The 60,481-nt window shown below is 44.7% G+C and overlaps 4 protein-coding genes across 15 annotated transcripts; 2 read left to right on the top strand and 2 right to left on the bottom strand.

Annotated features, from left to right (window-relative positions):
• Positions 1–3,294: 3,294 nt before the first annotated feature.
• ky (kyphoscoliosis peptidase) lies at positions 3,295–10,229 on the top strand. Of its 7 annotated transcripts, XM_047337517.1 has the most exons (8): positions 4,864–5,022; positions 5,277–5,372; positions 5,917–6,492; positions 6,942–7,056; positions 7,180–7,297; positions 7,672–7,863; positions 8,084–8,274; positions 8,418–10,229. In XM_047337517.1, the coding sequence occupies exons 3-8, from the start codon at positions 5,938–5,940 to the stop codon at positions 9,740–9,742; spliced, it is 2,496 nt and encodes an 831-aa protein (XP_047193473.1). In that variant the 5' UTR covers positions 4,864–5,022; positions 5,277–5,372; positions 5,917–5,937; the 3' UTR covers positions 9,743–10,229. The 7 variants fall into 7 exon arrangements, with proteins under 7 accessions (XP_047193474.1, XP_047193473.1, XP_047193470.1 ...); XM_047337518.1 differs by lacking the exons at positions 4,864–5,022; positions 5,277–5,372 and adding an exon at positions 3,295–3,355; XM_047337514.1 differs by lacking the exon at positions 5,277–5,372.
• Positions 10,013–34,954, bottom strand: dnaaf9 (dynein axonemal assembly factor 9). 4 transcript variants are annotated; one of them, XM_035609414.2, is made up of 37 exons: positions 34,704–34,954; positions 32,914–32,993; positions 32,650–32,775; positions 32,423–32,547; positions 32,146–32,242; positions 31,833–31,939; positions 31,628–31,705; positions 31,377–31,478; positions 30,684–30,739; positions 30,455–30,590; positions 29,958–30,039; positions 29,598–29,634; positions 29,417–29,501; positions 29,245–29,321; positions 29,060–29,104; positions 28,869–28,914; positions 28,654–28,765; positions 28,332–28,402; positions 28,166–28,213; positions 27,958–28,048; positions 27,729–27,832; positions 27,484–27,627; positions 27,303–27,388; positions 26,965–27,066; positions 25,731–25,848; positions 25,531–25,619; positions 25,292–25,417; positions 25,022–25,147; positions 22,478–22,515; positions 22,029–22,164; positions 21,516–21,602; positions 20,710–20,816; positions 20,315–20,389; positions 18,930–19,117; positions 18,551–18,616; positions 12,041–12,158; positions 10,013–11,411 (listed from the first exon to the last, which is right to left on the bottom strand). In XM_035609414.2, exons 1-37 carry the CDS (start codon positions 34,757–34,759, stop codon positions 11,113–11,115), a joined length of 3,666 nt encoding a protein of 1,221 aa, XP_035465307.2. In that variant the 5' UTR covers positions 34,760–34,954; the 3' UTR covers positions 10,013–11,112. The 4 variants fall into 4 exon arrangements, with proteins under 4 accessions (XP_035465307.2, XP_035465308.2, XP_035465309.2 ...); XM_035609415.2 differs by lacking the exon at positions 34,704–34,954 and adding an exon at positions 33,122–33,186; XM_035609417.2 differs by lacking the exons at positions 10,013–11,411; positions 12,041–12,158 and adding exons at positions 12,599–16,614; positions 16,812–16,905 and having other exon boundaries at positions 34,704–34,953.
• Positions 33,679–39,193, top strand: LOC118285662 (GTPase IMAP family member 8-like). Of its 3 annotated transcripts, XM_035609421.2 has the most exons (6): positions 33,679–33,968; positions 34,082–34,150; positions 34,241–34,280; positions 36,039–36,129; positions 37,018–37,857; positions 38,416–39,193. In XM_035609421.2, exons 4-6 carry the CDS (start codon positions 36,120–36,122, stop codon positions 39,126–39,128), a joined length of 1,563 nt encoding a protein of 520 aa, XP_035465314.1. In that variant the 5' UTR covers positions 33,679–33,968; positions 34,082–34,150; positions 34,241–34,280; positions 36,039–36,119; the 3' UTR covers positions 39,129–39,193. The 3 variants fall into 3 exon arrangements, with proteins under 3 accessions (XP_035465314.1, XP_035465312.1, XP_035465313.1); XM_035609419.2 differs by having other exon boundaries at positions 34,082–34,280; XM_035609420.2 differs by having other exon boundaries at positions 33,679–34,150.
• A 449-nt stretch (positions 39,194–39,642) lies between these two features.
• Positions 39,643–42,014, bottom strand: cfd (complement factor D (adipsin)). Its single transcript, XM_035609423.2, has 5 exons — positions 41,862–42,014; positions 40,992–41,148; positions 40,643–40,784; positions 40,273–40,563; positions 39,643–40,177 (listed from the first exon to the last, which is right to left on the bottom strand). The coding sequence occupies exons 1-5, from the start codon at positions 41,923–41,925 to the stop codon at positions 39,992–39,994; spliced, it is 840 nt and encodes a 279-aa protein (XP_035465316.2). The 5' UTR covers positions 41,926–42,014; the 3' UTR covers positions 39,643–39,991.
• Positions 42,015–60,481: the final 18,467 nt, after the last annotated feature.

The following is a 60,481-nucleotide window of genomic DNA, read 5'->3' as shown; positions in this document are numbered from 1 at the left end:
ACAACCGAACCAGATAAAACAGTTTATTTACCTAAAATGCTGCCCACATCACGGACCACCTGATGATGCACCCAAACTTTTTTGGCCACTTTTCGAGGCAGAATTTCAAAACATCCTTTTCCCCCCCGTTTCTTTGAAAGTTCCTTCAAAGCCCTCGAAACTGCAGTTCACTTAAGATTCATCTACGAGCTTCTTCCAGAGCTTTCTACTGTGACATAGCCCATGGTAAAGTGTGGAACTTTGAAGAGGAAAGATGGAACTGCTTGAGACCACGGGGTATGGCGGGGAGGGGGGGGGGGGGGGGGGGGGGGCTACAGTAACATTAAGGGCGGGACAAGCTGGTGACGCAAATAGGAAATCTTCCGTAGACCACACCAGCTCATTTGGTTGACCACGTTGACCATCCCCCAAAAGGATGCAGCCTTCTGCATTTGGACAGTTTGTGGATTTGGAGAGCACTGTGGAGAAAGTACAGACGAACTCTTTCCCCAGTATGTTGATGTGACTGTTTTCTAAATCTTTTTAGCAATTATTTTTAACCACCTCTAGTAACCCGTCTTCACCTCGTGATCAAATCATACTGGTTGTTGTTGAATTAAGGGGATAAACCGGAGCCGGACTGCTTAAAAAAAAGAAAACCTCAACAAAATTCAGATGTGAAAAGTCCACGATCTTCTCACTCTGTTAAATTCACTGGTGCCTGCAAGCACATTAGCATCATTCCCTTTCAGCCTAAAGTGATTTCCTTTTCATTCTCTGCCATCGGCCGTCACATCTCCCCTCCATGTGTTCCACCTCTCCGTGGAGAGAATCCCCCCTCTGCTCTACCTAATAAGCCAGGGCCAGATTCCTGCGCTGACAGCTGTTCCAGATGGCGTTATTACTCCACGTGTTCACAGGCACTTGGCTCGGGATCCACCGCCGGCGGAGGAGGAGGAGGAGGCTGCCCCTCGCCATGCCCACGCATCAATATCCACACCAGCATATGACAGTGTTATGTAATACTGTATCTGTTGATATGCGCCGATGTGTTGCAGTGATAAACCAATAACTTCTTCTCGTTTCGCCTTACTCTTTTTTTTTTTTGCAGTGATGCCATTTGACAAATGCTGGGGTCCAAGCTGATTTGCTTTCTACAGTATTTATGAGGTGTGTGTGTACGTACAGATCGGAGATGATAGACACGGTGTTGGGTCGACGGTAAAGGTGAGAAAACCTTGATGCTGTCAGCTCCCTCTGGATGGAAACAGCCTGAAGAAATATCTTGAAAGGCAACCGAACATGGAGTTCAAAGCCCCTGTCGTGAACGAGAAGAGAGGAGACGAGAGGAGGGGTGAGGAGAGGAGAGGAGAGGAGAGGTGAGGAGAGGAGAGGAAACAAGAGGAGACGAGAGGAGACGAGAGGAGAGGAGAGGAGACGAGAGGAGAGGAGAGGAAACAAGAGGAGACGAGAGGAGACGAGAGGAGAGGAGAGGAGAGGAGAGGAAACAAGAGGAGACGAGAGGAGACGAGAGGAGACGAGAGGAGAGGAGAGGAGAGGAGAGGAAACAAGAGGAGACGAGAGGAGACGAGAGGAGACGAGAGGAGAGGAGAGGAGAGGAGAGGAAACAAGAGGAGACGAGAGGAGACGAGAGGAGACGAGAGGAGAGGAGAGGAAACAAGAGGAGACGAGAGGAGACGAGAGGAGACGAGAGGAGACGAGAGGAGAGGAGAGGAGACGAGAGGTGAGGAGACGAGAGGAGAGGAGAGGAGACGAGAGGTGAGGAGACGAGAGGAGACGAGAGGAGACGAGAGGTGAGGAGACGAGAGGAGACGAGAGGAGACGAGAGGTGAGGAGACGAGAGGTGAGGAGAGGAGAGGAGAGGAGAGGAGAGGAGAGGAAACAAGAGGAGACGAGAGGAGACGAGAGGAGAGGAGAGGAGACGAGAGGAGAGGAGAGGAAACAAGAGGAGACGAGAGGAGACGAGAGGAGACGAGAGGAGAGGAGAGGAGACGAGAGGTGAGGAGAGGAGAGGAGACGAGAGGTGAGGAGAGGAGAGGAGACGAGAGGTGAGGAGACGAGAGGAGAGGAGAGGAGACGAGAGGTGAGGAGACGAGAGGAGAGGAGAGGAGACGAGAGGTGAGGAGACGAGAGGAGACGAGAGGAGACGAGAGGTGAGGAGACGAGAGGAGAGGAGAGGAGACGAGAGGTGAGGAGACGAGAGGAGACGAGAGGAGACGAGAGGTGAGGAGACGAGAGGAGAGGAGAGGAGACGAGAGGTGAGGAGACGAGAGGTGAGGAGAGGAGAGGAGAGGAGAGGAGAGGAGAGGAGAGGAAACAAGAGGAGACGAGAGGAGACGAGAGGAGAGGAGAGGAGACGAGAGGAGAGGAGAGGTGAGGAGAGGAGAAGAAAAGTGAGAAGAGGAAACGAGAGGAGAGGAGAGGAGAGGAGAGGAGAGGAGAGGAGACGAGAGGTGAGGAGACGAGAGGAGACGAGAGGAGACGAGAGGTGAGGAGACGAGAGGAGAGGAGAGGAGACGAGAGGTGAGGAGACGAGAGGTGAGGAGAGGAGAGGAGAGGAGAGGAGAGGAGAGGAGAGGAGAGGAAACAAGAGGAGACGAGAGGAGACGAGAGGAGAGGAGAGGTGAGGAGAGGAGAAGAAAAGTGAGAAGAGGAAACGAGAGGAGAGGAGAGGAGAGGAGAGGAGAGGAGAGGAGAGGAGAGGAGAAGAAAAGTGAGAAGAGGAGACGAGAGGAGAGGAGAGGTGAGGAGAGGAGACGAGAGGAGAGGAGAGGAGAGGAGAGGAGAGGAGACGAGAGGTGAGGAGACGAGAGGAGAGGAGAAGAAAAGTGAGGAGAGGAGACGAGAGGAGAGGAGAGGAGAGGAGACGAGAGGAGAGGAGAGGAGAGGTGAGGTGAGGAGAGGAGAAGAAAAGTGAGGAGAGGAGACGAGAGGAGAGGAAACAAGAGGAGACAAGGGGGAGGAGAAAAGTGAGGAGAGGAGACGAGAGGAGAGGAAACAAGAGGAGACGAGAGGAGACAAGAGGAGAGGAGAGGAGAGGAGAGGAGACGAGAGGAGACGAGAGGAGAGGAGAGGAGACGAGAGGAGAGGAGAGGAGACGAGAGGTGAGGAGAGGAGAAGAAAAGTGAGGAGAGGAGACGAGAGGAGAGGAAACAAGAGGAGACGAGAGGAGACAAGAGGAGAGGAGAAGAAAAGTGAGGAGAGGAGAGGAGAGGAGAGGAGACGAGAGGAGAGGAGAGGAGACGAGAGGTGAGGAGAGGAGAAGAAAAGTGAGGAGAGGAGACGAGAGGAGAGGAGAGGAGAGGAGAGGTGAGGAGACAAGAGGAGAGGAGGGGTGAGGAGAGGAAACTAGGAGGTGAGGAGACAGGAGGAGACACCGGGCATTTCAATTTAGGACTCCTGCTTATCTTTGTTTTTCTTATTTGAACCAATCTTAAATAATGATCCTATAATTCTTCCTGCTTTATAAACACACTCTGCTCAGACATTTGAGTCACTTTACTGTAAGTTAGATCTTTTTGTACTTTGGCTTTTCAATGTTTGCGTGGCCTGTTGTACTAGAGGGGAATCTTTTATTCAAAGAGAGTTCATCTTCTTTACTTACAGCAGCCACACTCGACGTCTTTATGAAAACAGTCGGGCGAACGATGATGCGAAATTCGCAAAGTGATCACGAGCGCGAATGGACCAACAGAGAATGATCACAGAACCTGTTCATTTCCCTCACGTCTCTTCTCTGGCCTGTTTCAGTGCACTGCTTTTTAGTTTTCCGGGCGACAGTTTGACGGGTTTTTGGTCTCGGGGTGTAGTTTTTGGCGCCCGGCGCAGCACTGCGTGGCAGACCGCCAGCAGGGGAACACGGTGCCGCTCTGAGCTGCTTCCAAATGAATCACTACCAACGCAGCACGCACAACATCGTCTTTTTCAGTTAACACGTTTTGTAGTTTTTGCGCTTAGTATTAGTATTGATTGTAGCATTGAGCCGCCAGCCTCAGTGGGATACGGAGGTCTGGTACGCTCACCTCCTTCCAACTTCACACCCGTACGTTTTGTTTTGTTGTCAAACGAGGGCTGCAACTAGAGATCATTTTCGTTATCGACTAATCCATCGATTTTTTTTATCGATTGGTTACCTGCTGCATAAAATGGTGGAAAATGCCGATTGTGTTTTCCCTTATGTTTTGTGTTGTCCACATACCAAAGATATTTAGATTTACTGTCATTGAGGAACAAAGAAATCAGAAAATGCCGCTGTCACATAGATTACGTGTGATAGTGTAAGTGGAGTCGGAGCCCGCAGCTTTTCCTAAGTCCTATGAATCCTCCTTTACCCCCGTCCTTGACTTTTGAAAACTTTACCTTTTAGATTAGTTCAGGATTAGTTCACCGCGCTAGGAAGCGTAGAAGTGCGAAGCTTGTATTTCCCGTATTCACCTTTGCATAACTTGAATCTAATAAACAGTGATCAGCATAGAGTCAGACTTGTGCTTGTGGTCGATGTGTGCGTTACCGTATGCCGGCCTCATCATAAACCCTCCCGTCCTTTTCTTCGAACGTCCACCTCGTTTCGCCAGAATCCGACCCCTCCATCGCACCCAACACGCGCTCACGCGCCAGCTTTTTCCCCCCCGCAAGCGACCGACCCCTCCGCCCGCCGATGCACCACATGACACACATTCACACCTACTCGTGTGCCAAGATATGCCGCAGTGTGTAGATCGCTGATTAGAAAATGCATGTACAGAATAAACACCGCACCATACATCTGCGAAACAACACACACGCGCGCACAAATACACACATACAGACGTCACACTCCTCAGTTGGGGCTTACTCTATTGGCTGGTCTTAACTGCTTTGTAGTATTTTTAGGCCTGTTATTCTGGGGCCTGTCCTGGCAGGCCACTGGGAGAGTATATAAGCCTGCCCCCTGCAAGTGGGGACCACTGAGAACACACAGTGGAAACATCTCTGCCCGACACTCCGGCGAACATCCAGCAGACATTTGAAATCCTCCCGGGGGTAAGTGAAAGCCTCGGCGACTCTTAGGGATGTAGCGGCGGTCAAAGGCAAAGGGACTGGCTTCATCCTTGTGAACGTTAATCTGATGAATTTGGGGAGTTACTGGAGGAAATGTGAGCGATGCAGGAAGGTAAAAGTGATTTGTTCTTTTTTTTTTTTTAGGGAAATAAGTGTCAATCTGGGAAAAAACAAATGCTTTTCTCATTTGTCATGCCTGTAGGGGATACCTTTCAATATTCTTTGTGGCTATCTAGTTGCACTCTAGGAAGGTCGGAGGTCAGGGTCAGCTGCAGCACGGTGCCCACAGAGCTGATAGGACTTAGTGGTCTGCTGAAGGACACTTGATCTGGGTGAATACTTGCCAACACAGGACTTCAGCCTGGGGGGTGAAGGACGATGAGCGTCTCCCGCTGTGCCAACCTGCCGTGCCACGCCGCAGTTTTTCAACAGTGCTCCTGAGTTTCAGACAAGAATTTGTTTACACATGTTGCTTATGTTGTAAAGACATGCTGAATATGATTATCAGGCTGCGAGTTCATCACACACACAGTAAAGTCATAAGGTCATACTAATCTGGTGGAGGCTTTGACTTTCTTTGCCGTGACAGTGACTAATGATTCCAACCTTTGCGTTCATGATGGTCATGAATAGACATGATATAATTGCCAATTCATCACTGTCTTACACTGAATGTACTGCACGAAATCTACTTTCTGCTTCACTCAGTGCATTAGTGCTGTGGTTCTTTTGTGACGGGATGGCACAGCAGCAACGTGTCTCATTTTAAGCCACTGAACAAAGCGGCAAAGCCGTACCTGCTCGCAGGATTATGCTAAAAATAGCAGAAAGAAAGAAGATACTGTCTTTTGAATCGTATGTCTTTTCTCTGGTTAGGAATGCCATGCTTCCAGCATAATGTCGGCTGAAGTTGCAATCCAGAAGTTCTCCTTCCCCTTCTCTGCGGCGGCGCGCCTTGCTCCACAAGATGAGGTGACCCAGAAAGGATGCGTGCTGGTGAAGGCCCTGGAGCTTCGTGGCCTCCGGGAGAGTCCAGTGTTAAGCAAACTGAGCCCAGTGCTTAAAAAAAGTCAGGCTCCGGAGTGTCCAGGGCCTTCTCCTGGGGCAGAAATGGCAGCTGTCCAGGTCCTGGCCTCCCAGAGCGCTGTGCTCTCCGGGCGAAGTGTGTTTGAGAAACTGATTGTGGAGGGCGAGGATCAACGCCCTGCGGCCAAGAGGCAACTGTCGTGCGAGAGCGCGGCCAGGACCATCAGCGTGGTGAAGAAGAGTGCAGTGAGAAAGGAGGCAGAAGAACAGAGATGCCTGAAACCGAGAGCACACCTGGGACAGAAGGCGGCGCCGCCGCCGCCGCCGGTCGCGGCAACAGGGAGGAGGAAGCGTCGAAAGGACCTTTTCACCAACTCTGACGTCTTCCACAGGCTCGATGCACATGTCATCAGGGCAGGAGCGGAGGTGAGGGCACTTGAACAGAACATCCTAGTATGACAAGTGCTAACAACTGCCTGCCATTAACCACCGATCTGTAAAAACGAATTCTTCATTTTTCTCCTGTTACGCACCACAGAAGTACACGTTTATAGCCAATCCGTAATCCGTAATACAGAACCAATGCCACACCAGAGCACACAAAAACAAAACCTCAACAGACCATTCTGTTCCTGAGCTCTGCAGGAAAAAGCACTGAGGAATGATCCATCTACTACAGCAATAAAACCCTAACAAATACCACAGCTCGCATGAAGCACTCACCATCCTTGAGCAGGAATGGTAACCTCGTTCTTTCAATACACTGAATGACATTGAAGAATTCAAACAAATAGGGACAATGCTGAGGGCGACAAAGAAAACAACAACTGTATCTAACAGAATATCTTTTTTATGTGTGTGTGTGTGTGTTGCAGTTGAAGGAGAAGTGTGTGCATGATGTGAAGACAATCGTACAGCGAATCACACAAGGATCTAGAAATGAGCTGGACAGGCTTCGTGCCATCTGGGTCTGGCTGTGCAACAACATCGGTGGGTTTACTCAACTATGCACATAGAAATATATTTGCATATTAATCCTCACATTCGGTGATTTTAGGATAGGTAGTCTCTAGATGTCATGTGTCCGGGAATAAGAGGATGTTGTCTTCACAGAGTACGACGTGAGCGGTTACCTCGGCCGCTCGGAGAAGTTGAGCTCCCCAGAGGAGGTGATAGCGGCCGGTCGGGGTGTTTGCTGTGGCTACTCCAACCTCTGCACAGAGATGTGCAGGTAAACCAGGCGACCAGGCGCTGGTGTAGTAGTTCAAGAAGGTTCTTGGTTCGAATTCCGGTTGGGACCAACCACCCTTTCTGTGTGGAGTTTGCATGTTCACCACCTTGTATGCCTGGATTCTCTCCTTGTATCGGGCTTCCTCCCACACTCCAAAGACGTGCAGATTCACGTTAGGTTAATTCGAGATTCTAAATTGACTATAGGTGTAAATGAATGGTTGTTTATCGCTGTATGTTGGCTTTGCGATACGTGGGCACTGAATAGACCGGATTTAATATCTACGGCGCAAACAACCATGAACCTTGAGTTCAAGGACAGAGGACGTATCACAGAAGAGGCAGTGAATGCTCTTGTTTGGTTTGTATTTACAGGGAGGTGGATATCGAGTGCCAAGAGGTGCCGGGCCACAGTAAGGGCATCGGGTACCGTCAGGGCCAGAGCCTCAAGAATGTGAGATCGGATCACCTGTGGAACACTGTGCTTCTAGGAGGACAGTGGTTCCTGTTGGACGCCTGTTGGGGAGCGGGACGAGTGGACGTGGAACACGAAAGCTTCGTCAAAAGGTTTGAAAAGAGGGATTCCACCATCTGCATCAGTCATTGATGATGTTCTGTAATGGGCATCTTTTTGTTTTGACTTACCATCAGTTCTGTAGAACCACCACATCGCTGCAACTGTGACAAGTTTATCAGTTGGGCCTTTCGTTTTTATTTTCGTACACCCAAACCCAGCAGCGAGTCGCGTCTCACACCAGCCTGATCTCTCCATCTGTTGCCCCCCAAGGTTCGATGATTTCTATTTCCTCGCGGACCCAGAGGAGTTCATCGACTCGCACTTCCCCGATGAGGAGAAATGGCAGCTCCTGGAGACGCCCATACCCCTGGAGGAGTTTGAGAGGAGGGTCTTCAAGACCTCAGCCTTCTTCACCATGGGGCTCAGGCTGATTCAGCCCCATCACTTTCACATTGTCACAGGTCAGCAGTCACCTTTGCTGAGTTTACAAGGCGGTGCAGCTGCATCAGTCCAAGGTTTTGTCCAGGACTGGCAAAGAAAATTTTGCCAATGCAATGTTTCTAGGTTCTTTCTTTAAAAATCCTCCTTTTGATTTCCTCCATAGATGAAGGTGAGGCGAATGTTTCCCTCGGCTTCTCCAGACCTACCACGTTCACCTATGAGATCACGCAGCACCAGGATCTCCTCCACTGCGGAACCTCAGAGCAGAAAGACTCCAGCAACTCTTCATTCGGCCTCATGACCGTCAACCATCGCAGCATGAAGCTGCAGCTCCTGCCTCCTGCAAGCGGCACGTATGACGTCAAGGTGTTCGCCAGGCCCGAGGCAGCCGTCACGCCTCTGACCTGGGTCTGCTCCTTCGCAGTCGAGTGTCAGACGCCCCGGGCCATGGAGGAGATCCCAGAGAACCCTTTTTTGTCTTGGGGCCTGCAGCCTGCTGCCGGATCTCTGGGCATCACCGGCAGCAGCCAGGGCAGCGAGGTCGCTGAGGTGGAAGGTGTCTTTGAGTTAGTGTTGAAGACATCCAGGCCCCTCATGTTGCTGTGTGAACTGGTTCACCCAGAGCTGGAGGCCGCTGTAGCCAAGCGCTGCCTGGCTACTCAGATTCAACCGGATGCTCTGACCTGCCACGTCCTGTGCCCCTTACGCGGCTTCTACCGCCTGTCAGTGTTTGTGCGCGACTACGAGAAAACAGAAGTGAAGTTCCAGAACGCTGCAAACATCCTTTTACACAGCAAAGGGAAGGGGGTCGAACCGGATGAGCTCTTCCCTCCCAACCTGGGCTCGGTCTGTGGTCCCGGGACCCGCACGTCGGAGGCGGGCCTGTCCAAATTCAGCCATACGATGGCGTTGGTGAGCACGCAGCAAGGCAAGTGTAACATCACCTTTCACAATCAGCGGGACCTTGAGCTTCACACTGTGCTCAGCAGGGAGGAGAAGAAAGCCGCAGCTCTTCCGCTCTCACGCCACCTCTTCTGCACGTACACAGACAGCAAGGTGACGGTGAGCGTCAGCCTACCTGATGCTGGCGTGTACCGGCTGGGCCTGTACGCCAAGACGGCCCCCGGCGGAGACTTCAACCCCATGTGTGACTTTGTTCTGAGGAACAGCTGCGATCAGCCGGGGCCTCCGTTCCCCTGCGTCTACTCAGCCTGGAGGAAAGGCTGCGTGCTCTTTGAGCCTCGCGTGGGCCTGCTGGAGCCCCTCTCCTGGGTCCGCTTCAGGGTGAGGGTCCCTGGGGCCCACAGGGTGAGCGTGGTGGGAGAGACGCGAACTGATCTGAAGCTGAACAAGAGCAGAGTCTGGGAGGGTGAGGTTTCCAGCGGGAACGGCCTCCAACAACTGAAACTGGCCGCCTCCTTGGGGGAGTCCAGTGACATGGCTGTTTTGATGACCTTTGATATTAAGCAGTTGGGGGGAGAAGTGTGAAATAAAAAGGGGACGGCGGATCCCAGATGGACGGTTCTCTGAATATAGCTGTTCACTGCCTCACGAAGTTACTGATATGGACAGATGCAAAATCAGACTGGGGTCGGAAATAGTTCAAACTGTGATCCATAATCTTTCAGGTGTAGGAGAGCCATGTTACTGCCAGTCATAATGTGTATAGATACTAATTTTAAATTTTGTGAATGTGTGAAGCCTTGTAGCGATGAAGTGATACAGATGCGATACCAAACTTACGTGGCATTTCCTGGGATCTTTTGAAAGCTTTTATTTGATCCAGGTAGAATACATTATAATGAATATCTTTTTTTTTCAAGAGTTAACTGTGGTGCTCAGCTGTGGTGCTAACACATGATTTGATACTGACAGGAAGTGCATTTGTGACTTATTATAATGTTATAAGCAATAAATATGCATGTGCATATGAAACGATGTTGTTGGCGTGCAATAAAGAAATACTTGAAAAATATCTCAAAATGGAAGTTTTCTTTTCCGACAGTTGTGGTTGTCACAATAGCGGGATTAACCATGTAATGGAGGCCCATCAATCATATTTCAAAATGATTTAGTTATTTTAAAGTGCCTTAACATAATTAAAATATCCAGAAAGATATTTTGATTATCACCTACACGACACAAACCTGTCGCTTGGTCCAAGCTCCACATTACATCCATTTCAGTTATTATGCCAGTTGCCAGTTAACTGGCATAATAACTGTGCACTTTTGTTTTGATTGTTTACCTGAGCTCCTTTTTGCACTTTTGGCATATTTAGCACTGAGCACTTACTTCAAGGTCTGTTACTGTACTGAAACTTTAGTGTTGTGCCTCTGTGAGATAAAAGCATCTGTCTAATTTAAATGTAATACATCGGCCCTGCGGTAACAGCCGTACAGCCTTCTTGAAGTTAGGATTTGTTGACTGCGACTGCACTACCTTTACCTCGGTGTGCCTAATAAACTGCCCCAGGCGGCTGGACACACTCTGGAAAACTGTGGACACAGTCCCACTGAGTGAAAGTGAACCGATCCAGCACGGTGAAGTTCACTACTGTGGCAGTGACCCGGTTCCACTCGGGCTTTGGCAGACGCCAGCGAGAGTGAGTGTTTACATGTGGCTGTCATAATAGGCCACAAATAGCCCCGGGCTCACGGCGGCAGTAAAGATACAACAATAGTGGGGCGGCAAGGAGCGAAAGGGCGGTTAACGGTAAGAAGAGTGTGTGTGAAGTGTATCTGGGTGGAGAAGGGGAAGAGGTGAAAGGGGGGGGGGGGGGGGGGGGGTTGCCTTGAGTCGCTAGGGAGAAACTGGCAGAGCAGTGATGGCAGGGGAGTGACAAGGAAACGCTGATGTCAGAGGTTAGCCATGTGGAGGACAGTATCTGCCTGGCAACAATACAGGGACACACACACACACACACACACACACACACACACACACACACACACACACGCACGCACGCACACACACACACGCACGCACGCACGCGCACGCACGCACGCACACAAAATAACACACACATACTCAGCATGAGGAAATGAAGTGCTAAAACCCGACTGAGCTCCATATATGTGGGGCAGGATTCCTGTCATCTCACCAAGCGACGAATCCTCTGCGATGCCGAAGCGGCCACACGTGAGTCCGTGGACATCTGAGAGCAAAACAGTTTCCACACAACCAGGCGAACAGAATGTGCATCTTGACCATATGTTGCATTAATTGACAAAAGAAAAGAAAGAAAAAAAATCTATAAAACATAAGAGATCAACCATATAAATATTTAATGGATTACGAGGTGCAATAAATACAAGTAGATTATAAAAGCATCAGTCACAGGAAAAAAACAGAAGTTACAGTAGTTTAGTGCAAATGCAAATTGTTTTGCTCGTTTTCTGTGAACATCTTCAAAAAAACAAAATGTGGAAGTCAGCTTGGCACTTCTGAACTTTTCTCTTCTCATCACATTTTTTAACTTTTACTTTGAACGGCCTGGAGATAGAGGAGAAGAAAATGAGCACTTGGATTTTTGTCTTTTCCCCCCTTCCAGATCTAATTCTGTCATCTTGACATCAAACACGTCCCGACTTCAGTCGTTCCGTGTTCCTCGACACGAATAACAACGTCCTATTTTTAAACGTGGCCGCGCGGACAGCCGGGATGTGGCGACAGACAGAAGATATTAACCACAATTTCACCCCCATCTTCCTGCACAACACTGGGGTCTGAGGGGGGGGGGCGGGGGGAAATGTGTAATCTCAGGTATGGAAATAATAAGCACACCTGAAAAGCTTCCTCTCGCCGTCTGTGAGGCCTGTCGGGTGAGGAGCCTGCGATTTCCCTTTTGACCTCCGTGGGACGGAACGGCCCAAACAATTAGCGCCGACAGTCGCCTGAGGGGCTGAGAAATATTTGGTCAGTTAGAAAATCCATTTCAAAGCCAATGAAGCACATAAAAATACCAACTTGTACATTCCACATTGTTGGCCCCTTTGAACTTTGGGGGCCAAACTCAAAACCAGAAAAAGAACAGCTCCCCCCCTTCCCACTGCGTTATCACTTCACAGTACAAGAGCATCGCATTTCCCCCGACTTTACAAGAAACCAATTAACACCAAACTTTGTTTTTGTCCTATAACTTCAGCTCCAAAAACCGCCAGCCTCCACGTACGGGATGAAGACACGAGGGTGCTCAGTCGGCAAGAGAGCTGCGCAGCAGCCACGTCGAGGGGCTGGTGGAGGGCTCTCTGGGCCCCCCCATTGTGCAATGAGAAGGGGGTTGCCCAACTTTAGTCTCAAACTCGACCCTCGTCTTTTACGTGTCTGGACAAAAGGTTTTGGATCCCAACTAGGACTGAGCTTAGAAAGAGAAACATTTCAATTTCCCCATCGTCGACTCTAAAGGAACGCGGACTAAAGATAAAAATCAAATGGTCTGTTGCTCAAATAATAAACCATCTAGAAATGTGCGACTGTGCACATGAGAATCTGCACTACGCTGGATGGGATACCCGTTCAATATCTCAAAATCTTTTTGGTTCGTTTGCGAGGATACCTGAATGAATCGCCCGAGCCCTCCAGTGGCCTCCCCCCTGCGTGGCCTCGTCTACTTGACCCTCTGGCTTAGTAAAAAAAACACAAAACATTGCTTTAACGAACGACTCCATGGATTCCTTTCACCAACACTGTCGAAGGATGGATCCTTCTGCCTGACGACACCTCCCCCTCCTCCTGTGACGGGGAGGAGGATGAAGCTCCGAATGCAGCTTTAATCTCTTCTGTTTTCCTTTCTTAGCCGTAGCCAAGGCACTGCTGGATCAGAGAAACCTGACATCTCACAACCCGATCAGATTCTCTTCCGAGTTGTTCTTTTTTGTATTTTATCTCTTAGAAAAAAGAATTGCATCTCCTTTTTTTGTCTTTTGTAGCTTGTGCGAGTAGAGACGTTTTGCTTGCATCTTGGAATTGTTCAATTCACAGTCTTACAAAAATACTATTTCTCGTTTTGAGGTAATGCAAATTCTCAGCAGACATAAATAAATGTCAAAGTTTTCTCTTGGTTGTACCAGTTTGGTGAAAGGCAATTCTGTCATAATATATATGTGGCATCATATTCACGTGACATCTCAACACATGCAAAGCAGAATAGAAATACTTGTAGTAGTGGTGTATATGTGTTAGTGGTACTTTGATTTAAATATCACAAACATCTCAAAGAACCCTCGACTCTTTAAGGACTGTTTTGTTTTTGGTCTCTTGTCCAATATGAATTTTTTTATCAGCTGCTCCGCTCTCATTGATGTGCAGCAGGTTCCGGCTTGTGGCACCTTCGGTCTTCCATACGTCGGCCTCGCAGCCATTTCACTGTCAATCAAGGCAAAGCCTCTGCAGTGTTACATAACCGCAGACCGACAGCAACTGTTGCTGAAGACAGGCGGCTTAAGAGAGCGCATCTCTGAATCGCTACACCGAGCATTCAGCTTAAACAGGAGTAACCATTTTGTCAACAAAGGATTTGTGTTTCATATTATCCTGCTCTCAGAAATAAGCACAGTAATCCGTTTGCTTTTTTTGTTCTCATCAGTCATTCAGAAGTGGAGGTAATGTTTTAGTTTTGTAGCTGTAGCTCAATTTGCATCAAAACCCCTCACTTGCTCTCGGTGTTATTCCAAGACACAAGCGTCGGCATTCCGGAAGACCATGAGAGACGGAGAACTCGGCAGCTCATCCGTTCGGCTTTGTCCTTAAAGAGAGTACATGAGGGTTCTCTGAGTGGAATATATAAAAAAGTGCAAGGTACAATTGCACTTCTTTCATAGTGAGTGAAGGAGAGAGGGGCTGAAAGGGAGAAGTTTGTGGAATGAGAAAACTTCTTCCTCCACACGTGACCCTCTCTTTAGCTGGAACATGCCAAGGTAATACATGTTAGAAGCCTACTTGATTATCCTTCTAAGAGACAGTGGCACATTTAGCATACGACGGCATATGGCTTGTTCAGCTCACAGTAGACTGTGGTATGGGGACGGACGGGGCCAGCAGTGAGATGAGTTCGACGTATATCTGTTTGAAAGTCGCTTCTCTCGTGGTACAGACCTCGCCCATTAGCAGATAATCGCTTGCGATTGGACCGGCAACATTTTCTGCCGGTGTGAAATCACTTCCCAATGAAGGAGACCCTACCCAACCAAAACCTGCCGGAATTTGATTTGGTAGATTTGGTCCGACCAAAAGAGGTGGCCTCAGTCCGGATCAAACTGAACCAGTTAGCAGTCTAAATTTTTTTTTTTGATTTTTGCAAATCTTCTTTGCAATTTGGTCCGACGAAAACAATGAAAAGTCAACTTGAAAAAATGCATATATATGAAGAAATGTATAACTTTCTTTTTGAGAGAGAGAGAGAAGGGAAACGATACGACGGCAGAGCGGAAGCGAAAAAGGCTTTCCGCTGTATTGACGCAGGTGATAACGACAGGACGTAGGTATCGGTAAGTTCCAAAACCAACCGGATCAAATGGAAACAAATGTGACAAAAAAACACAAGCGTGGTTCGGACTTTCACCTGTTAAAACGCCTTACTTCTCCTGACTTGGTCTACGGACTTTGAACAAGGACTTCCTCTTTAATCTGACACGGTGAAAATCTCATTGCACTCATCACTGAGTACAGCAGATTTTTTTTTTTGGTAGAGTGAACGTGGGCCGGTGCAATCTATAGTACCGTTGTTGTAGCGGCAGTGCGTGTTCGCTTCTCTGCGCTTATTCGTCTGACTGTAACACTGCTGACCCCTTGGTGAATGAAAGCCACTCAATCTCCAGACACTGGAGCAGGGCTCCTGCACATGCTCAACCTCCAATTTCAACTGATTCACCACACCGTTTAATCTGGACACAATTTATGATCTAACTTTCGCCAAATATGCTGACGTGTAAATGACAACAGACACGACGGGCATTTTCCTACAAAGCGGTAGAATTTGAGAAAACCTGTGCAGGAACCCTGAGAAGTAAAACGTTAGTGAAACACACGGTCGCAGAGCAAATAGTGGCTACTCTCTGCAACATCACATCAGGACGCAAAGACCTTTGGCTAAAAGGCTCTACTCATGTTTACACAGATATCTTTTCATTTCCCCCTTGTCCTACCCAAATGTAGTGACCCGAAAATAAATAAATACATATAAATAAAAAATGGGAATGTGATGAACACCTGGCTGCAGTGAGGTTTAGCTTGATTCTCTTCGTCTATCTGGTTTCTCACTGATAATTAGCAGCATTATATTGAACACAATTCAGTGCTTTAAGGAAAAGTTAAGCCTCAGTATAAAACCTCAGCTGGTTCATAACTACGACTTCCTGCAGGGCTGAAGATTGCGTCTTCTTTCTTTTTTTTTAAACTTTCATTAGATTCACTTAAGCAGTCTTAAAATAAAGCACCGGGGCGGCGTATAGCTATGTGATTAATGGCATCATCCATCAGCTGTCCGCAGCCAACAGGCTGTCCAATGTTTACAGCTCCGCGGCCAAGCGCTCCCTCTGCCGCAGCGCGGCACGCAGACAAGCTAACAGGTGGGCGGCGGATTGGGTGACAACAGAGGAGGAGCGATTCTTGAGAAACCCCACCGGGGAGCTCACCCAGAGTCACACGGCCATCCACGCCTGTCCAGAAATAGAGGCTTTAATTTGCCAACTGTGATAAACAAGAGTGGCCCAAGCTGTGGGAGCGAGGCGGCGGGAAATTCCGCTACGATTGGGAAAAGTCTCATCGTTCGCGGGCTTTAGCGGCGCAATCGAGACGGGAGTCTTGTGCCGCGGCAGGTTTCGGGTTCTGCCTGCAGCTGCGAACGGGGCTCATCTCTGGACAAACGCGTCTTGATTTGAATTAATACGAGTGACCGCATCCATTTGCCTCTTTCATTTGACAAACGACGCCCGACTCGCCAAAGCGCTGACGGCGGTGCTGAAGAGGAAAGTGGCAAACAGCCACGATATGACACAACTGGCCTCTGATGGGTGATGTCATTTCGTGCCACCGACATTAGGAGACAATGTGACACGGTACATAGGTAATAAATGGATTTCTAAGGAGCAGCAGTTTCTGCAGATGGCGTGAACACACATTGACCACATACTAGTGTAGTGTTCAGTACATAAACACAGTGCCCACCCCCGCCCTCCCTCCCCCTCCCCATCCCGCAGTGGTTGCCTTAAGATTGAAATAAGACAGATGGAGGCGGTGGACACACGGACTCCATCACGGGTCGAACAGGTCGGGCTGTCCCTGCAGCTCCAGCTGACGGTTGAACAGCTCGATCTCTTTGTTGGCCTCGGCGATGTACTCGTTCACAAACTCCTCCATGTCTGCGGTAACATCGATGTACGGGAAACAGCGGCGCAATCAATCGGCGCACACAACATTCAAACGCATCTGCGTGAAGGTTAATCTTTTGTCAGTGATTAACGGGTTTTAAGGGTTTAGTTGTTGTTTTTGAGCTTTTAAATTATGGGGGAAAGTCCGAGGGAAAGATAACAGATGGTAACCAGTGGGAAAAGGATACTGGGATGAAAGTTCCTTTTTTCTCCAAATATGTCAACGTAGTTGTATCCGTTGTAGAAGTAGCCCTGTGGCAGTGGCTCCAAGTGCCTGGTCATCTAAAGAGAAACATCAAGTTTAGTCAGTGGAGATAACTGAGAAGTAAATAACCAATGACCTTTCCCGACCTTTGGCCCAGCTCTTCTATAACCTTCTAATCTTCTGGAAGATAAGGAGACTGTCCCACAGACAAAATTCAGACACCAGGCAGTAGGTTATGTTTTCACCCGTGTCCGCTTGTCGGTTGGTTGGTTTGTTTGTTAGTCAGCAGGATTACTCAAAAACTCTTAACAGATTTGGACATTTTCACCAATTTCTTAGGGAGCAGCTAGAATGGCACTCGGTCGAGCTCCACCAACTTCCATCAATTATTCCCTGGAAAAATCGGTTCAGAACCCGAATTCAGTAACTTTGCAGTAGCTCCTTTTGCAGCATTTACAGCTTTGAGCCGTCTTGGGCGAGTCTCTACAAGCTTTGAACCTTTTAGGCAGTTTATTCCATTCCTCCTCACAGATCTTCCCAAGCTCCATGAGATTGGATGGGAATCGTCTGTGAACAGACTGCTCTACTGGGCGGGGTTTCAATCCGGGCTTTGGTTGAGCAGGGGCAGACACGGGAGCGTCCTCTTTGGCCCGTTTGCTGGTAATTGACTGCGTTCATTCTTCCCCTCATTTCTAACCAGTCCCTGCCGGTGAGACTCACCCTCCTAGCACAATGCTGCCACGACTGTGTTACACTGCAGTGACGCTGTTAGCCAGGTCGTGGTTTCACCACAAGGGTTCAATTTCTGTCCCGTCAGGTCAGTTTTATTTATGTTCTCGGAGTCTCTTGAATGTCACCTGGAAAAACCCCAAATGGTCTATCACATGCCTTTAACTAAAAGTGACTTCTGTCCAGTCGCGCTGCCATTAAGGTCCTGATTGATGGAGAGCTCCGGCGATGGTCAGGTTCTGCCATCTGTGCCGAGGGATTTTGAAGTATTGTTCTGAGTAGACCGCTGAACTCCTGGTGGTTCCAAACGACTTCTTCCATTTCACAATTATTGAGGCCACTCTTCTCCCGGGAACACTCGAAGCCTTAGAAATGGTATTATACCCTCGCCCTGATCTATTGTCTCGTCACAGTTTTATAGTGGAGGTCTACAGAGACTTTGTGGTTCAGTTTTTGTCCTGACAGGCAGCGTGAAGTGTTGGACCTTACAGTATATACACACAGGTGTGTGTGTGTGTGTGTGCCTGTTGCAGCCATGTCCGGTCGTTTCAGTCTGCCACAGGAGGACGTACCTCAAGGTTATTTGTAGCAAAGCGGATGCACGTGATCACAACTGTGGTGCCACTACAAAGGTTCTGAATACTTTAAGTTCAATGGTAAAAAAAATAATTCTACAAGTGGCATTTATTGGCAATAATCCTCAAGGTTAACTGTGTCAGCAAATATATTGTGCATCGTTTGTACATGCATAACTCCGTGTATCCCAGTACTGAAAACATAACACATCATTTAATTCTATACGATGAAACCTTCATTATTCATCCATCACGTACAAATAATCTTCTTCTCTGTATTTTGGTGGCGAGTAATTCAATATAAGAAGAAATAAAGCAGGTGCTGGCTCATAAGCTCCTGGTTGACTAATCTCCTGCTAACTATAAAAGTATGCTTATTATAATTATACACTATAACTACAAATAAAAACACACTCACGTGTATCATCTTGATTTCATGGGGTGAAAGAGTATTTTTTGTCTTCTTCGGCTTCTTTCTCTGCCTCTGTAAAAACAGAAACAATAACCTTATGATACGTTCATACCGGACCTGACAGGACTTATTTGCGCAAGTAGATTACACACAAAATCAATGCAAAGGCGCTACGAATTTTGTGTCACTGATGTCAGGCGGCGCGAGTAGCGAAATTCCTGTGAGTTGAAATATTTGAACCCGAGCGAAATATTCACGTGACGCGATATTCAAATAGCGTTGAGATCCTCCCTCCGTCACGGTTGGCTGTTGTATTAGCAATAGAGGATCACTATTGTCGTGTATATATAGTTTCAGTGTGTATCTAACATCACAAAGTGTCTACCTGCTTGGTGCACAGTCGGAGCCAGTCCTTCAGTCCCTTCTCGGTCAGGCCGACGCCATCAAAGACCAGGAAGCAGGAGGCGTTGGTTTCCCTGGGGCCCGGGGTGAGAGGGTCGGCGCTCTGATCCGGGGCAACGCTCAGGCTGCCGCTCACCGCGCTGTAGCTCACCTCCATCAGTTGCTCGGAGCCTGGAGGTTTTCCACAGACGAGGGAGCTCACATCAGAGTCGCACGTACAGTTCACACCTTCGTGTAGCACCTGCTGCAGCTGCTTCACGTGGAAACATCATGCTGTTGGTGCGGGTGTTAATGCCTGAACATCCATACGGCCCCTCTGCTCCCAAAATGGCCCCCAGAACTCACGTGCGTACAAAACAAGATGTAAATATTCGTCCTCGCTCAAAGTAAAATATGTGTTGGATGTTCAACGGCTAAATACAACGACTCAAACAAAGTAACACAACTGAATATAAAGTGATGTACAGTAAATGATACACTACTACTCTACAGACAGTGACAGAGATGCACACTTGACACCAAGGGAACGTGAGCGTTTGTGTCAGGATCACACGCCACACTCATTCCATTCTCCAACTTCCCAACTCTCTCAGATTATCTGCACACATCTCCTCAGGCACCTGCATGTTCTCCTCATGCAACAACTCTACACAGCTCTTCAGATGAAGGAAAAGAAAAGTAAAGAGTGAGAGAACTATGGGGAGGAAAAGAAACCACACAAGTGGACTATGAGCGGAGTTCTAAACACCAGACACCGGAGCAACGGCTGAGCAGTGTTCCTACCGTCGGGAGCCTCTCTCGTCTGCCTCGAGCGGCAGCCTTTATCTCTCATAACTCCCAATAGTGGGAAATGCAAAATGCAGGTCAAATATTTACCAAGGGAAAAGTAACATTTGTTTAGTAATGCTTTAACACATCCAAGTTCTCTGGCACAACGGGGTATTAGCTCAATATTGAAGAAAACATCAGAGATTCCCAGATTAAAGTCGTAATATAATGAAAATGAAGTTTTAATTTAGCCAGAATTTAATGAGAAAAAAAGTCATAATATCACAAGAATAAAGTTGGGATTTAATGAAAAAAATTCGAATATTTCAAGCCAATTCCTCCTCCACAAAAGAGGCAATTTCCTCTAAGTCTGTGAAGTTCTTTCTTCGGTAATGAACAGTTTCTTGCACAATCTCTTCAAAGTCCTGATACTTATGATAATGTAGTAAAGTATTTTGTTATTTACTAAAGTATAACTTAACAAGACAAGACTGAACAAGTACTCTGAAATCTGAAATCTGATCAGAAAATTTTAAAGTTAGCAAAAGTCATGGATTTTTGAGAGGAAAATAAAAATAACATGTATATATAATTCCTTACCAGAGAATTTGACTTTTCCCCAAAGGTTGTACACGTTTCCTTGGAAGGGGCTTGGCTTCAGCGAGGATTTTAATTCTACAGAAAAAAAATTGCAGTTATTAGCAGTTAGTATTGTAAATAAAATCAACACAAATCAATATTTAAATGATCAGTTTCCTGAAAAGCAGAATTGGCAGAAAGATGCTATGCATCCTTTGGGAAGACAGATGCTCTCACAGCATTGGCTGACAATTACTTAAGAGACTTCAGTTATCTCCATATTTGGAGGAGAGGCAGCTTATGTAATCATTGTCAAACCCTGCCAGCTCATATCTGGAGCCTCGGTCACGTGTACAAGTCAAAAAAAAGGAAAAGAAATAATAACCGGAGGGGAGGGGGCTTTCTTTCCATCTCACCTTTACAGCGGGTAACAAATAGAGGCCTCTCCAGGGGCCGGTTGAAAGCCACGCGCTGCTGGCTGAGGACCAGAGAACCAGAGCCGGAGACGAAGCGCCCTTTGCACCTGAAATACAGAAAGACGAGCAACATTACACAAATGGTGAGCAAGTTAAGTCGACAGCAAGCCAAGTGTTTGTGCTACATTCTCTGCCTTTGGCTGGAAAGTTGTTTACTCTACCAGCTGCTCAGAGGAAACAGGCCAGTGAATGTGATTTGCTCTGTAGATGTACACACATTCTTATCAGCAGGTAAAAGTTACTCATCTCAGTCGAAGAGTTAATGACGTGTAAAGAGGAGCGTCTCGGTCACACTTGCATTCAAACAAACTAAAGCCCGAGGATGAGTAAATGAAAACGGGGCCAGACACTGGTCAGATATCCAGAGTATGATCTGTGGGGAGGATTTAGCAGAGGTTCATATTAGGCTGGCCACTGAGGCACGAAGGCTGAATGGAGCAGGTCCAGGGGGAAAGGAGACCCCCTCTGTGTACATGGCAACTGCATGGCCAACAGCTTGTTACTGCGCAGCCAAAAGGCATCTGGTGATGGAACACAAGATGTCCTGAGGGGCTTTGCTGCAATCAGCAGTCCGATACCCCCGCCGCTGCAGCCGAGTGGCAATTAAACAGCAGGGAGGGAGGCGAGGCGGGACCGAGGGGGGCGCTACGGCAGGAATCGACGAGGATCTGTCGCTCGGCGGCACAAAGTTTGAGGACACGCGGGGGTCACAGCGAGTAGAGTGGAACAGAGATCGAGGCGCTCACCATCCAGGGTAGAGGACGTAACGCGCTCTCAGCATCTGTGGCTCGTTGAAGCTGCTCTCAGACAGTATCAGGTTCACATCCTCATTCCTGTTTAGGAAAAAAATAAAGAAATTATCTACTGCACCAATAAGTCTAGAAAGATGAGAAAATACCACAAAAGTACTAGTCTTGTATTGTCTCTATTGTTAATATTCGTATCTATACATAACAACACTTGGAAAAGATGGGAAATGTTCATGACCAGGGTGTGATTTGTGAAATGACAGAGGGATGGATGTGTTACGGGGGTGGCGAACACTCTGGCAGATGTCATGAGTTTGGGTGTGAGGTCACAGTGTCCTGTGCTACATGAGCACGGCACTGACCCAACATAATTCACACATAAGACTCCAAAATGTAGTGGAACCGAACAGAAGCAGAATAAGATGGAGCGCGGCGGAACATTTCCAGCGAGGGTACAAAAGCAGGTAAATGACTGCTCGCGGCATCGATCGTGATACTGTGTGTGCCGACCTGGTGACAGCTCCTCTCTCTGCCTGTATGAAGGCGGCGGTGGGGTTGGCAGAGCGTACCAACTGCTGAACATGCTGCATGAGGGGGTGCTTCTGCTCTGCTGTCAGCCCCGTGAACACCACTGCACTCACAATACCTGACGTGCACAAAAAGGAAGAAATGGGGAAAATTAATTCAAGGAGAAACTGGCCTCGCGTTCCTGAAAATACAATTGCCCGTGTAGCCACTGCATAAATACAGTAGCATATTTTACTCTGTCTCATTTACTGCTGCTGTATAAAATTTGATATTTTAATAACTTCAAAAAGAACAACAAAATAAATAATAAGTAGAGAGGAAAGAGACATATTTACCAGGTAAACAGCTGGAAGTATTCTAAAAGTATAATGAGAATTTATTTCCATTTCTTTTTTTGGGGGGGGGGGGGGGGGTGAACAGACTGGACTCACCTTGGTTGCACTGCTCCAGCAGCTTAGGAAAAGCAAACCTGAAGCCAAAGACAAGAGATGAGGAAACACGGAGGTTAAATATACATTACTTACTGTATATTATAAAGGTTCAGCATGTAAAAAGGTTCAGTGTGTAGGATGTTGTCATATCTAGCAAACCAACTGAACACTCCTTTCCTTCCCTGTGAGTGTAGGAGAAACTGTGGTGGTCATTACCTTCAGATAATATGAAAACGGTGACATTAGCGTAGCACTTGCAGTGCACCGTCAAATCTTCAAATCAAAGGTTAGGCAGAGATTTAAGAAGGAATATTGTTTTATTAGCAGAGTAGCAGAGGGGCTTTGAAAAGGTTCAGGAAATTCAATGCAGGGCTTAGAAGGGTGAAGAGTCAGGCAGCTGGGCATGAGTGTGCCAGACAGACTTCTCTTTATAGTCATGTCAAAAATGTTTGTTCATGCACTTGGCCTTTTGAAGTCTTCTTGCAATAAACACGATGACATTTAGTTCTGAAATTATACATTTTGTCTTCCATTTCATGCCCTGTGACATTAAGTAACAGAAAAGACCTGTGATTTTCTGGACTTTTTATGAGATACAAACTTAAGGGTAAGTGATGCTTTTATTAGAAGTTGGCTTATTCTAGTCATTCAAATTAATGTCTACATTAAACAAAGAATTGTATCGTAAGTAAGTAAGTATCTTCCCTGAATCGTAACATGGACCATGTTTCTCTGTGGCAGAGGACCCAGTCCTAGTTTAAATATAAATACTATGATATTAAAATTCATTGTAAGGTGATGAAAACACAAAGTTTTTGTTTCAGGTGCTTATACACACTAATGAAAAAATAATTACTTATGTCATCATTCTATTTTCTGCTGATAGATGCCCACTAAATCCTGCGCACTTGGACCTTTAACCCGTGTCTTGTTCCACAATATCATCACTACACAATAACTCTATTTGTGACTAATGGGGTGCTTGCCAAAGTCGTGCGGCCATAAACAGACTTAATTCCACGTTATGGCCCTTGGCTAACGAGCCAGTTATTCCTGCCGAGGCATTTTTCACGGGACGACATCGCGACTGTGACTGGCAACTGACCGGCGTAAAAGCTTTCTGTAATCTCGTTTAATGGCAACATGATTCATCCTGAGTTGTCAGATCGATCCGTGTTAGACAAGCAGAGTTCGAAGCAGCGTTCCCCTCGCCGGCCACGACACGACTCTCCCCCTGCAGCTCTTGGGCCGCCTGGGGGGGAGGGGGAGAGGGAGGGGGGTGGTGGCGGGATCAGCGATTTGAAAGGCATTTATCTTTCCTGTCCTGATGTAATGAACTGTCTACATCCATCACAAAGAATGGATCATGACTGACTGATGAGCTCCCCAGAGGAGGGTGTGTGTTGGTCGCACATGTGGATCTGGGGGATTAGAGGGCTATGCAGAGGGGGGTGGTGGGTGAAAGGCAGGTCGGCCCTAAACTGAGCTAACCACACCCAATTAGCGCCATGGGGAGCTCCAGACAATCTATGGCAACAGACTTTGATATGGGGGGGGGGCTTGCTGAAGATGCCTCAAATGTTAAAGTCAGCGATAACCCTGTGGCGAACTAAACCTCTTAGTACACATTTTTTCCACTGCTGAGCCAAATCGGGCGCTTGTCATTGTTTGACTGGACATCACAGCTGCGTGTTCATAGCACAGGATCACAAACACCCTTCAGATTCACTACCAAAGTTTAGTTTGTTGGAAAATTGCCTCATCTTGAGGACTGTGGCAGTATTCCTGCCAATATGCTCAAGTATTGACGAGTGTTAACGTACAGAATCAAATCATTATACTGTTCGGCTGCTTACCAGTGCATTTCTTTAAAAAAACCTCCTGCGTTAAATTAGTCGTAAAAACGAGACCCTCTAGAGCGACTTCATCTGTTTGTAAGTATCGCTGGTTGGGGGGGGGGGCCGCTTGGCAGTGAGCTGGATAAAAAAGAAATCGCCTATTAACTTGAGTGGTATGTGATATTTGCGAGGAGAGGCTCAGTCGATCTATGACAAGCGAGAAGCTCTGTAAGCTACATCTAAAGCCTGCAACAAAAGGACGGTGAGATTAAATGCAGGACTGATCCTCTCTGCGAAGAGGGACACAGCCTTGAGTTTTTTTTAATCGCTCAAAGTGTCGTGTAACCCGCATCCTGGAAACGTCCAGTGCAACAAACATTCATCAACATCCGGGCCCGTCTGTCATCGTTGTGTTTGTCAGCAGCTCACCTTTGTTGCCTTGCAACTGAAATTGCTTCCATTGACCACAAACGAAAAAATATGAGCAGCTGCTTGTTGTGAGACACCTTGAGATGTACACAGACGCATTTGTTTGGACTTATCATCCATCACCATCACTAAGATTCAGGTTTACGAAAAAAAAAATGTTTCCAATCGGGAGTTTTATCTACTTCAGGTGGACGCTGTGTTCAGACGTCATTAACCTGATGTTTATTTATTCATGGCGTTTTTAAGATGAGAGTTGAGACAACACAAGGAAACTCACCTGTGCTCCAAGTAGGAAGCAAACGGGTCCACGCAGGCGGTGACGGACCCGATGGAGAAGCACGCCTGAATAACTGGGTCAGGGTGGGAGAGCACCGCCTGGACCACGTCTAGAACATCGGTGTATCTGTAACGAGCAGGAACATTTGTAAACTTTAAAAACACTCACGAAGGACAGGAAAATGAATGTTGCCGTTTTGTTTTTCTGATGTCTTGAATAATTAACGTACTTTAAATTCTCAAACGGTACAAGATGAGAGGGCTTTCTTACCCGGGGGAGAGCACCAGCAGACGGGGTTTGCCTCCTGGGCCTCTCTGGCTCTGCAGGAAGCCGGACAAATACTGCTGGAGGTGCGAGGCTGAGAAGCTGTCGGTACCAGGTTCGTACACCACCCACCTGCAAAATATTTTAACTCTTGTATTAATTATTATTAGAACAGAATAACCAGATCATACAATATGTGTAAAACATCGGAAAAACCCTAACATGCTGGATGCAGTCGGTCTTACCGTCCATTCTCCTTGTTCAGCTGCACCAGGAAGTTGCAGAGTCTCTTCTTGTGGCTGCCCGTCAGTCCGCTGATGATGGTGATCACTACCTGTTCACACGTTAGATATTAATTAACTTTTATCAGCTTTACCATAACTCATTCGTTCCGTGTCGTTTTCCCAAAAAGAGGGTGATCCCACTGCAGCACTGTCATGCTCACCTTGTCTCCCTGGCCAGCAACGGGGTTCTTCAGCTCTGCGGAGGGGAAGAGCGCCCCCAGGTGGTCGTAGAGCATGGGCTCCTGGCTGATGCTGCTCAGGGCAAAGTGCTGGAGGAACCTGGTTGAGGGGTCAGAACGTAGAAGCGCAAAGGGAGTTAGTGTTTTGTGGCTGTTTGCTCCAGTTTTTGCACAATAAAAAAACAAAACAACAAAATATTTTTTTTTATCACATCTATTAGAAATTAGGGTGATAATGCAAACAGGGTTCCGACACATTTTGCATTTCAAAGTTCCATATTTTTTCCAGATTCAAATTTGGTTCTTGGTAGATTTTTGGACCATATTTGGCATCCGAGTACAAATAGCTAGATGTTTATTAAGTGAATATTATTATATAAATGATTATTATGATGTAAATCAATCATTTTAAATCCAATTCCGACCGGACGTGTTCTAGGAGTGATTCTCATTTTAACTGATTATTAACAGTAATTTTGAGTAAATGTGTATTTTTTCATCAACAGGGTAATAAAATAGCCATCACCAGGATAATCTAAATAAAGCCCAGTTGATAGAAACTACTTATCCTTCTCCCTGTCATAGTCATATGTGAACTACGGCTCTGTAGATACCATAGTGTTACTATGGCGACGTTCATCACTGACCGTGGGAAAATGTTTCACTGGACTAGAGAGATTGAGACGGATCGATAGTTATTCTAAAATCTTTGGATTCACGTCTGTTTAGACTTCAGTTTAGAAATTACTAAAAATCTAATTCCATACTTTTCCATATTGCGTAGGAACCCTGTCCAGCAAAGTGGTGCAAAGGGAGCAACTATTTCATCATAGCCCCTGCGCAGAATGTTAATTTTTGGGTACAAACGCATAAAACAGTTGGTTGTCTAATTATACCCGCTGACAGATTTAGGGCCGATTTGGGAAGAAGACTTAGAAGCTGCCAAGAAGAGCTCTTTGTTTGAGCTTCACTGATCAGAAACAAGACACTGTGTGCACTGTTCTCATCTGAGGCCAGATAATGAAGCCACATTATCTTTTATACGCCTTCCAAGTGCGGATGGTCAGCGCTGATGAAAACCCTGCGGCAAGATTCACAGGCTCAGAATAGTCATTTGGGAATACATACTGCTAAATAAGCAAAACCGACAGTAGCATCATGTTTTATTGCTCGTTCAGTCCAACTCTGAAGTGCGTGTGTGTGTGTGAATACTGACATGTCCTGCTCAGGCAGCTGACAGTAGGAACTCTTCAGGCTGCCTCTGCGTTTTGCCACTGGTGGCTCCTGACTGTTGTGCAGCTTCTGGAGTCGGGTGTGCCTGAAAAAAAAAAAAAAAAAAAAAAAAAAAAAAAAGGGATTTGATTTAAATTTTTAATCATTTCAGTGACAAATTGACTGATAGATTGATGATAAACGCACAGTTGCAATGTTATTAGAAAGTTTTAAGGATGATCAGGAGTATGTTGGACAAGTTTGAAAAAGGGGCTTGGTAAAATTAAATTCAAATCATATTCACACTGAAACTAGTAAAAAAAGGAAATTAGGCAGCCTTACATGTTTTTCTGGGTCCCGGTCAGTTGCTCTTGGTCCAGCAGCTGCAGAGTGAGTCCAGATTCAGAGTTTTTCCACAAGGGCAAAACCTGAGCAAGATAAGAGAGAAAAGTCAGACAACTAGAAATGTAAAAAAAAGAAAGAAAAGAAGTCGACTGTCTAATAATATTTTTTAGGGTCTCACCTTGGAATAAAAGGCCTTGTGGCTCTTGGACCTGGGCTGGAGAGCGAAGACCAGACACTGGTCCGGGCTGTGCAGAGGGAACGGGAGGTGAGGGAGCAGGCTGCTCTCGTACTCCACAAAGAGGGAGGCCACGGCGCTGGAGTCCTGGCGGGGAAAAGTCGACACATAAAGTGATTACCACAAGTTGGATGTGCGTACAGTAGGATTTAGCATGGCTTTATATGGAAGCCAGTGAAGACACATACCGGATCATAGAACTTGATGGTTTTGATGTGATCCTTGGGCAGAGTGACGCTCCCGTACTGAGAATGGATAAACAGGAGTCCCTCAGAGAAGAAAATGATCTTCCCTGAAATGTAAAACGTAAATAAACATTAATTTTTAAAAAAGGATCCCAACTCTTTGTTGCATAACGTACGATAAAAGCCAGGGTGTGAGACGAGATGTGCAAAATGAGCCATGTGCGCGTGTCACCTTCTTCAGGCGTGGAGAGCTGGCTGCTGGAGAACACGTATGCGGCATCTGCGACGGTCAGAGCAGTTCCCAAACAAGTGGCTTCCTCTTTCTGTAGAAGACACATGTTGCAGGTCATTAGGTCCCATGTATATTAATACAGCTCTGTATACACACACAGGCAAGTCAACATGTTGTGCAGCGATGATATAAAAGCTTCTGAATGAACCTTAGAGAGATGCTGGGCTTGCTCAGATTGCTTTACATCAGACTCCATCTAAAAATGATAAAAACAAAACAAAAACAACATTGGTTATTTCTTAAAGTATCTAAAACGTGGTGCTGTTTTTGTGACATCATCATAAAATACATGTTGTTTTCAGCTCTACTCGTACCAGCCAGCAGGCATAGCGAGGCACCGTCGTAGTCAGGATGGTGTAGCAGCTGTCTGAGGACACAGTGCCATCTGCAGGAGAGGAAACACACTTTGTTTAAATTTTTTTCTGGAGCATAAACGACAAAGCCAAAGAAGACGAGTCACAAATATGATCCTTGGGGCAGGAAGTAGAGTATTTTTAGACTGTTGTTTCAAAATGCTGTTCTGTTAACAGTAACGTATGGATTCGTCCTGCTTGTTAATATGTGAATCAGATTTTCCTTTTGTGGAGTCACTCAGCAATCGATTCATATTAAGACTGAATTGAATCCGTATCGTACCTCTCTGCTGAATATTGATGCTGGACTCGAGGAAGGATTCAGAGAAGACCACGGAGCCCAGGTTCCCTCTGTCCCGCTGCAGGTCTGGGATGTCAGGGACAGTCATGGAGGCCTTGATAAAAAAAATATATAAATTTTTTGAAGTACAATTAGTCAGGCGGAGAAAAAACTAATTTTCTCAGAGGAAAAAAAAAAAAAAAGATTCTCTAACTTACTGTTTTTACTACATAACGGCTTTCTTTATCAGTCAGAGGAATGATCCTGAAAAGAAAACAGGATCTTTAGATCTGAAATCACTGAAGAGGATTTTCTTAGAAAGCACGTGCTATTTTTTGATATCAAAGAGATTTGCAGATGATAAAAATGCTTGAAAATGACCAGAAAGGGCCATAGGACTAAAACCCACCTCCCTTGCTTGTTCACGGCTTGGATGCTGAACTCACATTTGGACCTGTGGAGGAAAAAAAAAACACACACACACACGCACAATCAAACGCGACTCAAACAATACATTTCATTTCACGCTCGGCTGAAAGTCTCACACTGTGAACACGGTGGAAAGAAAAAAAGGAATGAAAAATCGTTCTGTACCTGAGAAAACTGCGATACTGACTTAAATTCATTGAGTCCAGAGCTACGAGGAAAGTGTTCTCTGCTACTTCCTTGGCCTGGGATAAGAAACATTTTTTGGGGGGGGGGGTTTATGAATTATACATGCTGTAAAATATTTAAATAAAAAGTGGGAGGGGAGGGGGTTTCTTACCTTGGAGGCACTCGAGGAACACGAGTAGCATTTGATTCCTGAAAGGACTGATTGAACAGCAGCGGAATAAATCTGTGATAGAAGTCTGAAGAACAAAAACAGAACAAAAACCTTTTTCATTCAAACATTCTCAAACCTTTAACAACGGCCTGGAGGGAGAATGTGAATCTATATCACTTACAAGACTTCTGTTTTCTTTTGCTCCGCATTTTGATTTCCTGTGTGTGTGAGAGAAATACAGAACAATACAAATTACTGGATTAGTCAAAAAAAAACCCATTTTTTAAACAAAAAATAAAATATTATATTGTGAAAGGCTACACAGTAGGCATTTTTATTTAATTTTTGTATTCTTCATATATATATTCATTCACATGAATTTATTATTATTATTTTTTAAATGTTTGAAATAAAGTTTTTCAATTCAACTCAAGTCAATAATGAATAATTATTAATAACCTGAAAAATACAAAAAAAAAACATACGTAAAAACACAATTGAACAATATTGAATAAGCAATCTCATACAGCAAAAGCCTCACCAAGGTACGGAGAGTGGGTCGTCCCGAAGAAATATGTCCTGGAGCAGGTTAATGGTCCTTTAGGAGCAACACACTGCAGAACCTGATGGACAAAAAAAAGATATTATTCAGAATCTCAAATTTACAGTTCTCAAGGAGATCAGCGATCACACGTTTCCTGGCTCGAGATGATTTATATGTCGCTGACCGATTGTTGTAATAAAACACTTCACCAGGAGGAGCTGCGGGCGAGTTCTATCTCTTTAACTTGAGTTATGTGACTAAAAAAAACAACAGTAATGGATAATAAAAAAAACATTGGATCAGTGCCATGAAATATTGGAGGTTTTTCCACACAGTCCACTCTACTAACCACTTCAGCAGGTGTCCAGCAGTTCACAGAGATATTACTAGAATGTTTTTTTTTTTTTACAGTGTTAGTTAGCAAAATCAGTTTCCTGTTTCAAACACCACCACCACAGATTATTCTGCTTCGCTCAGCTGCTACTGCTTCTCACCATGTGTGTGGCTGCGGAGCCCCGAGGCCCCGTGTTGCGGACCTGATGACTCTCGGAGGGAAAGTTGAAGGAATAGTTCTCCAGGTCCTCGGAGGACGAGTGCTTCCCAAACAACATGAAGGGCTGCTGACTTTGACTGAAAGACAGAGAAACACTTTGAATGAGCCATTTTTTTTCCATCCAACACACGACAAGAACCATAACAGTTTGTTGAATGTGGGAAAAATACCTTTTATCGTTGATGTTACTTGAGATCAGTCCGTGAGAGTAATAAGTACGGAATGCCTGCAAATTCATGAGAAAACCCTCAAATCAAACAGTGACCAATGACCATTTGAATTTGCAATTTTCATCAAATACTTAAAGATTACAACAAATGTACAAGTAGTGCACTTGATCAGACACTGACTTGATCAGCTTCAGTCAACACAACTTTGTCATTAGAGCCAGACCCATATGGACCCATATTTCCCATACCGATGCATCGGCCAATATATATATTTTGTATTATGATTATTATTATTATTATGCTAATGATTCCTAAAACTAATTTAAGCATAATTATTTTTTCTTGTTTTTTAATATGTGCATGTCATACGGTTTTCACATATTTTACTGTTTAGTGAACTTTAACCTAATATTGAAAACATTTTAAAAATACTATATCCTTTAAGTTTTTATTATACATATGGAAACAACAAAACAGTACATGAATCACAATTAGGGCTATTTATCATAATTAATTTTCCCCTATATGATCAATATAAAATGGGTTTAATACTTAATTTTGTGATTATGTTTCTCTACTTGTTGTTATTAATTTAGACAAAGGGGTTTCTAGTATTATAATCACAATAATAAATATTACATGGCAATGAACAGAAATTGCAGAGTGCGCTATTGTTGTCGGACTCAAGCTCACCTCGCCTGCCTGAGCTTCTGACAGCTCCAGGATGGACAGATGACTCTCCAGATCCATGCTGGAGAAAAAGACACTCCACTGCTTCTCAAAAGTAACCAAGTCCTACAATTAAAAAATAAAGAACAACAAGTTTAGAATAAATATCACCTTTACATCTTTCATCGTCTTTTATTAGAGGAGGTTCACTTTGTCACCACCCAAGAATCGTATGAAAGTTAAAACAGCAGATGAATAACTGAAGTGAGTGATACCTCTGTGAGTAGACTGTCCAGAGACACTGGGTCCAGTCTGGTGTACACCTGCCACAGCTTCTCACTCATATCCATAAGCTGGAAAAGGGTAAAAAAATGCAACATGAATAAAACAAGCTCAAGTGCTAAAAATGGCTCTGATGTAAAACATATTTCAACAAACCTCGTAACCCGACAAACATCTTTTCTACAGGTTTAAACGTACCTCGTATTTTAGGGTAAAAAAGCTTCCCCCACCGATGCCTTCCAGGGCAAAGGCTTGAATCAGGGGCCACTTCTCCACCATGAACATGTCAAACTTCTGGACGTGTCCTACAAAAAACCGCAGAGCAAGAATAATTACGTGTGCTGTCGGTGTAATTACGCAGTGAAGTAGAAGCTATCGAGACAGTGAAAACTATATTGTATTTAGAGCTCACTGTGATGTAATGTCATGTTTTTAGTGTGTAAAAACAATTTCAATTTTTCTTTTAAATGAATTAGTAGTGAAAAAAAAGAATGAAAAGATTAAAATGTACCCTGGGAGCTGTAAGGGACCCCGATGCGATAGCAGTCCTGCACCATTGTGACAAAGCTGGAAATCTTGAATTCCTCTGCGGCTTCCTCGTCTTCATACTGGGAACGGAGGTGGGAAAGTTACAGTATAGTACAGTCAATTTATAGTAACCTGCAGACAGGTGGATACAACAACATGCCTTAATACCCTTGATAAGGTTCCTACTCTTTGCTTAAGCACAAGGGAAATGTAATGAACATGAATTGTGGAGGACGGGAGGAGGAGGGCGGCTTACTAACCTCTGCCTCTGTCATGCAGTAGAGATGCAGGTTCCTCCAGTGAGAGACGTAGGGCAACAGGTACGTGTAGTTCAGCGGGTTACAGTACAGGTGAACACACTGCGCCTTGATCAGGAGGATAACATCTGGCAAACGGACAAAAGCAATGTGTGTCGGAGTGTTAATTAAGATGAAAGCAAGCGCAACAATCTGATTTTAAAAATCTAGAGTACAGCAGAGGAACTCACCGTCGAGCATTTCTTCTGGGAATTCCTCAAGGGCATGATCCAAGTTCAGATGGTTCCGTCCGTACAGTCCGTAGAACAGGTATTTCGCCAGCTCAGTGCACCCGTCATTATATCTGCTGTCAATTCCTGAAGCACACAAAACATTGTATTCATTTTCATGAGCTGTAGTGGAATGCCCCCATTCATGTTTAGGGCCTTGCAGTTAACCAGGTCGGATAAAGAAACTATGGTTAAAGATTAAAAAAACAAAAATAAAGAACATACCAAGAGAGCACAGGATGCCATCAGGAGAGGCAGCACCGCCCTCGTGGAGCAGAGACTGGACCTGACGAAGGCGACAGCAACTGAAAAATATAACAATAATATATCATGTTAAACTTATGTATACATATTTATACACAACAAATCTGAACCTTGGAAACAACATTTATTCATAACAACAACAAAAAATAAAAGAAAATGTCTAACTTACTTATTCATTCCAAAATGATCTCAAGGCAGAAATTGCTCATAAGTTGGACATTTATTTATATTTATTTTTTTGTTTGTGAAGCAGAGAAAGAAAAGAGAGAAAGATGGATCTTTCTCCAAATGATGACTTCTATATATCGCAAATTCAGACGTAGTACGTCATATGTATGACGAGATCGAGATCTTAGTTTGTGTCAAACGACATATCAGCCAATCATGTGGCAGAAAGTCACTTTAAAGGAAATATCAGCCAATCAAGTGGCAGAAACTTGCTTAAGAGCAAATATCAGCCAATCAGTTTGGCAGAAACTCAATTCACTTAGGCTGTTTCGTAAAAGAAAAATTAAATGAAGGAGTAATATAACATCTTTAATTTTTATTTATATCGGGAATTTAACATCAACACATAAAAACGTTTTAAGAAAATTAAAATAATCTTTCTTTGGAAAATATACAGTCAAAATATCATAAAAACGTGGGAGCCCGACCAATAATATCGGCCGATATGAACCTTTCACAGACATATCTCATCGCTTATGTTACCGATATGAAATATTTTACTGTAAAAAAATAAACTATGCAATATTTTTTTTTTTACATTTTACAGAAAATTCACTGTTTATTTACTTGATTCAAGTTCTATATATTTGGTTATATTTATTTATGAAAGAGTTAATGGTTAACATAAGCCTAAATAACATTTATTTGTCATAAAAGTTGGATAATGACATTTTGGTAACCATTGGTGGTACGCCAATGACTCTGGTACAGAAGGTCAGGGTTCGATTCCAGGTCATCCCAATGTGGGCCCTTAGGCAAGGTCCTTATTGATACCTGCCTCGATGATTGTAAGTCGCTTTGGACAAAAAGCGTCAGCAAACGAATGTAATAATTCTATATTATATGTAATATATAATATTGGCCAAAGTTTCTGTATCGAAAATCTTGTACTCCCCAATAGCCACCAAAAGCGCATCGGTCGGGCCCTGGAAGTATATTGAGCGGGAGCGGTGGAGCCCTTTGCAAGGAGGTGAAGACTAATGGAGGCATTCTTCATTCGGGTGCTGTAAACTTCATTTGATCACTGTAAAACATGTCACATGCTGTACATCATCCCCAGGGTGTCTTGGCTGTTTGGTGCACATTCCAACCCAGTCCAGGTAAGACTCACAATACACACGCACCTGGAATCACAATTTGAAGGGGAAAAAACACGTCTAAAAAATCATAACTAAAGAAAAGGTGTTTGAAGGAGAGCTATGTTTTTATTGCAAGGTCCAATTGATTTAATAGAAGTTTATTAAAACATAATTTCCCCCCCGTGACGTCAAGTGGCACTAGGGCCTCGCAGAGGAGGTGGCCTGGAATGACCCGTATGTAGCACGAGCGGCTAACTGACATTAGCGCTGTGACACGCAGCCGCTAACTCGACACCTTGCTAGCTCCAGCATGTGTTTCATACACTACAGTGTCGATACCGTTGATCGACGGCGCGTCGGTGTTTGAGCACCGACCGACAACGGACCGCCGCCGGAGATGGCGTTAGCTCCGTTAGCTCCGTTAGCTTGTCGGCTTCACGTTACCTGACGGCTGGGTTTATCCCCGACAGCTTCCCGTTGACGGTTCTCATCCCCGCCATTGTGGTGCTTGTTGTTGTTGTTGTTCTTGTTGTTGTTCTTGTTGTCGCTGCGAACACAATCTGCGTTTTAAACCGAACAACGTCGTGTGTTTTCGGTGGGTTTTTTTCTGTTGCAGCCCTACATCCTCTTCTTCTCCATCACCCTGGAGAACGTCTACACAACACGGCAACGGGGCGAACCATTCCATACATCGGGGGGGGGGGGGGGGGGGGGGGGACAGAATATTGTAGCGATACATTTGGAGAAATAACGACCCGAAGCTCTAATTTTAAAAATGCCTCCGACACAAGTCACTATTATTTTACTATATAATTTCTTAATAGTCATGTGGCGCAATTAAAATGAACTAATGTGTCCGAGATCGCCGCACGACACCCCTCCCACTTTACGGCGTCTTGTGCGGGTCCGTTTTGACAGCTGCCCAGGGCGATGGTGCAACCCCTCAGCAATCCCAGCTGTGTGTGTGTGTGTGTGTGTGTGTGTGTGTGTGTGTGTGTTGGGGAACTCCTGCATAAAGTACAGTAGTACAGGGACTGTGTCTATGTCAGCACACCAACCACAATGAATTAATGTGCTATCATTGTTTTGCATGCAATATGTCACTAAGACAATTCTGTTCTGGAACATGCAACAATCACGGGATGTCTCTCAGACTGGCCTCATTGTTGCAGAGGGCAATGGCTTAATAGCCTAAAAGTCAGGTGGGAAGTGGAAACTTGCTGATCCAGGGTCCGGTCATGTTAATTTAAAATGTTCTCCTCAAAAGTGGCTTTTTTAAAATTTGCTGGTTTATTTCAAATGTACGGGACAGGACATAGGACTCAAGCCTGGTCCCCTAAAAATGTAACTATTAGAAATGAAATTGTTTTGTGGTTAAGGATAGACCTAGATTTAGGATTTTAGGCCTGTTGTGCTTATGGTTTATGTTCTGTAGTCTGCAGGGAATGAAGCAAGTCATTGCAATTGCCTGACAAAAATCAAGTTTTCAATGACAGTTTTCTTCGGATTCTTGATTTGAAGTGCACAAGGCTGTTAGTAACAAGTACAGCTTCACATTCTTGACCAAAGCGGGTGAATGTCGCCGAAGAAAGGAGCGGCGGCGTCCTCCTGTATACACCGGCATGTGGTGAAAGCATGAGGAAGTTGCATGATACACCCCAGGTTGTTTTGTGGAATGCACGTCCTTAACAACCCATCTGTGGGCAGCACATGAATTGTAGTAAACAGGAAGTACCTTCTCTTGTTTTTGCCCTGGTAATACTTGTCTTGGAACCGGAGAATCCAGTGCCACGTGTTGTTGTTGTTCATTGAGCTGAAAGGGATCTTGGAGCAGACTTTGCTGGAGGACCTGCCAAGAACATGTCCCACGGTGAGTAATGCTTTTCTCTACATGAAAATGTGTTGTGCTACATTTCCAATTGCCACGGCTCGTTGAATAATTCTGTTGGCAAAACAGGGGCGACCTTATTTGAACCACCGCAAAGTAACATGTACAAGTGGGCAGCTGCAGGGTTGGGTAGTAACGGATGACATGTAACTAAATAAGTAACTATAATCAGACTAGATTACATTTGGAAAAAAAACGTGACATTAGATTAAAGTTACATTGTCAAGGATTACGTGATTACATTTTGATTGAGTTTTTAAAATAAGGCAATGTTGTTCATGTTAACACCAGCATCTGTGTGTAAGGCTAATTAGATTTTTCTAAATGCTGAATATGCTACTGTATAACAACAATATGTTGCTGTGTACATTTCTCCTCTCAGGTTGCCAGTTTTCTTAATGTTTTTTTTCATGATTTAAAGATAACGCTGATGAAGTGTGCATTACTTTTTCAAATACTTTTAAAATTTAAGAAAGATTTTTGAGTGAGCACTCCTCTTGGAACAAGAAATGTTCTGTGTTTCGTGAATTTCTGAATATGCTTAACGCATTTTATTTGCATCAAAAGTGTTTTCGATATTTAAAGCGATTTAAAGAGTACATTTTTAATGGTACTCAAAATGTTGAAGTTGTGTCCATTTTTTTGAAGTATAAAGTGCATTGTTTTCAATGCTTGATGTTGAAGTAATCCAAAAGTATTCAGATTAGATTACATTATTTTTGCTATCCAATGGATAATGTTAATGATAACAAAAATTGCATTTTTATTCCATAACTGACAACATTTCAAAGTGAACTGATCCAAATGCATTGATCTTAATTTGTGCATTTTTAAAAAAGTCATTGACAAATCATGACTGTTGTGTTACAGACAGCTCAACCAACGTGAAGCAGACGGTGGTCGTCATGGCCACGGCGGAAGAATGGTCATCTTTTAAATCTCTGCTGCAGGACAGCTCCGGGGACGAACGCCACCAGGTAACGTTCAGTTCCCTGGGATCGATCCAAGTCTGCAACTTAGCGGTGCGCGGTCGCTTGATCGACATACACTATGCAGATTTAAAAGAGGACATGGCACAGGAGGGCGTCAGCCGTGCAATAAATGGCTGCTTCAAGTCTTGCACAGGAGGAATCATTTCCTTTCTGCTGCTGATCCGAGGTGGATACTATGCAAAGAGAGAAAGAAGAATCATAGAGATCCTGCAGGCAGAGTTTGGACCCGAGGCTCTGAGATACCTTGTGATTCTCTCTCTGGAAGACGGAGAAGTGGCTGACACGCTGGACGACTCCCTGCTGGAGCTGATTCACACGTGCGACGGAAGATACTGCCGCCTCACGTCGTCGTCTGCAGCGGACAAGATGCACGCGCTGCTCGAGGTGATCGACAACATGCTCGCCGGAGACGGCGCGACCGGCTACACCCAGGCCACGCTGGCCGAGGCGAGGAGAAGGGTCGCGGACGACTCGGCCATGAAGATGCTGCAGCGGAAGGTGCAGGAGGCGGAGGAGAGGGAGCGGGCTTTGGAGCAGCTGGTCCTGCAGCAAGAGGAGAGGAGAGCCAGAGAAATGGATGAGCTCAAGGCCGAGCATGCTGAGGAGAGAAGGAAGGAGGCGGCCGAGAAAGAGCGGTACGAGGCCAAAAGAGAAAGTCTGGAGGAGGCAGTGAGGAGCCACAGGGACATGTTGCAGCTCCACATGAGCGCCACTGGTGGTGAGACTTGTTTTCTCAGTTGCCAGCGTGAAAACAAATTGTCAAGATAATGAAAAACGCAGCTCTTTTCCGACCTTTCCAAATAAACAGTGCAGCACAGTGGATACTTTGACCTATTTCATTATTTCTTTTTTTCAATTCTTCTTTATTGACATTGTCACAGATTTAAAGGCAGCTCATCAACCTCAAGCAAAAAAAGAGAAAAAAAAAACAGGAAGAGGTATATTAATTTGCGGAGTTGTGGGAAACTTTTTTTTTTAATTCAGGAAATTGTCTGCTTTCAGAAAATGTATTGCAACATGAAAGTTCACATGGTGAGAAGGTGGTTCAGATGCTGCAACTTCCCCCACTAGAGGGAGATACAGTTAAACATCCTCCATTATTTACAGTTAATCGTCCAATATTCAGTTTGACATGTTAAGTGAAACAATATTTTTTTATTCCAACAAGCAAATGGCTTATTAAGAAAGTGAACCGCTTTGGAAATATTGAGATGTGGGTGTTGATATACTGCAAGATGCTGTCTAATAGTTTCCCTTTTCTGTTTTTGGCTTGAAGACGACGAAACGAAGAAGAGGTCCGTCATCCTGCTGGGTCTCTCCGGCAGTGGGAAGTCTTCCGCCCTGAACCTGATTCTCGGGAGAGCGTGTAATCGATACTCTGTTGACGAGTCCAGCCTCGAAGCGCCCCGGCCGACCCTGGCCTGTGAGAGGAGGGCGGTGTTGGCGGCAGGGGGGCAGCTCGTCCTGGTGGACACCCCCGAGCTGTGGGACGAAGACGGGGCGGAGACTCCGGAGCTGGTCAAGGACTGCTTGGCTCTGGCCCTCCCGGGACCCCACGCCTTCCTGCTCGTGCTCCAGGTGGGACGCTTCACCCAGGGCGAGAGCGACATGCTGGGGCGCCTGCAGAAGATCTTCGGTCGGGACTTTTCAGAGCACGCCGTCGTTCTGTTTGTCCGCCTTGGCGGCGAGCAGCGCGGGCCTCAGCGGATCAACGACTACGTGGCCGGAGCTCCCCCGGCCCTGCGGGACTTGGTGCGGAAGTGTGGCAGTCGTTATTATGAGCTTAGTGTCACAAAGTCCCAGAATGCCCTGGGGTATCCTCAGGTGAAAGACCTGCTCTCAGGAGTGAACAAACTGATTGCCTCGCACGGGGGACGCTCCTACTCAGTGAGGAGATTTTCTGAGCAGGAGCTGCAGGAAAGGAAGAAAGTGATCGAGGAGAGTAAAGAGGGGAGGATGGAAGTTAACTACTTATTAAGAGAAACTTGATTTCTATAATATACATGCAGACAAATCCAATGCAACAGCCCTGCAATAAATATGACCTCTCTGAAGCTTGTAATGTTCTCTTTTTCCTCGTGAGAAGTTTTGATTCAACTATTTAGAATGTGTTTTCAGTGCAAACATAAAACGGTGCAATTATCGTGGTTTGCTTTTGAAAGCTGGAATGTTTTGCCACTGGGGCAACTGAAATTAGTGGATTTAAAAAAACAAACATAGTCATACCTTTAAAAAAAAAAATTTTAAATCATAAAAGTAGACTCTGAGCCTCGCTTCTGATTGGCTGACCTGTTCTTGCTAGAGCTATAGATACAAGGCTGAGAGAGGAGATGTAAAACTACTTTTAGGTGATTTTTTTGCTACTTAAAAACCAGAATATCTTCTAATGAAAATTAAAAAAACAAAATATGTCATATTTAAATTCTCATGGCTTAGTGTCGCTGGATTGACTTGTAATCTGACATTCCAATGATGGGGTTGAGAGACAGACATGACATCTTGATGTGATGAACTGTATTTTATTGATTTCTTCATAGACAAACTTATTTAAAAAAAATGAAAGAATATGTTTGTGTAGCTGGTTGTAATACGTGTGCCATACAGGAACTCATTGTGCAGAGGCGTGTATTATTCGCAAATGAGAAATGCTCAGGATATAAACACTTCATACGCAGGTAGAAGAATAATCAGTGACAGAAGAAGCGGGACGCGTTGAATCATGACGTTTTCACTCTTCACATTTTCTCACTATCAGTTTGCAATAATCCGTAAAAGCGCCTTTCACGCAAACACTTGAAATTGCATGAAAGGTGCTACAAGACATGGATGAAATTGGTTTTTCTGTCCTCCGTCTATCCGCTCGGCCTCTGGCCTGGTGCTGCGGTCGGCTGCAGGCCCATGATGCTGTGGATCCACTCAGTGTAGTGGGAGACGATAGTGTAAATCCCAGGCTTCTTCAGCTGGCCACACTTCTTCCCCCCGTTGGACGTGATGCCGACCACCACGTGGTTGTAGAGCAGAGGACCCCCAGAATCTCCCTGGAGGCGCAGAACAAGGACAAATCAGCTGAAACAGGAAGTTGCATTATTCCTAAAAAAAAACAAAACAACCTGCATCCCACGAAGCTTCTTACATCACAGCTGTCCTCTTTCTTGTGCGGCTGATCGCACGGGTCAGAGCACACCTTGTGCGCACAGATCATGTTGTCGGTGAACTTCCTGCCGAAGTAGTCGCCGCGTTTGCAGCGGGCCGAGCTGAACACCTCCACGGCCACCTCTTTGAGCTTGTCCGGCCTGGACCCCAGGTTGTCCAGGGAGCCCCAGCCGGCCGTGTCGACCTCTGCGCCGGTGCCGGGATTTGTGCCGCCCGCCCGCAGGAACGCCACGGCTTGGACAGCCTCGGAGACGTTGAACGGACGATCCAGCTGCACGAGAAAAAGGAGCGTTTCTAGAGAACCCCCCGTTGTCACCGACGACCCCACACGAAATACCGCGCGCACTTACCTTAATTAGAGCGATGTCATTTTCATAATTTGACGGGCTGAAGTGTGGGTGGTTGTGATGCTCCACAATGTCAAAGGTTTGCTTTGTGTCCTCGGGTTCACTCAGGGAATGGACGCCCAGCACTACTCTCCTCCCGTTCGGCCTGTGGAGAGAGCACAATGGTCCGTATGAAATGAAATGTTGCAGTTTTTTCTCTGTTGAATGGCGCATCGAAATCATAAAAAAGGGCATAAACATCAAAAGATAATATCAGAACTGGAGAAACACGTCTGCTGGAGCTAAACACAGATGGGTTCCGATCGTCTACTCTCTGTTTCACACATCCGTGGTGGTTGGTGTTTGTCCTCACCCGGTGGGCAGGCAGTGCGCTGCCGTCATCACCCACTGCTGCGCGACCACGAACCCTCCGCATTCGTGCTTCAAGTTCTGCCCCTCCGGTGCCTGGATGGAGGCCATGTAAGGCCGAGAGTGTGGCGCCGCCTCTCTGCCTCCTATTATACCCTCACCTGAAAGGATCCAAACACACACACACACACACACACAATTACATTTTTAAAAATGATTTAACATGTCAGGTTGTATTAGCATGCAGTCCAAGGGCAAAAGGTCATACTGTCAAAGTTATTAGCAAAGTATTTTTTTTATAATAGGGGGCTTTTAATATGATTTGAAGTTTATACTGTTTCACATTATAATGAACAAAGCATGACAATTTGTGTGAATATGCAATTGACCAAAACATTATTATACACGTTTACACCAATCCATTTTTACACAATATTAATATATTTAATTTATGAATGGCACTCGGTAGAGCACATAGCTACGGCAAGGTCGAACAATCCCACACATGATGGTCCAGTTCGTGTAGTGGAAATATAACAGAAAAAAAACAGGTGGTCTGACGAACCTAAATGATTTATTTGTCATCAAACAGTGTTAAAGAAAGTAAAATTAAAAAGAAATAAAATCCATCCCGGATCTGCCCCTTAATCTGCATCTGCACCAAAATTGTACGGGACATTCCCGGACACAGGTCCCATCCCCACACCACGTTTGGTAGAAATTGATTTTGTAGTTTGTGCATAATCCTGCTTAAAACAAAAGTAGAAGGGAACATTTTACAACTGCACCAGTCCGCATTTTTGCAGCACATTACATTGGTGATACAAAAGAAAGTGAATGACTTCAAAGGTCAAATGAAATATTAGAAACTCACTCTGTGTAATGAGGGACGCAAGGAAAACCGCAGTGGCCACGAGACGCTCTCTCTCTGACGCCATGATGTCGGTCCGACTGACCCGAGAGCAGCGAGTGAGACGCTTTTTAAAGTGTTTCCCCTCGAAAGACAGGAAACGTCGATCGAGCGACGCGGTGCAAGGGAGAAAGTGGGAGTCGGAGGATCCTCCCGTTTCCTGGAATGGAAAAACAGGAAAACAGAACACCTTCACTGACATCTGTTACTGAGAGATACCTTCTTCCCTTAGCACGGCCTTGAACACCCAAATACTGCATTTAAGATAGTTGTGTCAACAGTGTGTCCATCAGACAGTTTCATTCATATTAATATAACTGACTTCTTTCTGTTGTTGTTACATCACGCTGAGATTTGGACGACCCCCGGCTGACCTCGTGGAGGAAGGGGACGTTATCTTCTTCTCTCCTTCTCGTAAATCGAGCAGGAGGGAAACATGCAGCGCAGCCAATAGGCCGAGAGTACCGTGAGTACGTCTTATTATTCCCACGTGTCAGTTGGACTCGATGTTCTGCACAAACATCACAATTCATTCCTTCAACACACGCACACAAACATTATGCCAAATCTTCCAGAAATGATACTGTATATTGGAAGTGAGACATCAAAATGTCTCACTTCCAATTGAAAGCTGGAATGTTTTGCAGCTGGGGCAACTGAAATTAGTGGATTTTAAAAAACAAACATAGTCATACCTTAAAAAAAAAATATTGAAAAATCATAAGAGTAAACTCTGAGCCTCGCTTCTGATTGGCTGACTGACCTGTTCTTGCTAGAGCTATAGATACAAGGCTGAGAGAGGAGATGTAAAACTACTTTGAGGTGTTTTTTTGCTACTTAAAAACCAGAATATCTTCTAATAAAAATTAAAAAAACAAAATATGTCATTTAAATTCTCATGGCTTAGTGTCGCTGGATTGAATCTAACATTCCAATGATGGGGTTAAGAGACAGACATGACATCTTGATGTGATGAACTGTATTTTATTGATTTCTTCATAGACAAACTTATTTAAAAAAAAAAATGAAAGAATATGTTTGTGTAGCTGGTTGTAGTACGTGTGCCATACAGGAACTCATTGTGCAGAGGCGTGTATTATTCGCAAATGACAATAATGCTTTTCATATTTAATGTAAAAAAAACAACAACAAAATATTTCAAAATACAATAAAATCTAGTAAAATAATAGATGTTGCAGTTTTGTTTGTCGTGCGGAAACTCATTACTGTACGTTCACGGAGTTGCTGAGCGGCGTTCAACCGAAAACCGTTCGTTCTCACTCTCATCTGATTGGACGAGGACGAGGGAGTCTGATATCGTGAATCCATCTCAATCGGTCGGCACTCTGGCTTTAGGTGATACAACTTATGAATTTGGGAGCAGCCAGGCTGCGGGTGACGTAAGGACCATAAGACAGATGCCGCGTAAAGGAAAGTGTCTGTGAGTGTGAGAGACGCTGCGGCTCATGGAGCTTCTTTCTTCTCCCCCCGCTTCCCTGCTCAGGCCTTCATAAGCAGCCTCGCCGGTAAAGACTTTAATTGTTAGTGTTGGGAACAGTTCCCACTGCGTCTTGCAGTAAAAGGTTTGTTTAACTCAAACCCCTGCCGGCTCCTGTTTGGACAGAATAATCCTGCAGAGAAATATTGCCCCTCCATCGGTCTTCTGGGAACTTTCCTGTTTCGGCTGGTTACATCTGGGGCGGAGGTGCACGGGGAAGGGAGGGGGAGGCCTCGCATGAGATTAAGAAGTCAAATATTTTACCCAGGGGAAAATTGAACAATGCACTTTTGTTTCGGCGGAGGTCAGTCGCACGCGGTAATTCATTTAGAGAGCATGTCCCGTCAACTTTGATGGATTCTTTCTAACAGAATACATATGAATGAAGGTTCTGCATTTATCAAAAAGAAAGTTTCTGCTCCCACATCATGTAAAGTAAAGAATAACTATAAATAGACATACCCCCATCTCCTCCACTTGCCTTGGCCTAATGAACTGGTCATCACATGATGCTGCGAAGGAGCTTGGTGGGTTTGGATTCAATCCCATAATCAAAAGATGAATTGATCAGATGTATTATTATTAGTATTATTATTATAGTATTAATCAACAGAAATTGGTAAAAGTGGGTCAATGATATAATAAATGAAGTTCAGAGTGATCAAAAGTCATTGAACAAAGATTGAAACATATAATATTTTAAAAGTTTATTTATGTTTCATAGTTCTGGCCTGTATCAATATCTGATGGAAGAAACCACCGTTACGCTTCATTTGATTATTTCCGAGCATAAGCTATTGATCTTGATGAGATTACCTGATCAAATAAAGGTTATATAAACCCAAGTAAATATTAAAATAACATCCATTAACATATATTAGAAAGTTGGATATTCATAAAAGTGGAATTGTTTGCATTAAAACTACCAACATTAAAAAATAACTCGTTTGTAGCTGGACAATGTCAAACTTGTAAAATAAAAACCCTGCAGACATAAACATAATATCATTGAACTGTATCTTTTATGAATTAGCTAACGGTCCATTGGGGTGTTGTATTCCACACTTTGTACTGATTTACAGACACCGGCTCTGCACGGACACGCTTTCTCTTCCAGACCTGCACTGCCCTCTGCAGGATCCAGCCACGAACGAGCACCACTGGAAAATGTCAGTATTTCAGAAAGAAATTGCTCTTAACAGTTTCTATTTTGCAAACAGCTCAAACCGAGTGTTGAGGCCGTAACAGTAAATTGAATGAATGACACATTAACAAATGTCAAAAAAGGTGTTTATTGATTTAACAGGTTTTTTTGGGTCATTGTGCCCATTTTCTCTAAAATAGACCAATTATGACAATTAAAGTTACACAAATGCTTACGAAGACTTTCCTCTCGGGTGGGGGGGGGGGGCGGGGGGGTTGATCACGCGGTCACATTACTGTCAAGTGGGGAAATCAGCCCAATTAAAGTCGTGACTCACATACTCACAATTACAAGTTACGGAAGAGCGTAATAGTCAGAAATTATAGGTTGAATAACGACACACACACACACACACACACACACACACACACACACACACACACACACACACACACACATCTGCATCCACCCAGATGAGGATGATGAGTTAATTCAGCTGCAGAGAACGAATATCCAGAATCTGTGAGTGATTATTATGGAATACACTGACTGTCAGTTCATGAACTTAATATATATATATATATATATATATATATATATATATATATATATATATATATATATATATATATATATATATATATATATATATGTGTGGTGTGTGTGTGTGTGTGTGTGTGTGTGTGTGTGTGCAGAAATCCATATCTGCTCATCCTTGTGTGTGGTCTGGCACTGAACCAATTATCAGAGGTGAGTTAACAGTCATTTAAAAAAAAGGTTTCATTACTCTCTCTCTCTCTCTCTCTCTCTCTCTCTCTCTCTTTATGTCTCTCCTCCCTCACTCGCTCGCTCATTACACCTACTCACAAGCTCAGACACTGCGTCAGCCTGTGAGTCTGTCTGGCACACTGCCAACGCATCAATCAGTCAATCAATCAATCATCAGTCCGTCAATTTGTCTTTTTTTAATTAGTGACTAAGTTTGACATGTTTACGTCTTTAAAACTATCAACTTACTCTATTCCAAATCGTTCAACCAAGTTTATTACAAATACACACAAAAAGAAGAATGCATTTAAAAACAACAACAACTATCTTACAATAAAAGCGCTGTTTATGATCCACATGCAAATTTCAAATCACAGAATTTGCAGCTGCCCCGTTGAAGCCTCGAGTTTAGCCAGCGCCATTTTTGAAGTAACCGTACTTGGAGGAGCTGGGGGGCGTGGCCTGCACGTCCACCTACACCATGCACCGTTTGGACAGTACCAGCTGTCAATCACTCTGTATCCACGGCTCCCCTGCATACGGTGTTTATTGTCTACTTGACTCGACCACCACGTGTAAAGTAAACATCGTGTTGTATTGAAGAAGACTAGAGATTGAACCATAAACTCCTCAGGAATAATGTTTTACTGACGTTAAGAATCAGGTGAGAAGTCGAGTCATTTCCTCATAGACTTCTGTGGAAACAACCAGTGGAGTCGCCCTCTGCTGGTGATTGACACAATTGCATTGGCTTCATTCACCAGGCCGGGTGATTTTTATTAACAGTCTATGGTGACGCTACATGTGAAAATACCTAGAAATTAATGTTCCGAAACATAGAGAATGGGCCTTTAAAGCTGACTCACTAACCGATGTTCAGATTGTTATGACTCGCAATGTGTTGTTGTGATTTACAGAAGTTACTGAGCGACTGATGCTGCGCGCACACACACACACACACACACACACACACACGATGATAAAATGTGATAACAAATACATCAAAGTTGCCCGAAGTCCGGCCGAAGTATGAAATTTTAATTCTTCAGGCGAGAGCTTCGAAGAATCTTAAAGTATTGATGAACTCACACCGGCCCCACTGAAATTCTGAGTTATGTCTAGATGATATATATATATATATATATATATACAGCCCCAAATCTATTTAAGAAATTAAAAAAAGGCTTTTTACAGTCTGTTTCATCTTTTATTAGTGTAAAATCATTTTCATCATTTTATCCAAACATCAGTAAACACCTGGCAGAGGTAAGAAGAAATGACAGTCCAAAGCTCTCTAATCCGTTAATGTTTCTGTGGTTCAAACATGTGCTATAACATCAACATGACCATCTTGGATCAGATCAACCTTTAAAAAAAAGCAAATCTAATATCCAACTGTTTTTATCAATCGATAGTTCTTGGGAAGCTTGTGGGAGCAGGTCAAAGTGCAGAGAGAGTGAATTTAAGTGTCGTAGAAGAGTCTTATCATTCTCAACGTTGACTCTCCACCTCCGCCTGTGTCTCTTTGTCTCCGCAGTGGAGCGGTGGTCTTCTGCTCGGCGCTGGCGTTGCTCCAGACGAGGGGGGGGGGATTACTGCTAAATGGGCCTAATCTCTGCTGTTTCCTCCGTCGGTCCAGGAGCATCTGATGGGAGCTGGTGTTTAGAATGGGCTCCACGGGACGAGATGCTCTTTAACTGTAATCTCTCTAATCTCTGCTCTTACTGCAGGCCGGGGTCCCACAGACCTTCTCCCACAGCCATGTGCAAAACACCGCAGGCTGCGTTTTCCAGTTTGGAATAAAGGTTTGTACCATTTAACTTCCCATACATAAGTAATAATGGTACTTCTAATCTATGTATTATAATCTGTCTTTGGGCCATAACGATGATGATGAATCGTCAGTTTGAAAAGTTTACAAAGCCTTAAAAAAAAACCTTGAAAACCAATTTTTCTTAATTTGAGAAGCAATATTTACCACAAATCTGTGCAAAAGAAAAACAGTAAAAGACGCAGAGAAGTTAAATAGAAGAAATGAGACATAAACAAAATACAATAACAATTTAGCTTTGACATGATCATAAAACAGAATCAGGCAGAATTAAAAGCAAGATTAAAAAGTTGGTCATTTAACTAAAATTATCAATAATCAATAGATAACTAATCACTCTCCTTTTTTGCATGAAAACCCCCCCTTAATATTTCCTTGTTTACGTGTACGTGAGAATAATATATACTTCTGGAGGTAATGATGATGAATCATGAGGTATTAATGTAGTTTATTGAATCATTTGGTAATAAATATTCATGTTATAGACAAATCACAGCACAGAAATACTGTATAATACTTGAACAGCCATGTATTTAAGTGATATAAGTAGAAAATATTATTAGATTTTTTTTAAAAACTGACAATATTTGACATTACTGGAGTGAAAATGACATATTATTTGTAAAATATGTATGTGAAGGAATATGTGGTGCATGGGAAGGAAGAAAGAAGAAGATTTCACATGCGCACGAGACACTCAACATCATGTGAACTCCGACATGCATCTGTTTTCAAGGGGATTTAGCACCAGGTGCATGTTTGTGTGCACACATACAGTTTGTGAGTGGGTTTATCTCATTTTCCCATCGAAAGGGGAATCGTGTAATCTGGCATTGCTTATTAATTTGTGCTCGCGAACATTTGCATATCGTTTGCCTACAGCGGCCTGTCAGTTACTGCAGCCACGCCGCTCTTTGAGAGAGTGTGTTACTGTACAAGTTGGAATACGCCTGCGAGGGTGTGTGTGAAGCCCGTGGTTCTGCTTTCTCAGGAATTGTAAAATGTGTTTCGGCATCTAGCTGCTATCGGCCGCTCCATCTCCGCCTCCCCACTGCACATGCGCGCGTGAGAGTCTGTGCTGGACGCGAGTGCGTCAGAGCCTCCATGTTTCCCAGGAGAACCCTGGAGTCCTGTAAAGCTGACGTCTCTCTCCCCGGCGGCGGTCCCAGGCGGCTCGTCGGGAGATTCCACCTTTCCCACATCGCGCCCTGATCCACCTGACTCCTCCAGGCCTCGCCCCGTAAGCCGGCCCTTTGTCCCCGTCTGCGCGCGGCGCTCACGGGTTTGTTTGTGCACCCGGCGAGCGTGGTGAGAACGCGCGACGGTCCCACCAGCCCGACAGCCGGCCGCTCGCATTCCCACAGAGGGAGAAAAAAAGAACAGATCTCACGAAACGAGAAGAGACGGATCTGTGGAGGAACAGCCAATAATAATCCCCAGATAAACAAGGGCAGGCCGCAAAATAAGAAAACCACACACACACACGGGGGGGGGGGGGGGGGGGGGGGGGGGAGAGGTTTCTGCAAAATATCTCAAGGTCCAAAGTTGGAGGCGGAAATTAAGACGGGTGAGGGCATAACTTAATGGTGAGAACGTCTGCTCACACATTGTATGATCAATACGAAATATCACTGTACACACTATGAGTGGGTCATAAAATCTAAGAACTTCTAAAGTTAACAGTTGTGACAAAGGTGAGTATTTCAAGTCAAACAGGAAAATGATCTTCACCATATTGATTGTAGCTTTTTTAAATGTATTATTATTATTATTATCATCATTGTGCCAATTTGTGATTTCAAGTTCTCATCGTCACGTCAAATCAATTTCAGATTTATTTGTACAGCACATTAAAAACAACAGGGGTTGAACCAAAGTGTTTCACAGTCAAGACGCTAGAAGAAACCAGATCTGTGCAAAAGAAAAAAAACAGAAGAGAAGTTAAAAAGAAGAAACTAGACACAGATACAAGTGAATGGTGCATTAATATGATCGGAAGACAGAATCGGGCAAAATTCAAAGCAAGATTAAAAACCTAGCGCTTTGAATTCGATTTACAATGATCAATAATCAATAATGAACCATTCAGATTTTTTTCTAGAAAACAATACCAAATATTTTCTTGGTGAAAACTTCGCGAACTTCTCTGGACAATAATAAGCAGGTTGAAGACGTCGCCTGGGTCTTTGGGGCATTTGACTCAGTTAAATGATTCATCAACCAAACAAGAAAAAGGATCAGCAGAATAATCAATTATGAAAAAGTAGTTATTTAGTGGCAGCTCTGAAGTGAACTACTGTGGTCGGGGTGACGGGTCATCGGTCTGGTTCTGGACCTGATGAGCAGCCTTCACATTCACGATTGGTTCATAAGACTGTTAGTTCCTCTACTTCATCTCATGTCGGCAGGAAATGACCAAACATCGTGTGTTCTGCAAACAGGTTGGATTGGCGTTTCTAGGAGAATCCTTTTTTTTTTTATACAGATAATAGAGTTTACAGATAATAACAAAGAAGACAACGATTGCCAGGGGGTTAGAGAGGACGACAGAAGGAGTGAGACACGGCCAACGAAAGGAAAAGAAGAAGGGACGAACACAGACAGAGAGAGAGAGAGAGAGAGAGAGAGAGGGGGAAGAGAAAAGAAGAGGCGGGCAAAGCAAAGACAAGACGAGCGCGCACACAGAGAGCGAGAGCACGATCCGCGACCGCAGGCCTGCGTCTGAACACGTCGTCAAAGTGAGCTTCTCAGACGCTGTAATTTACACATTCAGATCACGCTGGCAGGGGCCCGGGACCACCTGCACTCCGGCGAACCTCCGAACCTGCTCGCTCCAAACTCGACCGTGAGATTTGGGGAGGCCAAGAGCGGCTCCCGGTCCTCGTGTGTGTGTGTGTGTGTGTGTGTGTGTGTCTCAGCCTGGAGGCATTCACGAGGTTCAGAGCAGCTGTCAGAGCGGGAGGAGATGAATCTATATTCCGAGCTGTCAGTGCTGTAAATGAGGCGGCTGTAGATTGCGTCTGCCTCCCTGTAGGTTTGAAACCCCCAACAAAACAAAAAACTTCGCCCCAGACATTTTTTTTTGACTTTGCAGGAGCGATAACGGAAGACGTACTTGCTTTGAAGTCTGAAGGTAATTGATCGCGTCGCCGGCAAGTTGGCAAATTGGACGTAGCCACTGGGTTTCGGAAAATGGAGCCTGTATTCTCTGGAGTCACCAGCAGAGGGCGACTGTGGTCGGTTTCCATAGAAGTCTGTGAGAAAATGACTCTTCGTCTCACTTGATTCATAAGGTCGGGGAAGTCTTCTTCAGTTCAGCATGAGGTTCATTTCGAGTGAAATGGACAATGAAGCACCACCGGCGTGGATACAGAGTGATTGACAGCTGGTCCGTCCAATCGGAGCGTGGTTGCAGGTGTAGGTGGCCGCGCAAGGGGACGAGCCCTCGGTCAGACCCCCCCCCCCCCCCGAATTCCAGGTCCGGTTTCAAAAACATTGACGTGGCACCAGAACTTAAAATATCCATAATGGCTGATACAAGATCATTTCTTAATAAAGACGTTTACTAATAAAAATATATCTATACTGCTTAAACTATAAGGGTCGCTGGAGCCAATCCCAGCAGACACGGGGTGAGTGTATATGTTACCGTACTCTGTAAACCTTGGAAAATATATATGTATATGCATGTGGATACATCTAAAATACACACCACTTACTTGAGGGGGCGATACTTTGTAATTCATCTCCAGAGAAGTAAGTAAGATTTAACAACCGTCCGCAGAAATTGATTCTATCTTCTTTATCAGCTTTCATTTAGAAACGTAAAAAAAAAGTGCTCTGAAATACAACGAACGAACAGTTTTAAAATACAGAACGAGTCACAGTTCGTACTCTGTGCAGTTCAAATGTCTGTTGTTGTTGGGTTTTTTGAAGTTTCTCTCTTTTTTCCCTTTTCTTTCTTTAATTACCAGGAGCGTTGTCTGAGCTGTCGCTGTAGGGAACCCTGTTTACTGTAAACTGTGGTGATTGGTGTCCTCCTGCAGCGGCAAACAAATAAACGTCTGAGGGCACAAAGAGATACAATTAGCGTTAAATCACTTTCGGCTAATCGGCCCCCTTTGAGGGAGAGACCGAATAAGTCGAGATGCATTCGGTGACGATCGGTTAAAAGCACCAAAAGAAAACGACGAGCCGTAATTCAAAAAGAGCAAATGAGATTTGTTACAAAAGATGATTGTCATCCAAGCGAGTGATATAGAAGAGAAAACTCAAACCCGTGTTCCTCCGGTGGGGCTGTAGCTCGTTTGATGGTTGTCGGTTCAATTCCCAGGGTAAATCTCTGAAGGAGCCAATGCTACATCGTTGAGTCACATTTCATCCGTTTGGGACAAAGGACCATGGCGTCGCTGGGGACGTCTCTACGAGTCCCCCCCCCCCCCCCTGTGTACAGTCTTTCATGTGCAGGCGGCGACGAGCCGCCTCCTTTGAAGCCGCTGTGACCGAGTGTCGGATGCCGACGCGGGACAATCGGAGGAGGGGGGGGGGGGGGGGTGAGGGGTCGCTCGCAGGCGCTGACCCATGCAACCGTTTTCACACTAGATTGAGAGTCACTCAGCAGGGAGAGACACTGGACCCGCACACACACACACACACACACACACACACACTTCTGTCTCCATTACTTCAGGAGACAATACATCGACTGACATTCATTTCCTGGATACTTGGAACTAGGACTGGACTTCTTTTTTTTTGGGTCCCCATGAGGACAGCAAGCCCCCGCCATTTGGTCCCCACAACATGAGTTATACCTGATTACACACACACACATGCACACAATAAGACTCACTAAATAAACTCAAGCGTAATTTTCCGTAATCGACAACCGATCTGACACCAGTGTCAAATGTTCCGATCGTGTTTGGCGATAAATCCAGAATGTGATGCAAAACACCGTCGACTGCTCTTTCAAAAAAACCCCCAAAAAACGGTCGGACCCGCCGGCAATCAGATCGGCACCTCCGAGCGGTTTGTCATCCGCCACGCCGATCTCCCAAACCGCTGCAATGAAAACAAAGCGCCCAAATCTTGCAGGATCTTGACTGTCAGACAGAAGAAAGGCAATCTCTTTTATTTTGAAGAGCGTAAACACCCGGGGATTCTGGGACTAATTTGTTGAACATAGTTACAGTTGTCATGGTGAGATCTGCCTCATCCCGAGCAGCTCGCCCTGCAGTGTTTATGTTGGAGGTGGCTGATTCCCCTGCCCCCTGGCATATTATGGCTAGACAGGGCCGATTGTCAATAACTGTCACACACGGGGTGGGGGTGGGGGGGGACCCGTCGGCCTTCGCCTGCCGTGTAATTAGCACTAAAACAAAATGCTTTGTGTTGAAATGCGGCGACTGGCAACCCCTGCCAACACACATTCGCCCTGCGTGCCCAAAGACAACACCGATGGGTGGCATGATGGAACATAATCGGCCTTTTCCAACTCATCATGAGGTATGCAAATGACGCAGATCGAGGACACTAAGCTACTATTACGGGCTAATTAAAACATGTGAACTATGCCAGCCGTTCTGGGATGTTTGCCTCCTGGTGTGTGTGTGTGTGTGTGTGTGTGTGTGTGAGTGTGTGTGTGTCGCGCAGATGTGGCGAGCGAGCGGGCGAACGCGCCTGAAACATCCACCTGTGTCCCGCAGGGCTCAGCGCCGAACAAGCCCTCCGGGGAAGGAGGGGAAGCCTGAGATTCGAAACTGGTAACAGAAATATGAGAGTATTAAATAAAAAAACAAAGGCGCTTGATATGATCCGCCCCACACCCCAGAAAAACAATTGCACCATTGTGCCTGCTACCTGCCGGTGTTTTCCTCAATGGATTTCTACTAATGGTGGTGATAAATACAGCTCTGTGACTGGCCCCCCCCCCCCGGATTCTCTCTCAGACATAACGCCTCTTGCCAGATCATTAAATTAATCTGTGCCTGCACAATCACAATGCCATAATGAACAATGATTTATATATTTGGAATGTTTTCATGTTAGTTCACTGTATAGGTATTATTTGATATCTAGTTGGGTCTTTCACCGCAGTTTTAGTTGCCTGAACCAAACCCTATCTGATCTATGCAATGTGACATCATAAAAGCTAATTAACGTAAACCTCCATCCCCTTATAGTTTTGCAAGATCACAATGACACAAAACCACGGATGTGACAGTATACATGTGTATGCTAATCATGTGCAATCAGACGATTTACATTAGCAGCAAAAGCTCTGAGGTTAGTGAGCCTTGAACACATTGTTTAATTGTTCATTGAGAGACATTTAACTTCCTGGTCACACGGTTGTTGAACTGTCCGCGAGGATATCAGACTGTCAGTTGGTTGGTCCAGACTCAACAACTGTCTAATTGGTTGCTATGAAACTTCCAAGTGTTCCTCATCGAAACTAATGACATCCCCATCAACCACGGGTGTACTTCGTATTCAATGTTGATTGGCGAATGAGAGCAAGCGTGCTCAATATCAAACCTGCTAAATATGTTTTTATTGTGTTCTTGTATTTTTTGATTTTCCATAAGCTGCTTCAAAGTGTCTCAGTCAGTCTACCTGCTCCCAACCTGTCTGTCAACTCACCTGTCTACCTCAACGTCTGCCTGACGTCCTCACACCTTGAAGAGCCTGTTTGCTCAAGCCTTGTTCGAGCCTGTCAACAAGCACAGGAAACACCTCCCTCCCTCTCTTTATCCTGCCTTCTCTCTTCTACCCCCCCCCCACCCCCCCGCCTCCACAAACACCGGCATGATTTATGGGCCTGTCGAGCTACCTGGCCCTGGGACGACAGGTTATTTCCATTACTGCTGAGATTCTCTGTAATAAGAGGATCCGATGTAATGGCATGGCACGGGGGGGCCGGCTGTCTTGTCCCAGCTGGGCAACAACAACAACAACAACAACAACAACAACAACAGACCCTCCAGAGAGCGAAAACATTCATATAATCTTGCTCGAACACTTAATGTGATTTACATGTGGTAACACGTGTTCTCAGCTCTGTTTTCCTCGTGGAACCTCGAATGATGCGATGTTTTGCAAACGCTATGTTTAATTCATCATTGAGTGATAAAATGGAAATGCACTCTTACTTAGGCAAGCGGCTAGAAGCTTGTTCAAGTTGGCCGCAAAACAATGAACCAAACCATTTGCAGTACATTTGCAGAGTGTGTTCTTGACCGTGAGTGACACCAAACTGAGAGACTTTTTCAAACCGCACCACTTGAAGCATCCCCGTCTGTCAGCGAGGCAGGACAGCTTGTTTGAACAAAGGCGCAGGGCCTCTTTGATTTTTCAGCCCCGTGTTGTTTTTGAATCTCCTGCCCTGACATTACATCACTTCCCCTCCGAGGCAGACTCAGACAAAAAGTATCACTCACTTACCGTAATGTGTGTGTGTGTGTGTGTGTGTGTGTGTGTGTGTGTGTTGCTCAGACAAGTGGGGGCATTGTTTTGAAAGCTCGGTGGCTCTTACAGCTACTTGATCGATCAGTCAATAATCAGTCAGTAAGTCATTCAACCAACCATTCAGTCAATCGGTCCGTCGGTCAGCCAACAAACCAACCGACCAACCAAACAACAAACCAACCAACCATTCAGTCAGTCAGTCAGTCAGTCATCAATCAGCACCCTGCTCCTACCAACATCCACACACAAAGCAATCTAGGACTATCAAGGGATACCTACAGCAAGTCCTACCACCAAAACAACCATACGGGTTGCATGTCGTTGGATAAGACAGATGGGAGTGCACCACCAGCAGGTGTACCAAACCTTTCCTGTAATGTGACCAATAGGGCCGCACTTGCAACAAGCGTACATGATGGTTGTCATCATTATGACAGTAGTAAACATGGTTATGGTTGAGCTCTGGTTAAAATTGGTTAAAATAAGCGTTTCCTTGTTAGAGGACCTTCATTTGTGCAACCGTAACGGTTCAAAAGAAACTGCACCATTGGTAAGAAGTAGGGTTGGTATCGGTTCCACGAGGGTAATGATCACCAGGCTCCTGTGCTCTGTAGTCGACTCCTCCATCCACCTCAACCTCCCACCAATGCACACTTCTCCGTATACTGGCGATAAACAAATTGATCGATCAGCCAGTTGGAGCCACCAAATCCAAGGAATCAGTTCAATACCTGATTGTGATGCAATGAGAGATGCCTTTCAATCAAGGTCAATTCAATCAATTTATTTCTACACAGATAGATTCTACAAAGTCTTTTTCAGTGATGATCTTTAAACCTTTTTGGGATCCCATATGGGTTAAATGCATCAAAGAGGAACTCATTTTCTAAGATCAACAGAATGATCATATAAAGCAAAGTTACGGCTTATATGTAGAACCCATTCCTGATATTGAACCGGCAGTGTCCAAGGCAAGGCCCAACCACCTGACGATGAAAAGAGACAAAGCCTGGAAGGTCATTACCAAGTGTAAGATGAATTATCAGACGTTTGGCTGCGGCTGCTGGAAACTATGCCACACACTAACTTTTCAGCACAGTTCATGCGTTAAACGCTCGGCTTTGATGAGCTGTCGACCGCAGCCCACGATGAATCACAGCAGTCGTTAATTGGGACGTTGTTTATGGACCTGACAAGGTAGATGTCTTCTGATTGTCATCAGGCTGTTGACAGACGTGTTGTCTGCTCCGTCTGCCTCACCCTTCTCTGTCAGTCTGTTTACATGCAAGTTCATATTACAACATTTATTGGGATACAATAAATTTATTGGGATACAAGTGAGACATTTATAAACACCCTATGATAACAAATTTTAATGGTTGATAAAGTGAGCAGCCATATCCATTATATTTTCCAACAGCTTTGTGCACAGTTGACATTCTTAATAACTGGGTTTGATTGCTCAACAGTGCATGATAGGCTACACTTTTCCGGCCCTTCGCAAAGCCTTTGAAGAAGTCCTTAAAGGGACAGTTCAGTGATTTTGAAGTGGGGTTGTATGAGTTACTTATGCATAGTTAATATGTTACCTTATGGAGATGGTCATCAGTGATGTCATTTGACGGAGTTTGGAGGAGAAGTGGAAGTAGCGTAAGTCTCACTCCCACCAAAAAATCAGCGGTTTGGCTCAAAGCTACCGCGGTGAGTTGGCGCAGTAATACATGGCCGAAGTATGCTTGAAAAAAAATTGCAAACTTAAACGGATGGCTGGCGGAAAACTGAAGCAACAAAAAAATACGTCCTTCAACGTACAATTGAACAGATTTCTTTTTTGGTAAGCATTTAAAAATGTGGCGAAAAAGAGGATTTTGGGTGGTCCCCTCTGACACAGTAGGACTGAGACTTACATTTCTTCCACTTCTCCTCCAAACTCCGTTAAATGACATCGCTGATCATCTCCATGAGGTCACATATTAACTATGCATAAGTACTCTAACCCCACTTCAATTTCAGTGAACTGTCCCTTTTAACACTTCTCTGGACCTCTTCGTGCTGGATCTGCTTTCACCAGCTCTCCAGAATCTGTCCAATAACAAATTATTATCCTAATAACTTTTTGTGAATTGACCTAGTAACATTAGCTAGGCTATCTGTTATTTCTATCTACCATACATTAACTTCTACATTCACAAATAATGTTAGTTTGCGAGTATTGATTATTCCCTCTTGATTTAAACTTTATGGGTAATAAAACTCTAGAAAATGTAAAGTTATGTCTATGCATCTATATATGTATGTACAAATATCAAAAGTAAGTAAGTTTTGCCAAGTGAATAGCTAACATTAGCTAGCTAGCATAATAGCTCCCTACTGCTACCATTCACGTATGAATAAAGCTAGCTGTATTACATTAGCTTGCTAATATATATATATATATATATATATATATATTGCTAATATACCATTCTAAATTGCAGAATTACTTCTTCTCAAACTCATGTTTCCATGTTTGAATCTATATTATTATAAAACCAAAGTAGGTTTTTGTTAAATTACCATCTAAGATAGCTAACTAGATTATGCTAGGTAGCATTACGTTACCTACAGTGATGTCACACTCAATGTTATTAGTCTCTAATTTGAGACTAATTATTGGGAGTTAACCACATTTTAGAGATACTCACGTCTGTTTTACGTCCTCCTCTTTTTACACATATTTTATAGTGCCTTCAGTTTTATACCCTGCCGATTGCTTTTGACTAGATGGCACAAGTTGTCTCCTTCGCATACAAATCTTGTAATCCTGTAACCCAACCCCGGCCCTCTAACTCTGAACTAATGGAGGGCGGCAGGCAAAGCTCCGATCTGCTCATTTCATTATCCGTCAGAGTGTGTCATCATAATACACTCTTTGGTTTCCATAGAAAATGTCAGAAACTCTCTGAATCCGTCCACATTGGTGACAACAGGTAGAAGTTTTTTCGTTGAGCATTTGAATTCGACCTTTGCGCGTTTGCCGTTGCTCTGCGTCGGCATCTCGTCGACGTGCAGGTGCAGGTGGTGCAGCAGGAATTTCACTTCATTAATTGGTGCTGGCACATAACAAGACAGTTACACAACGCATGAAAAAAATATAAACTTAAGAGGACCTCACATAAAGTGCAGACGTGATGACACAGTTTGACAACCCACAAAACAAAGTATGATTTAAATATGCAAGTTGTGTCACTGCACATCAGTAAGGTTGATGGAAACTGTTTTTAACATCCATATTTTGTATGAGCTGCTATCTGAAATACTGTTATTTTTTAGTTTATACTATATATAATATAAACAATATGTGCCACGTGCCAAGGTCTTCCTTTATATATTGTGTCTTTGAACGGTGAAAACATACTTCGGTTGAAAACAGGTGAGCTTGTTTTAGGCCACATACACTAACTTTAATCCGCCAAACAACCACCTCACCCGGAGGTTTCGATCGCATCACACAATCTTCATCTGCAGACGGAGCGGACGGACAGTTTCCATCTTCTCCCTCCAGCTACTCCAGAGCCCGGCCGCCTCGGAGCGGGCCACCTGGCAGGGGAAGGCAGGCCGGGGGCGCGGAGGCATTGTGGGTGTTCTGCAGCGTCTGGGCTGAACCAGGCTAGCAATGTCTGTCTGTGGCTCAGCGGGTGTGTGTGTGTGTGTGTGTGTGTGTGTGTGTGTTGTGTAACCCAAAGCTGTGGTCGGGTTGTTTTTTTTCTCTTTTTCCCACATGAGCTGTCAACTGGCTTCATGGCACACACGGAGAAAGAAAGAGAGAGGGCAACAGAGAACAAAAATTAAGTCAATTAATTCCCACAGTGACAGTTTTTCTACACGGGAAAATAATAAATAGTTTGTTGTTAAAGTGGAAGCGCTTGACATATATGAGACTGTTTGAATGAAAAAGGCCGGTGATGACGACACGGCTTGTTTGGTTGTGAAGAAAAAGTAAGACGATGCAAATGAGGACACAAAAAACTTTGTTAATTTCACATCATCTCCTTTCGAAAGACTGTGAACTCGAACAGCTTGCAATCGGTTTGAAGACGCCGCGGTGTAATATCTCCATTAAGGATTTTATGCCTCTCATTGCTGTGAATTAGAAGGTGTTTAGTTGGGTTTCCCCTCCCTTACATGCTGAAATTTGCCTCGGGCGGCTGAGCAAGACCAGGCATTTCATTGGGTAGAACAAGTGTTGTTTTTCCAGTGAAAAAAAAAAAAAAAAAAACTCTACATGAGAAAGTCGGTGTAAATAAAAACAATAATGTAGATGCAGATTTTTTTTTTTTCCTGCAACCAGTCCTTTCTCCACCTTTTCTCCCGGAGAGGACCTTCTCGCACGCCCAAAGAGGCGGTGGTTGTGCAGTTGTGCGAGGCGAGGAGCGAGCGCAGGGGGGTAATTTAGAGCTGAATTAGGACCTTTTATACTGATGCCATATTGTCAACACAGCCCATAAAACCTCCTCCTCCGCTCCTCTTCCCTGCTCCTCTGCCATTCTCCCTTCGGTTCCTCTTTATTCGCTCTAATTCCAGGGACCAGCTCGGTCTTGCCTGGATTTGGAGAGTGCTTGGTTTCAAAGGGTAATTGACACCTTACCTGTAATTTCATGGTTTCACTCCACCTGCCTTTGATGTCTGGGTCTTGGTCGGGGCCGGGATGCAGAGGGAAGAGACGGTGTCGGTGTGCTGCTGCATGCTCCGCCGCGAGTCTCTTCCAGCCCGCCTGAGCACTTTTCTGAACATGAATGACGTCTCATGTGAGCCCAGGTTATTAAAGAAGAGGAGAGGGTTGGGGAGGGGGGGAGGGGGGGCAGCTGAGAAGCTTTTCTTGTGGTGACAAATAGGCCTATAGAGTTGTCAAGACCGACTAAGAGACACAAGGATCAGAGATGAGGCAGGGGCACAGATGACAACCTCGCCAATCAAAGTACATCACATGGAAACCACATTAGAAACAATGTCAAAGATGAACTCTTCTGGAATTCATGAAAGAAACATATGACACACTTTTGCTATTGTTGTGAATGAATGTTCTTTGATCAGCAACCCGGGACAACGGAATCTCCTGATTAAGGCAAACTGATTAATTCATCTTGTACATCACCTTTATAAAGTCGTCACCGTTTGCTTACTATCCCGTGGCCGTCATTTAGCACACGCACAGTAAGTATCATTTGTTAGAACATGAATGAGGTTTACTTCTTAGATCACGTAATGACACCTGAGGAATTTCCATTCCTGAAGAAGGCCAGAAGGTTTGGTTGAAAGCTGGAAAACCAACCTTCAGTTGAATCTATGTTGGAACAGAGATGTAGGTTACGAACAGGCCTCCATCACCACATTACAGAATTTTTGTGACTCTTTAAAATCATACCAACTGCATGAATTTGTGTTTTGAATTTTGTGTTTTGTTATTTTTTTTTATTCATTTCCCCCCCAAACCAACGTAGTAATTTTTCAGTAAAGTTTTGTAGTATTCATTTTTAACTTAGCAACAGTGTTACTGTTTTAGTAGCCGTTAACTAGCTTACTTAAGTATTTTTTTCATTTCATTAGTATTATTGCCCAAAGATCCTGTTTCAGCCAACCAACCAAAGAACCAACCAACCAACCAAACAAACAAACAACCTGCCAACCAACCAGCCAACCAGCCAGCGAAACAAGCCAACCAATCAATTGACCGACCAACCTACCAACCAGCCCACACACCAAAAAAACAATTAAAAAACCAACCAACCAACCAACCGACCAACCAACCAACTGACCAACCGACCAACTGACCAACCGACCAACCAACCAACTGACCAACCGACCAACCAACCAACTGACCGACCAAACAACCA

Source organism: Scophthalmus maximus, chromosome 15 (assembly GCF_022379125.1).
Source record: "Scophthalmus maximus strain ysfricsl-2021 chromosome 15, ASM2237912v1, whole genome shotgun sequence".
Lineage (NCBI taxonomy): Eukaryota > Metazoa > Chordata > Actinopteri > Pleuronectiformes > Scophthalmidae > Scophthalmus > Scophthalmus maximus.
This window is presented reverse-complemented; position numbering and strand designations above follow the sequence as displayed.

Bases quoted from the DNA above. Each gene is read 5' to 3' on its own strand.
- ky (XM_047337518.1), top strand. From the start codon at position 5,938: ATGTCGGCTGAAGTTGCAATCCAGAAGTTCTCCTTCCCCTTCTCTGCG. The intron at 7,298-7,671 runs GTAAACCAGGCG...TTGTATTTACAG, and splicing joins CTCTGCACAGAGATGTGCAG to GGAGGTGGATATCGAGTGCC. The intron at 7,864-8,083 runs GTTTGAAAAGAG...TTGCCCCCCAAG, and splicing joins CACGAAAGCTTCGTCAAAAG to GTTCGATGATTTCTATTTCC.
- dnaaf9 (XM_035609414.2), bottom strand. From the start codon at position 34,759: ATGGCGGGGATGAGAACCGTCAACGGGAAGCTGTCGGGGATAAACCCA. The intron at 31,940-32,145 runs GTACATTTTAAT...GGTTTTTTGTAG, and splicing joins GGTCCCTTACAGCTCCCAGG to GACACGTCCAGAAGTTTGAC. The intron at 25,418-25,530 runs GTAAGACCGACT...AATATTTTGCAG, and splicing joins CTGAACAAGGAGAATGGACG to GTGGGTGGTGTACGAACCTG.
- LOC118285662 (XM_035609421.2), top strand. The intron at 37,858-38,415 runs GTGAGACTTGTT...TTTGGCTTGAAG, and splicing joins CCACATGAGCGCCACTGGTG to ACGACGAAACGAAGAAGAGG.
- cfd (XM_035609423.2), bottom strand. From the start codon at position 41,925: ATGGCGTCAGAGAGAGAGCGTCTCGTGGCCACTGCGGTTTTCCTTGCG. The intron at 40,564-40,642 runs GTAAGTGCGCGC...TTTCTCGTGCAG, and splicing joins ATGACATCGCTCTAATTAAG to CTGGATCGTCCGTTCAACGT. The intron at 40,178-40,272 runs GTAAGAAGCTTC...CTGCGCCTCCAG, and splicing joins AGAAAGAGGACAGCTGTGAT to GGAGATTCTGGGGGTCCTCT.